At 42.7% G+C, this 72,089-nt stretch overlaps 3 protein-coding genes across 3 annotated transcripts; 2 read left to right on the top strand and 1 right to left on the bottom strand.

The window, feature by feature from the left end:
* Nucleotides 1–2,196: 2,196 nt before the first annotated feature.
* On the bottom strand, nt 2,197–4,244 carry RPS9 (ribosomal protein S9). The gene is made up of 4 exons (XM_075280171.1): nt 4,129–4,244; nt 3,756–3,878; nt 3,292–3,478; nt 2,197–2,450 (listed from the first exon to the last, which is right to left on the bottom strand). The coding sequence occupies exons 1-4, from the start codon at nt 4,223–4,225 to the stop codon at nt 2,273–2,275; spliced, it is 585 nt and encodes a 194-aa protein (XP_075136272.1). The 5' UTR covers nt 4,226–4,244; the 3' UTR covers nt 2,197–2,272.
* Nucleotides 4,245–12,701: 8,457 nt separating this feature from the next.
* MBOAT7 (membrane bound acylglycerophosphatidylinositol O-acyltransferase MBOAT7) lies at nt 12,702–34,575 on the top strand. Its single transcript, XM_075280201.1, has 8 exons — nt 12,702–12,777; nt 21,087–21,172; nt 21,816–21,945; nt 22,693–22,819; nt 29,553–29,709; nt 32,237–32,597; nt 32,684–32,866; nt 33,328–34,575. The coding sequence occupies exons 2-8, from the start codon at nt 21,097–21,099 to the stop codon at nt 33,701–33,703; spliced, it is 1,410 nt and encodes a 469-aa protein (XP_075136302.1). The 5' UTR covers nt 12,702–12,777; nt 21,087–21,096; the 3' UTR covers nt 33,704–34,575.
* A 9,680-nt stretch (nt 34,576–44,255) lies between these two features.
* TMC4 (transmembrane channel like 4) lies at nt 44,256–70,534 on the top strand. The gene is made up of 16 exons (XM_075280193.1): nt 44,256–44,358; nt 45,943–46,135; nt 50,188–50,336; nt 51,517–51,678; nt 54,649–54,728; nt 56,176–56,321; nt 58,259–58,406; nt 59,324–59,497; nt 61,609–61,766; nt 65,201–65,327; nt 65,563–65,660; nt 66,555–66,738; nt 66,848–66,978; nt 69,039–69,194; nt 69,303–69,381; nt 70,275–70,534. The coding sequence occupies exons 1-16, from the start codon at nt 44,304–44,306 to the stop codon at nt 70,314–70,316; spliced, it is 2,082 nt and encodes a 693-aa protein (XP_075136294.1). The 5' UTR covers nt 44,256–44,303; the 3' UTR covers nt 70,317–70,534.
* Nucleotides 70,535–72,089: the final 1,555 nt, after the last annotated feature.

Raw genomic sequence — 72,089 nt, 5'->3', positions numbered from 1 at the left:
GAGCATTTTGACCACCCTCCACAAGTGTTTCAGAGGTTTAATAACATTGGCCAGCAAAAATATTTTTTTTCCCCCAATAAAACCTCACTTTAGGCCTAATGACTTGATAGAAATTGCTGCTTTGGCACACAGCAGAAACACCATTAGGGCAAGTTCATATGAGAGTTCTTTGGACTGGAATTTGACGCGGAGGCCGCCAAAGATTCCGATCCAAAAAATGGCTAGCTGCAACTGGATCGCTCTGGATTAGGCCCAAATGAATGGCCACGGAATCTGCATGTAGAAAGGGCAGCTTGTTTTTTTCCCACAAGTGGGAACAAACCGCACAGGAAAAAAAGGAAATAAACGGCTCCAATTGATTTCAATGGGAGGCTTTTTTTTTTTTGGAGCCAGACTGACGCAGAATCGGCCCAAAAAACCATGTGTGAACCTGGCCTTAGCGGATGTTCAGGTGTAGGAAACTGACACTGAGTTCAAGGCGGAATCTGCTCCCATTCACGTCAATACTTTTTCCCTGGGGGCGGATTTTTATTTTTTTTTTCTTCCGGCTAGTGGAATTTGGTCTGGCACAATTATGCCAAAACACAGCGGCACTGTTCTCCAAATTCAATGTCAAAATCAGCATCAAATTCCTAAATGTGAACACCCCACCACCCCCCCTAAATATTTTGAAGGGAAGATTTTGTTGAAATAATTTTCAAGTACTATGATGCACTGGCAGAGCGCCAATACAGTGGAAGTACCAAGAATGGACCACATTTTGGAAACTGCATCCGACATAAATTTGATCATTTACATGCTTTAAAGTGGACCTTTTATGGCCCAAGGAATGTAGTGCGCTGAATTCAGACCATTGTTTGCTTTTTAGCGGAATATAAAACCTCATGTGCCAAAGGACATGAAATAAAAAAAATAAAGGACTTTAGAATAAAATTATTACTGTATCTCCAAACAGTTAATCACTTACATGACATTAAATGTACATAGATGTAAAAGTGCTACTTGGACACAGCAGGGAGCAGTATTTGCTACCAAATTTAGAAGTCTTCGGTTCTGGATTATGTTTTCAGAGCCCCTAAGATGCCAATAAATGGAATCCTCCTCTGATGCATCACCCCAGTTTGGAAAGCACACACTTCAAAGACTATTAAAAGGGAGAAGTGAGCAAGTTTTCAGACATAAATAAAAAGGTGATGGTAAATACGGAAGATGTGTGAAGTACACTAGATAGCTCCTAGAATTGGGAGGGAGGTATCAATTGTGGTGTCTTTTGCCTCAATCTGTAAACCTGGGGTACAACTGGATATGCCCTGGCACAGCTAAGGTTAGGTTCACATCTGCATTGGAGTTGATAGCTAAAATAGGCAGAGATAAGTAGTGCACTCAGCACTTTTCTCTTCAGTTTCAGAAACCCAACATACCCCATAATAGTCTAGGGTCTGACCTATTGAAGGATGCAGAGAGTTGAAGATGCTGGAGGTGACAAAAGTTCATCTTTAAAGAGGACCTTTCACCACTTTTGGGCACATGCAGTGTTATATACTGCCAGAAAGCCGACAGTGCGCAGAGTTCAGCGCACTGTCGGCTTTCCCGATCTGTGCCCGGTGTAAAGAGCTTACGGTGCCGGTACCGTAGTGCTCTATGGTCAGAAGGGCGTTTCTGACCATTAGCCAGAGACGTCCTTCTGCCTCGCGGCAGCTATCGCCCTGTGCTGTGGAGCGGGGAGGAACGCCCCCTCCCTCTCCTGATAATGCTCGTCTATGGACGAGCTGTGTGAGCAGAGGGAGGGGGCGTTCCTCCCGGCTCCACAGCACAGCGCGATAGGCGCCGCGAGGCAGAAGGACGTCTCTGGCTAATGGTCAGAAACGCCCTTCTGACCATAGAGCACTACGGTACCGGGCCCGTAAGCTCTTTACACCGGGCACAGATCGAGAAAGCCGACAGTGCGCTGAACTCAGCGCACTGTCGGCTTTCTGGCAGTATATAACACTGCATGTGCCCAAAAGTGGTGAAAGGTCCTCTTTAAGACAATGAATACTACTATGGGAGGAAAAATGTGATGCTGATTCAGGGGCAGAATCCACACCCAAATCTGCATGAACAGACCCTTAGGAAATTTGAAAAGAACCAAAAGAATGCAGTTGCTAGATATTGAACACCAAAATTTGCCCTCAATCACAAAGCCAAACAACTTACACCGGTTATGTAAGAGTTTATTTTACAATTGATGATTACACTTCCATAAGATGGTATTGGAAGTCTCATTTACAGTTTAATCTTCCTCCTCATCATCTCCACCTCCGGCACCACCTTGTCCCTTCTTGGCATTCTTTCTCTTGACGCGGCCAGGACGTCCACCACCATATGGAGAGCGCAGAGAGAAGTCAATGTGCTTTTGGGAATCCAAGCGCACAATGAATGATGGGATGTTAACCACTTGCTTGCGGACACTGCAGGAGAAATATTAGTTAGGGCAATATACTCTTAAAGGTATGGGTACCATCATCAATCTAACCCCATTTGCTGTGCAGTAGCTGAGCCAGTGAATTCAAGTCCTCACCAAGACCAGCAACAGCCCTAAGACTAACAAGTCACTGTACATATATTCTGCATTCACCATGAACACAGAAGTAAACACCAATATAGATTGACTTGTAATTTATTGGTGCAACATAAGCCAGAAAACCATGAATGCACCATATACAAACCTGGCAATAAGCAGGCATTTAAAACATTGGAAACATGACATTCATGCCAATGAGTTCCATATGAGGACTGTGAAGTCTGAGTATCTGTTTATTCATTCCACTTCTGCAATTACCTTTGCTATAAGGACTTAGATGCCTGTATAAGCTCATGGCATACAAATTCAGAAGACCCTTCGCAAGGTGTAAGGACAGAGCCAAAGTGACCTTGCCGAAATCAACTGCTCCATGTTCAGAGTGTGGAACCAGAGGAACTCCAGTGCTAGCTGCTCACAAGGTGTATGGCCAGTGCCAAAGTGACCTTGCTGAATCAAATCTCCATTTCAAGGACTGTTCCATGTGCTAGGCAAGACCAAAGCATATTTCATATAGTATTTATAGGTTAATAGGATAACACGAATAGTAAAAATTACTGGCAAGCAACTGACTGCAGTCATTGCAAATATGGGTACATAACATGCTAACTTTTACATATTTCTACATCCGTCTTACAAACACTGAGGAACAGTCATCCAAAAGTTACTTAAAAACTAGTGGTAAAAATTGAACAAGTACAATTTAAGTACCAAGAGACATTAGAGCTTACCGGATGTGCCTCTGTCTGATCAACACACGGGCATGATGGATAGATTTGGCCAAACCCAACTTGAACACTTGGGTCTGAAGACGCCTTTCCAAGAAATCTTCAATTTTCAAGCCCAGAATGTAATCGAGCTTCATCTTCCCCTCATCCAACACACCAATACGCACCAGACGCCTAAGCAGGGCATTACCTATACAAAAAAAAAGAAAAAAAAAAAAAAGTTTGAGACCAGATATCTTGTTATCTTAGATCCAGAGTCCACCTTAGGAAGCTTCAGGTCGTCCTGCTGAAAACTTGCTATCCCCTTCACAGAATGCCACACAGGTTATTTTGTAAGTTCAAAGACAAACAAGCATTACTGAATTCCTCCTGAAGTTATGAGATATCCTTGAGTCAGGCCACTCAACACATCACAAGGACAGTCACTAGAGACCCTCAAGAGAAATTATTTCACACCTCAGACATACCTTCAAACAAACGCTTGGGATCTTTCTCATCCAGAGTCAGCAGTTCTCTGGCAGCTTTGCGAATCTTAGCAAGAGTGAATTTCACCCTCCACACCTCACGCTTGTTACGAAGACCATATTCACCTAGGAAAGAAATTGAAGCACATTAGCTAAAGAAGCTCCCTCATAGATTGTAAGCCCTCACGGGCAGGGCCCTCTACCCCACTGTGCCAGTCGGTCATTGTTAGTATTATATCTACCTGTATATTTTGTGTATTGTATGTAACCCTCAAATGTAAAGCTCCATGGAATTAATGGTGCTATATAAATAAACAATAATAACAAACGCTGGACCTGCAGTTTTCCCAATTAAGGGGCTGTTTATTCTACTTACCAATGAGCTTTAACTCCTGGTCCAACCGCGACTTCTCAAATGGACGTCGTGGGGTGACATATGTCTTACGACACACCCAGCTTCTAGCAACGGGCATTTTGGCCTATTTCCTGCCAAAAAAATAATTAAATACAGGTCAAAAAAATATTCTGCCAGTGTACCATAGACCACCATATTTTCCTACAACAAAATATTCCAAAACTGCACTGCTCCCAAAGACCTATCTATGTGACTGTTTGTTAACACACACGCCATATGGCAGCCCATTGTCATTGCATACAAAACAATTCAAATTCGGAATTATTACTGACAAACTCAAATGCCAACATTACACCATTTATTAATTGGCAAAGAAGCCAATATAGCTCCTATACAACATACAACACTGTGTATTAGTCAAGAGGGGTAACTAAAGACAGCTGGTCACGTGGGTTCCACGTATCAGACCGCCACAATGCCGGTAGTGATTATTAATGACGGGCCATGAATATGACGGCAGCAGTAAAGCATGTGCAACTGTAAAATCAATCCATGTGAATGGGGCTACATAACCTACTTTGTGACTGTTCATTTTATTTTAATAGGCCATAAAAATAGGAAGACTTTCCTGGTTTCACGTATTCCTCAATGGACTCAACTCTAAGGCATCTATAAAGAGTGGCCCATGGATGCAAAATAGTCATAAATAAGGGAATCGTCTTCTTCTTCTAGTCATATGGGATCAATCAATCTGCCCTACTAGCCCACACCTTCTCGTGTGAATATAACATGGCGCTGATCAGATCCACAGCAAAACTCATTTTCCTGCACGCTGTTTCCCACAGCATTTAGTTACAGTAAAAAAAAAAAATCAAAAACCTAGTGACTCGCACTGAGAGAACAGCAGCAGATAGCGCCCCCTGGATTTAGGCCCCAATTCTACATGACCAAATGGTGTGAACACACACTATACGGACAGCAGGTTCGTGATCGGCAAATGTCTGCTAAGAACAGCAGCGACTAAACAGTCTCAGACGTGGTCTAATGAGAGTCCTGTACAAGAGACGCCCATAGAGACCTCGCCATGACACACGGCGCAACAGTAGAAAGCCCAGAAGATGGCGGCCTACTAAGACAAGCACGCGGCCGAATACCACAGCCCGATATAAAAGGGCGACAAGGCTGAAGAGACTACGGCGACCAGATGGCCAGTAAGGACGAACACAATGCAATCAGCTACCAAGGAAAGCCTATTCTACTCCACACTACATCTCCTCACTCACCGGGCCGCTGCGAGGAAAAGGAGGAGCGCGGCCGCTGCTATCACTTATATATGGCAATGTAAATCACGCCCCCTTTCGTCATCTTCCTGCGTCATTACATGGTTTGGTCTCATAGTTCTGTCGCTAAGCAAAGAAAATGGCCGCCATTTTTATGGTTAGAATGAATGGAGCGTGACTAGTTTTATATAACAGATCTGTGGCTTGTGAATGCAGGGAGGAGATTGATCAGTACTTTGAGATGAGATCAGTACTTTTTTTAAAATGATCAAAAATCTCGTATTATTCTAACAATAGTTGTTTGCAATATGTATTTATATTCACAGGAATGTCAAAAACCAGACGATATAAGAACACAGTGGGGGAAATTCATTGTCCCATCTACGCCAGCTTTCAATTGTGGCCAGAGAAGTCAGTCAGCTCAGCATCTTTTTTTCTGACAATAGTTATGCATGAAACTTATGCCAGTACCAAACAGACATTGATCTCGATTCTGGCTCATGGGAATGCACCTAATTTATGATGACACCTGAAATGTCTTAAAAGCTCACAACAGACAGAAAACCTTCAAGCAACCTTGTATCAGTAAGTCTGGACTCACACCTGCGCTTCCTCTACATTCGGGGGTTTCTGTCCCCCAATCTGCTTAAGAAATTTAAAGAGAAAAGTCCTACTTGCAGAACTTTTCTCTCTGTGTTTTTCTGAAAGACAGCATAGAAAAAAAAAAAAAAAAGACCCCTTTACCCTAAATTTGAAATAAATAAAATGTAAACAAATGATATATCCCCCGCGTCCGAAAGCGTCTGGTCTTCAAACATATAAAAATATTTTTCCCATACAGTGAATGCCATTTCGGGGAAAAAAAAATCAAACTAGTCAAACTGTCATTATTTTTGCTGTTTTGCTTCCCATCAAAATTTTAACAAAAAGCGATCAAAACATCAGACATTCCCTAAAGTGGTATAACTAAAAAGTTACAGCTGTCAGAATTTGGCAACTCATGTGACCGCTGAGGCCCGTGAGAAGCCACAGGAGCAGAAGCAGCGGAACGTGTCGGGAGGAGATGGGAACACTAGAGACAGGTGAGCATAATTTTAATTTTTTTCACCTCTCCCAGTTGTCCAGGCATTAAAAAAACTTTTTAATAAATCCCCCCCCCCCCCACAGTCAATGTTCTGCACGTGAGGGTGGGTTCACATCTGCGCCCTGATCTCCGTTTTGTAGATTTCTGTTTTCTGCCCGAAACTGGACAGGAGATGGAAATCTGCAGTCATTTTTCAAACTGCAGGTGCCGTGAGCACCTGTGAGCGTTTTGGGCTCTCCGCGGAGAAACAGGTTTTTTTTAACGGACACAAAAAAAAAAACTTTCACCGCAGCGAGCACAAAACACTGACAGGCGCTCATGGCTGGACACTGTCTGCCAGGTTTCGGTCTTCTGTCGGCAGAAGACGGAAACCTGAAAATGGATTTGGGCGCAGGTGTGAACCCGCCCTGAGTACAATCATGGCGATACCAAATGTATATCATTTTTATGTTTAAGAACTTTAAAAAAATAAATAAATAACTTTAAAAAAATAATAAAATTCTTTACAATGAAACACATATCTTTTAAAAACACCTGTACTGGGCTGTTTGTTTGGGGTTTTTTGTTGTGCAAGATGCAACATTTATTGATACTGTCGTAGGGCATGTATGATGTTTTTATCTTATTGAAAGGTGAAGTGTTGGAAAAAATGGTGATTCAACCATTTTGATTTCTTTACAGTGTTCATTGTATAGAATAAATATTTTTCGATTTTAATTGAAATGGACATTTTTAGATGCAGTGATACCTAGGGAAAAGGAGTACTGTGTAAGCGACCATTTTTCTTGTGGCCACGGGCATGCGCAGTCAGCTCTACCCGAGGCCTAGAAGTTTGACCGCCAGCGTCGGTCAAGAAGACGCGTGAAGAGGCCGTTCCTGAAGAAGATGGAGGCAGCGGCATTGGAGAGTTCTTTCGCAGCGTTGGGGACGCCCCCAGTGTTGTTTGAGCACTGGGGACTGCCCCCAATGCTGCGAGAGAATTAATTTGCATACCGACAAAAACCGGCATTTCTACCGAACGGCGACACGGAGAAGACATCTAAAGGTAGGAGAATAATAGCCTTTCTTTCGTGTTAGTGAGAAAAAATTTGATTTTAATGGTAGAATCTCTTTAAGGTATTGTAGACCTTCCCCCTTGATATCTATGGGGTACCCATGCAGTACATAGAGCCACTGCTACTTCATTGGAGGAGACAGAGCTCTCTCCTTCTGTCTAGCCACTTAGGTTCTGCAGCATCTAAGGGTTAAACAGCCACAATTGGAATTATTTACCTCTCTGAACCCAATAGTATCTGCAAAAGCAGAAAGGAAATCAATGATCCCATAAATGTTTAATAATGTTGATGACTAGATTTTGTGACTGCGCATTTCTAAATTTGGTTTTATGCAGAAGTGAATGCAGAAACTTCTGGACCTGAGATAACTGTACGCCTACTTACCGTATATACTCGAGTATAGGCCGACGCAACTATAAGCTGAGACCCTTAATTTTACCACAAAAAACTGGGAAAAATTAATAACTCGAGTATAATCCGAGGGGGGGGGGGGGGAATGCTGCAGCTACTGGAAAATTTAAAAAATTAAAATGGCTGGAGTTTTTGGGTGCAGCAGATGCTGGGGAAGGGGAGGGGGTGTTTTGGTTGTCTGTCTGCCCCTTCTCTGAGCTTGAGGACTAGGTTTTTTTCCCCCACTTGGAATTCAGCCTGGCTGAATATAGGGTATCTGCAGTGCTCCTATTAACCCTTTCCCGACGGAATAGGAACACTGCAGATACCCTATATTCAGCCTGGGGGGGGAGGGAAACCCAGTCTCAGGGAAGGGGCAGTTAGACAACTTTTTTCCCGCTACAACGTTTACCGTACAAGAAAAATATTTTATAGATTTGTAGAGTGGGCGTTTTCGGACACAGGGATATCTAACGTGTATGTGTTTCACAGTATTAGCAGTATTAGTTTTATATGTGTTCTAGGGAAAGGGGGGTTGATTTCAATTTTTAATACATCATTTTTTTTATAGATTTTTTTTTTTTTTTTACTTTACCCCCCTCCCCCCAGGGGGTCTGATCACTAATGCAATGCATTACAATGCTAATGCATTGCAATACATTGTAAAAAATTGTCATTTCTTTTACAGGCTGCATAGAGCAGCCTGCAAAAAAAAAAGCACTGTAGACAGGCCGGGGAGTCTTTACAAGGTTCCCGGCTGTCACGTCAAAGTGACGTCGGCCCTGGAACTTGGTCCAGGCGCTGGCGATCACGGGCAAAATGGCGGCGCCCATGCGCCACTAGGAAAATGGTGCCTCGGTCAGCTTTGACCAAGGCGCTGGAGGGGTTAATGCCCCCCATTTGGTGCGGGCACTGACCGGGGGCATTAGCGCTGGGTGTCTACTGAGTAAAACAGTAGACACCCGGCAGCTATGGATGTCGGGAAGGGGTTAAAGCACACGGACCCCATAGACTATGATTTGTGCGGGCATTGCGTGGCAAGCACATGGACCCTATTATAGTCTATGGGCTAGTTTACAAGTAAAAACTGCCTGGCTTATTTTGGTCCTGAAAAAAAATGTTTCCTAATTTTTTGGAGTGTTTTCTGGAGCAGTTTTTAGTAAAAACTGCTTCAGAAAACACCAGGCGGTTTTCCCCTCCCCTAAAGTGAATGGACTGTAAAAAAAAACAAGGGAGAAACCTTGTTTCAGCAAGCAACCTCCATAGAAGTATATGTGTGGATAAATCACACTTGATTGGTGATAATCATAAAAAGCCAGTGCTCACTCACAGTAGTGTAGTAGCATGACCTTAAAGAGGACCTTTCATCAGATCGGGCACATGCAGTTCTATATACTGCTGGAAAGCTGACAGTGCGCTGAATTCAGCGCACTATCGGCTTTCCCAATCTGTGCCCGGTGTAAAGCGCTATCGGTCCCGGTACCGTAGCGCTTTACAGTCAAAAGGGCGTTTCTGACAGCCAGGGACGGCCTTCTGCCCAGCAGCGCCTATCACGCTGTGCTCTAAGACTGGGGAGGAACGCCCCCTCCCTCTGCTCACACAGCTCGTCCATAGACGAGTATTATCAGGAGGGGAGGGGGCGTTCCTCCCCAGTCTTAGAGCATAGTGCGATAGGCGCTGCTGGGCAGAAGAGCGTCCCTGGCTAACTGTCAGAAACTCCCTTCTGACTGTAAAGCGCTACGGTACCGGGACCGATAGCGCTTTACACCGGGCACAGATCGGGAAAGCCGACAGTGCGCTGAATTCAGCGCACTGTCAGCTTTCCAGCAGTATATAAAACTGCATGTGCCCAATCTGATGAAAGGTCCTCTTTAAGTAGCACTAGACTTTTCACCCCTCTCATTTAGATGAAATTCACGCAAAAACATGACATGCTGCGGATTTTAAAACATACATCAATTTTTGCATGTAAAAACATCTGCATTGTGTACATGAGACTAAAGGGGCTGAACAGGATTTTTTTTTTATTGGGTAGGCCATCTACCAACAGATAGCTCCTGCACAGATCAGCTGTTTGGGGCCACTTCTGACACTCGTACTTTACACTGCACTGAGTTGGAAGCAGATACCTTTATGACCTGTATTATGGCTGGGTGCCATTACTGCAGTTTAAGTCCCAATAGGAGCTGAGCTTTAGTACCGGTGTCTGGTTATTATACAAGGACTGGAGCCAACTGCTTCCAACACTGTGCAGTGTATACAACAGGCATCGGAACTAACCTCAAAAAGGGCCAGACCCCTCGCTAAAAAATCTTATTGAGTTAATTGCAATTGTATCATCCTGCAGATTTTCTGCATGCTATTCCATGTGGAAAGTCCACACTATGCACAATTACCATTACGCTGAGATCACACATTATGGAAAAGATGCATTTTTTTGTTGAAGATTGTGCTGCAGTTTTTTCAGCCAAAGTTAAAGGTATTCTATCATTAAAAAAAATGGTGTTAAACTAAAAGCACTAAAGGCTATTCATCTCTTCCCTTTATTTTGCAGGTCCTGCCCGCCGGTTACAAATTATTCATCTTTTATTCTTTATGGTAATTATGCTCAGTGCATAGCGTCAGCAGCCAAGTGCCGCTTCAGGAATCAAAATCCCGCGCATGTGTTCCCCACTTGGGTTTGCAGTGAAGAGGAGAAACACACGTCATTCTGATTGAAATCAGTGGGCTCTGTTTTGAAGCGCCACGCTTGGACACGTGTATCTAAATGAATGGCGTGCTTACGCCGTGTGAAGGTGCCCTAAAAGAACAATCGTAAAACACAAAAATTATCTCAGAGAACATCTGAGAGGAGGCCCAAAAACAAAAGCAGACATAAAATCTTGTGATATCCCAGATTATAAGTGGCTCTATGATTGTTGTTTCTTTAACAACCATTTTCAGAATGTCCATTTTTGAACACACCGGGAATAAAATTTGTTTGAAAATAGGGTAAGTCTTATTTTTTGTCTGTTTCCACAGCCAGCTGGACGCAAGACAAATCAATGGAGAATATTATGAAGACTGGCATATTGAACGCCAATCTTCAAAGTCCTGGACGAACAGCTGTCTGTTTTATGAGGCAACACACAAACTCCTCTTCATAAATGCCAAGTCTCTTCCCACAAGCCTGTACTGAAATTTAAACCAATTTTCAACTGACGTAAATTTCATTGATCAATTGCACCAGTGAACTGACTTGAATGATATTAAATGCACCACAACTCCTGCACCACTTTCACAGGGCAAAAATGACAGTTGTGATAATAATTGTTAAAAAGTGTCAGAGGTCTGGTGTAAAGTAAATAATAAATCAGGCACAATGGGTTCATTTTTTGCATCCAGCTGGGGAAGACTATATATATATATATATATATATATATATATATATATATATATATATATATATATTTGGTACTCACCTATCCCTGGTGCTCCAGCGTCTCCCAGCACCGGCCCCATACTGCCACTTGGTGTTTTCTTTCGGTGGGAAGGGCACAGGATGTCACAGTGTGACTAGAATTATTGCCAAAACAAGGCAGTGAAGCTGCAGGACCGGACCGTGCTGGGTGACACCTGAGCATTGGGGATAGGGGAGTTAGAGTTTTAAACATTTTTTCACCTTCCACGTTAAAAATGTGGTTATCCCAGATAACTTCTTTAAACAAATCAGTATGTTGGGTAAAAAAAAAAAAAAAGACCAATGAAAACTGTGAAAACAAGTGACAAATGGGGGTTAAAGCATGTGAATGGGACTGTTCACATGATTTATTTTTTTTTATACCTGTTGCACACGTGTTACTAAATGGAATGGGCAATTCGACACACAGATGTCACCTATGTGCTGCCCGTGTTTCCGCAGTCCCTTTTATTTGACGAATAGGACCCATGGAAGCAGGACCACAAAATCGGACAGGAATAGGATATATTCCATATTTTTGGCCCGGACTGTCGGCTCACACATGTGCCCGTATAATTCACGGTCATGTGTACGGGCCCATATAAATGAATGGGTCAGTGTGCGATCTGGAATAACCCCGGATAACACACTGTCCTAGCACACAGTCGTCTGCAAGGGGGCCAAGTAGCGTATATCGTATTTTTATCCAGTTTCATGGATAGTCTCAAAACTAAGAACAGGTGTCCGGCTGATGTACAATGCCGGCAACAAGTGTCCGTTTTGCACATTGTCGTCTGAATAGTGCCTAAAAATGGTTAAAGGGATGGAAAATGGATAAGAGGTCTGTGACACTCAGACTTGTTTTCTATATAATATATATATAATGGTAGTGTGCATGTGGCCTAAATCTGTCCCAGGATGGCAGTAGTTTTGATGATGGATTACAGGAACTAATTTGTAGCTTGCAACAAAGATGACCAACAATATCCCTGCAGGAATCCTGGAGACACTCCAGCAAAGTGAAGGGAACTTCTCGCCGCACAGTCGGACAGTGCCCGTCAGGGTGCAGCATAGCCCCAGCCACATGGACTTCGCACTCCCCACTAATGGGAACTACTCTTCACATCTAAAGGGTTAATCCATATAGCATGCGTTACGCACAAACCATTGCTCCCGCCCCTCAAGATTGGAGTGATGGGCAGTTAGCCAATCACCGTACAGCATTGCTATCCATGTACCAATCAGCGCTGAGGAGGCGAGGTGGGGCTGATGAGGTCACTAGGAAGCAGCTCATCCCATGTAGTGGGGCGGGTGGTGTTGGTGTCTGCCTTCCATTTCCTTGTTCCCTCTCCTGTGTAATGAATGGTTCCTCATTAACAATCAGAGCCTGCAGCTGCTGTGCTTTCTAGGCATCCATAGAAGGTAAGGTAACGGCTCTCCGCTCTGCCTGCCCCGCACACACATACACACACACACGTAGCAGGACTAGACACATTTGTTGTGTTTGTGTAGTGTTACAGGTGAAGCCTGTCACTGCAAGTTGTGCTGGGCTCTGCTTCTGGTATATAGGGCTACAGCAGGTCTGAGGCTGCCCCGCCCCCTAATTAGAATATTTGCATATAATTGTAATGAGCAGGTTGCAGTATAACAGGATAGTGTGTGTGTGTGTGTGTGTGTGTGTGTGTGTGTGTGTGTGTGTGTGTGTGTGTGTGTGTGTGTGTGTGTGTGTGTGTGTGTGTGTGTGTGTGTGTGTGTGTGTGTATATATATATAGTTGCAGTTGTCAGCTCTTTAGAAAGTCTAGTGTGTATGACTGTGCGCTGTGTATGGAGTGCACTATACAGAAGGACTGGGGGATAGCAGGCGCCCCCATTGCTGCAGGTGAAAAGTGACACCGTATACAAACAGCTCTCACATTACTCTATGGGAAGGGGCAATAATTGTGCAAATTGGCTAAATTGCTCTAAATTCCTTACATGTAAGGACATGAGCCCATGGCTATTAGTTGCACATACTTGTTACGCTACTACTGTGTGTTGCAATAATGCTCTCCTATCAGACCCTACATATAGTACATGAGTTGTCACAAACTTCAGGATCACAAAAAAAAAATACCGCAGAGTGCCATGAAGAAATGACGGGGGTCTTCCCATCTCATGCATACAGCAACTTTGACCACGACCAAAATATGCCAGGTCATTCTGCAGTTCCTTCATTAAAGGGATCCTATCATTGGATACCCTTTTTTCTGACCAACACGTAGGAATAGCCTTAAGAAAGGCTATTCTTCTCCTACCTTTAGATGTCTTCTCTGTGCCACTGTTCGGTAGAAATCTGGGTTTTATTCTGTATGCAGATGAGTTCTCTTGCAGCACTGGAGGCAGGCCCCAGCACTCAAACAGCACGGGGGGCGTCCCCAATGCTGCAAGAGAACTCTCCAGTGCCGCCTCCATCTTCTTCTGGAATGCCCTCTCCCTGTGTCGTCTTCCGTCCTGGGTTTAAATCTTCTAGGCCTCGGGCAGGAGCTGACTGGCCACAAGAAAATGGCTGCTTAAATCTACTACATAGTGTATGCCACTGTGATGAACTTGGTGTACCTTGTGACTGCAAGTTTTGGGTTTACTCCATCAAACCAATAGGCCGCATTAAGGAAGTCTGTTTAGGGAGGAGTGGTGCAGAAGAGTCACTACAGATAGATGGTAGTCATATATTAGACTTGATACAATGAAGTGTTCCTTTAAAGAGAACCTTTCACCACCACTCCCACCTCCAACTCTTTGTATCCTACAATAGATGCTGCTCCACTCATCCACTCTAGCCCTTAACATTGCCCCGCAGTCATTTCAGTACAGCTATACTCTGTGCTGTCAAGTAGGTGGCCCCTGTATGTCTGCTCCATCCCTGGACCCACCCATCTCACAGCAGAAAGCAGGATAGTGTTCAAAGTAAAAAGTGACACCTTCGGAATGGTGAAAGCTACAGAAAAAAAAAATCAGCTGCACTGGAATCTGTAAAATGTCACCTGAGTACAAAGTGGTAGAAGTGAAAGGTTTCAAAAGAAGTCTTGTCACCAAAAACTGGCATATCAACCCAGCCCCGCAGATAGGTTAGGGTCATCTAATTCAAATAGTAATTTCCCATGGTATTTTGTTGCAATATGCACATTAGGTCTCTGGAGCAGTGAGGGGTCTGTCATTGCGCCCAAGAGGTAAGTGACAATGCCTTCATTGCTCCACAGAGCTCATCTGGATATAGACAAAATCTGCAATGGAGGCACTAATACACAAGGTAACCCAAAACCATCCATGTGGGTTTATATACTGGGTTCTGGTGAATGACGCTAGGTTCACAACTGCGTTCGGCACTCCGTTCTGTGGCTTCCGTCTTCTGCATGCAAGAAGACGGAAGCCACAGACCGGGTCCGGCTGTGAGCGACGGTGAGCGTTTTATGCTCTCCGCCGCAAAACCGATTTTTTTAAATCCGGACACAGAGTACTGCATGTCCGACTCTGTGTCCGGATTTAAAAAAACGGTTTTGCGGCGGAGAGCATAAAACGCCCACTGCCGCTCACGGCCAGACAGCTTTCTCACCCATTCAGATGAATGGGTGAGAAAGAATCCTGCAGGTTTCCGTCTCCTGCCTCTGTTTTATGCAGGAAACGGAGACCAGGTGCAGATGTGAACGAGCCCTGACTCTTCTAAGCATACTCAACTGCCACCACCGCATTACAGAGCACATTATGATGTTGGTGCACTGCGGATGGACCTTTAGCTCTCTGAAGCACTGCTGTTGACACTTAAGACCCCTACCACCTCTTGTCTGCGCCACCCCATGAAGTGACAGTTGATCCTCACCCTGCTGTAGCATCACCAATCCTACCTAATCAGTGCACCTAGGGCTGAAGGCCGCCCCCAGTGCACCAACTGCCTCATTTGAATAAGAATTCGAAATATTATTTATTTAATTTCAAATCTACAAAAGTGCCAACCATAACAGATGTATGTTATTTAGCACTGCAATGGTAACTATGCTTTCATTGGCTTACCCCAGTTTATTGCTATCCCATTTAGTATATTGCGGTGTTGTCAGTCAGCTGTATAGTGATGTCATCTGTCAGTAGTCACCTGTATGAATTGAACATTTAAGGTGCATTCAGCAGCAACCTCGCCCCCGCCTCAGATGCACATGCATGTCGTGTACATGGGGTCTTAACTATGTGGTGTCAATTCCATTATTCATATGCCTTGTTGGACTCTCACTAGTATATGGAGCTGATCCTGAGTTCCTGCTGTATTTGATGCCACAATGTTGGCGTTGCTAGAAATTTGCATTTACGTTACCATACCAACTGATGAATCAGGCATACTGTCAATACCTGCCATACAGTATCTGCCGAGGAGCTGTGTAAAAATACACTAGGTTATTTTTTTTAATAAAAAAGAAAGCATTTTGGTCAAGTTACACTCCCATGGAGTTAAAACCATACACATTGGCCTACAGGCCAACTACCACATAAAAGACAACATTATTGTAAAAAAATATAAATTTATTGAGAAAATACATAAATAAATAATAATATAAATTCAAAGGTAATTGGTGCAACCAGCAATAGATGCAATGAAATACATACTAATAGGCTTCCATGGGGTAATGTGCTTTATAATTAGTCAATGCAATATTCAATGAAGAAGATACTCCATAAAAGTGGGTATCATTTGCTATATATGAGTATACAAGAGCTTTGAATCACTAAAATTCTTACTAAAAAGCCAATGTGTTTACACTTAAGTGTTTACAGACATAATATTGCAGACAAAGAAAAGCATGTGAGCTACTTGAACATTACCTGTACGTATATCATGCACCGATACGCGCCCCGACGCGCGTTTCACCACGCAAGTGGCTTCGTCAGGGGGAGATAGCTATGTGGCTGAATGCCTATTGCAAATATATACAGTCCTATGAAAAAGTTTGGGCACCCCTATTAATCTTAATCATTTTTAGTTCTAAATATTTTGGTGTTTGCAACAGCCATTTCAGTTTGATCTATCTAATAACTGATGGACACAGTAATATTTCAGGATTGAAATGAGGTTTATTGTACTAACAGAAAATGCGCAATATGCATTAAACCAAGATTTGACCGGTGCAAAAATATGGGCACCTCAACAGAAAAGTGACATTAATATTTAGTACATCCTCCTTTTGCAAAGATAACAGCCTCTAGTCGCTTCCTGTAGCTTTTAATCAGTTCCTGGATGAAGGTATTTTGGACCATTTCTTTCTACAAAACAATTCAAGTTCAGTTAAGTTTGATGGTCGCCGAACATGGACAGCCCGCTCTCAAATGATCTGAAAACAAAGATTGTTCAACATAGTTGTTCAGGGGAAGGACACAAAACGTTGTCTCAGAGATTTAACCTGTCAGTTTCCACTGTGAGGAACATAGTAAGGAAATGGAAGACCACAGGGACAGTTCTTGTTAAGCCCAGAAGTGGCAGGCCAAGAAAAATATCAGAAAGGCAGAGAAGAAGAATGGTGAGAACAGTCAAGGACAATCCACAGACCACCTCCAAAGAGCTGCAGCATCATCTTGCTGCAGATGGTGTCACTGTGCATCGGTCAACTATACAGCGCACTTTGCACAAATAGAAGCTGTATGGGAGAGTGATGAGAAAGAAGCCGTTTCTGCACGTACGCCACAAATAGAGTTGCCTGAGGTATGAAAAAGCACATTTGGACAAGGCAGCTTCATTTTGGAAACAAAAATTGAGTTGTTTGGTTATAAAAAAAAAAAGGCGTTATGCATGGCGTCCAAAAAGAAACAGCATTCCAAGAAAAACACATGCTACCCACTGTAAAATTTGGTGGAGGTTCCATCATGCTTTGGGGCTGTGTGGCCAATGCCGGCATCGGGAATCTTGTTAAAGTTGAGGGTCGCATGGATTCCACTCAGTATCAGCAGATTCTTGAGAATAATGTTCAAGAATCAGTGACGAAGTTGAAGTTACGCCGGGGATGGATATTTCAGCAAGACAATGATCCAAAACACCGCTCCAAATCCTCAGGCATTCATGCAGAGGAACAATTACAATGTTCTGGAATGGCCATCCCAGTCCCCAGACCTGAATATCATTGAACATCTGTGGGATGATTTGAAGCGGGCTGTCCATGCTCGGCGACCATCTAACTTAACTGAACTTGAATTGTTTGTCCAAAATACCTTTATCCAGGATCCAGGAACTGATTAAAAGCTACAGGAAGCGACTAGAGTCTGTTATCTTTGCAAAAGGAGGATGTACTAAATATTAATGTCACTTTTCTGTTGAGGTGCCCATACTTTTGCACCGGTCAAATTTTGGTTTAATGCATATTGCGCATTTTCTGTTAGTACAATAAACCTCATTTCAATCCTGAAATATTACTGTGTCCATCAGTTATTAGATATATCAAACTGAAATGGCTGTTGCAAATACCAAAATATTTAGAACTAAAAATGATTAAGATTAATAGGGGTGCCCAAACTTTTTCATAGGACTGTATAGTGTCTGGGTAATTCTAAATTATATCCAGCTGCCTGAAAAGAATCCATGCCGGAACCTAGGCCAGAACGGCCGTACATTGCAGGCGCGCCCGCGCACTCCAAAACAATTAGTGCGCATGCGCGAGTATATCAAAGTATCGCGAGACGCCTACACTATGGTGTGTGTAAGGAACGAACCAACATACACTGCGCATGTGCAAGACAAACATCGCAAACCACCGTACATGCCAAAGGATGTATATATCTACGGGGATTGACATAAGATGTTCTAACTAGCTGGTTGCACCAATTACCTTTGAATTTATATTATTATTTATTTATGTATTTTCTCAATAAATTTATATTTTTTTACAATAATGTTGTCTTTTATGTGGTAGTTGGCCTGTAGGCCAATGTGTATGGTTTTGATAATACTACCTAAAATTGCCCTATATTTTTGTCTGACACTCCCATGGAGTTGCCTGTAGGCTGCAGCTGAACTGATCTCTCCGACTCCGCAATCGTCGCACCTTCCTGCCGCAGACAACTTCAGTCGAAGCCTGAATGGTGGAGCATGAAGTTGATGGCTCCGTGTCGCCATTGTAGTCCTAAGGATGCAGATAGAGTTGAAATTGCTACCTGCCTCCTGAATCAGCGGGTCAACACCCGAAATTCGGGACTGTCTACCCAAGCCAAGGTTGGTCGATATACTATCTGCCCTATGGTTAAAGCAGCCCTGGTTCTGAGAAAGGGACCACTCTTTATGCTGCCTTAGTTTATTACCAGTGTATGGCCAAGGAAGTCCTTATCCAGCCTGTCCTTAGGACAGGGAATAATATTTGGTCAGTGGGAATCCCATCAGCTTCTCGCTTTCCATCTGTTGGAATGGGCCATAGTGCTTGTGCAAATGCCGCAGCCTTTTCCACTGAATGGTACAGGATCACATGAGCTCACCTTTTGTCATTATTCCACTGTGGTAAATAACACGGTAACTAGTGCCGAATACCTTATTAGTACCAGCTTTAGGCCAGATGCCAAGTGAATCAAAGTGGTATTAGAAGATTGTATGTCTGAACCAAGTAGAATCAAGCTGAACCGGTGCCATGTAGTGGAAAAGGGGTATAGATGTTATCATTACAGTCAGCAAACAGGTACTATGGGGGAACAGTTCCCAAAACCTTACAACTGGTTAGCTGACGCTAGATTCACACTAGCGTTCGGGTCTCCGTTCTCAGCTTTCCATCTTCTGCCGGCAGAAGACGGAAAGCTGTCAGAGTGGGTCCGGCCGTGAGCGCCGGTGAGCGTTATTTGCTCTCTGCTGTAAAATCGTTTTTTTAAAACCGGACACAAAATACTGCATGTCCGACTCTGTGTCCGATTTAAAAAAAAAAAACGGTTTCGCGGCAGAGAGCATAAAACGCTCGCCGCCACTCACGGCCAGACATCTTTCAAACCCATTCAAATGAATGGGCTTGAAACAGGTTTCCGTCTCCTGCCTCTGTTTTGTGTAGGAAACTGAAACCTGCAGAACGGAGACCGGGCGCAGATGTGAACGAGCCCTGAGAGGTCTGGCTGATGGCCATGCAGATAGCTCATGATAACCCATCTTCACATGTGTAATCTGCTAGGAAGTAAAGAAACTTATTTTTATACTTGACCTATAGATCACTGCAGGACCCTCTTTTATAGGCCTGGATTCACATAGGACACTGCTCTGCAGCTTTCTGGCTGAATATTAAAACAACTTAAAATAAATATTAAATGTAAACCAACAGTGAGCGATTGATATTAGACCAGGGGTGGGCAATTAATTTTCCCATGGGGCCGCATAAGAAATTTAAACTATTCTAGAGGGCCATGCGCACCGTGGCAAATTTAGCTCCACCCACTTCTATGTTGACCCACAACTATGTTGAAAATTGCAGTGATCCCTGAATACCTCATGATATCCATTTTGGGAAATCACATGGAGTTAAATACTTGTACTCTCCATAAAATGCCAGTACTGCGTTGTGCTGTTCCTGAATTCTACGTTAAAAAAATTGTTAAATTCCGCCCCAATTGGAGATAGAGATTAAAGCAGGACAATGAAAAAATAAACTTCATGCTTGCTGTTGCTGCAAATTTGGTGTCTGAATCAGGTGCAGTATCCCCGATGTGAGACACTTTGCTGACTAAGCCCATTCATCTGAGTATAATCAGTAGTGGTAGTAGTTTAAATAAGCCTCATGGATGTATTATGGCTTCATACAACCTCAAAAATGTCTAGTGCCTTACTCTACCACTGTACACCTTCAGTCTTATATGATGAAATAAAATGTTTTCCGGGCAACAGACCCGCCTACCTTTCTAAGTGGGAGGCGGAGCTGGATCTGTCTTTTACGGTTTCGCAGTGTGCTAGAATTCTTGAGTTCGCTCACAAGAGTTCAGTAGCTTGCAAGTATCAGGAGGCGGGTTATAAAATCTTGACCAGGTGGTACCATGTTCCATCCAGGTTGCACAGGTTCATGCATTGTTCTCGTTGTTTGTGGTTTGTTTTATTTGCGGACCCTTTTTTGGTGGGTTCTGTCCTGTTACTGACTCTGTCCTGTTTTCTTTGTTTACTTTTGTTATAATAAATAATCTATGTAAAAAAAAAAAAAGTTTTTTCCTTATTTTAAAAGCACAATCAGCGCTTCCATCAGTACTGATAGAGATGTTCATTGCCATTACAAGTGCACCGGGGAGTGAGAGTGGTGAGCTGGGTCCCCTTATTCATCTCATCATTGGCTCCTTAAACATCTCTAGTATGGGGGCCATTTTACTGTGTGTGGACTAGAGATGAGCGAGTAGTATTCGATCGAATACCTCCCCGCCATCGGTATGCGTGTAAGCGGCCAAACACCAAGGGGTATGGATTTCATTGATATTTCTAGTGAGACGTTCCTTACTACTGGCCTGGAGACGTTTCCTCCTGGCAGGGCAAGGAGTGTCATTTTTGCTTGGCGATTATCATACTCTTAGCTAATAACTGAGGTGTCTCACTATTGCCTTTATTTGTTGCAGTCCCTTAATATGTAGAACCTATACCACCATTTACTATGCTGTATCCTATGCCACTGTCTGTACAGTTCTATGAGACTGCTTCGTACGAGATGTCTACAAATTGGGGAGGGATTCAGGTATTTCCTTCTGATTCCTTGACTTCTGTTTTGTGATTTCTTTGCAGAAGGGTGGCCATGTCCCCTGATGAGATAACCTATCTTGCTGTGCTGCTGTTTTCTGTAATAATAGGATTTCTCTTCAAGCATGCAAGTAAGTTCATGTGTAGTTCTCTGGTAACATAAAGTTCTACACCTAATAATACAATGGATTTATTGTACCATGGAAATGTGAAAATTTGCTTTGCTAGTGTCCCCCCAATGGGTGAATATTGTACAGAGTAGTAGCCCCCAGAATATAAAGCAATGAAGACTGAGATACTGAAATCCAAACTCTATTTCAGCCTTAATTGTTTTATATGGGAAATATGGTTTTGTGGTCTAATCTAGGCAGCATAACCACACTTAGCATCTAAAAATTAAAGTAATAAAAATCCAACAAAATAAAAAAAAAAATAAGCTTGTTATGTATACTAAATGATTATTTTTTAATCATATTATACAATTAATAATAATGTAATAAATGAGATGTATAGTTTGTTGCGTATTTACTGTCATAGGAATTCAATTCCATCACCAGCTTTTTTGTGGATTAGAGGAGCTTTGCTGCTTCTATCTGACCATACTTCTTAAGTCATTTATGAAGGAGTTGTAGGTGGTGGTTGGCCTATTGACTCCACAGCCCTAATAACATGGAGAAGATTACTGGAACCAAACGGTCAGGATTAGAAGAGCTGCTTAGATGTCCTCCTACTTCTCAAGAACTCTTTGGATTAAACCTGCTCTTGTATTTTCAGGTCCTCCTGTGAAGAAGTGGGGTGGAGCTGCAGTGGGATTTCTCCTTACTCTGGGGACCTGCAACATCCACTTACTGCATTCTGTTATTACTATCCTGGGGACATGGCTCATCACCAAAATTACACCCAGGTACAAGCCCTGTGACTATATTGTCTGTACAGACTTTAGCTATTCCCTAGGAATCTGTTGTTACTGTCAGATCTTGTCACTTTCTTGCACTAGGCTGGACCTTTATCTCTGTTCAGCGTCTCGTCTCTGCTGCATGGCATAATGTAGTATTTCATTGCTATTACTATTCCCGTGATTAAACAAGTGTAATATTTGATCACAATGAATCCTTAATAGGGCATATGAGAAGATGTTATCTGGATGGGACAAACTGGAATGTTTAGGGGGTGTCCCAATGAGGACTCTTTCCTGGAAGCAAACAATATGTATTCCATGCACCAGTAGTATAAAAGTTGGTTGTACAGATTAGATAAATGGCGATTTTGGGAGGAGCTATTCACTCTTCCTTATTGGCAGATAGGAGAGAGAATGATGAGGCTTTGGGAAGATAACACACCGTCAAACGTCTCTGGTAGCAACTGTCTACCCCTCTGCCTATTCAGATCACATACATGTTCAGCTAAGTCAAGTGTACTTGTATATTGGGGCATGTGAGAGTAATAGCTGTTGTCTAATGTTTAGGACCTGACTTAGTTCTTTACAAAAGATTCCGTTTTTGGCAGTAGCGCCCCTTTAAATATATGTTAAATGTAACCTGAGAAGGAGCATAAGCAAAACAACCTTGACTGTTTACCTGCCATGATATATTGTTAGAAAGTATTAAGACGTGGTTTTTTTTTCCCCTCTGTGTCTTTTACTCACTGTCAGGTCCTGTCACTTCCTTGCACTGGGCTGGACTTTCACCTACCTGCTCTTCTTCCGAACGGTGACTTATTTTGACCTGCCGGCACCAACCCCATTCACTAATGCTGTGCAGTTACTTTTGACTTTGAAGGTGAGTTCACATCATGGCGGTAAAACTAATTCAGTAAATGAATTCAGAACTAAAACTCCAGCTGCCTGACCCCAGACCACTAAAACATACATACTTTATTAATTGGCAAAGTAAAACAGGCAACTATGGCCCAAAATACTCAAGTCAGGTTATCAGAGATAGTGAGCACAGGAGATCACTGTGGCTACCGCTGGACTAATGCGAGCTCAGCGAGGGAGGCGGGCGTAGCCACGTGCGTCACCCATGACGTGTCGCACACTGATTGAGCACTCCCTCTATTTGACTGTGAGGGCATCTGGTTAAGGTATTAAATAATCGGTGTCCCCTGTCCATGATTATGGTCACTCATCAGTGCCATCAGGGTGGGGGAATAGGGAATGTATTACTGCTACACTGCATCTAAAAATGCTCATACACCAGAGATGAAGCACTATTAACAACAGATCGTGCAGAAACATGTTAGGTAGTTGTAACCTATAGGGAATAATATCAGCTCCTGTAGTGTATTTAGTAACATTGGTGTTAATTTGGACCACCTATTAGAGTCTGCTTAGAGTCACCCTAGCACTATTTCATAGTGAATAAGCAGAAAAAAACATGACTGTTACACCAGCTGATGTAGTAAAATCCATCAGTGTATGAGTGAATTTGAGATAACACTTGACGCTAGCACTTCTTCAGCAATACTCTATATGTCAGTACAGATTTAGGATTGTGGATGTGGGTCCACGTGGAAATATAAATTTTAGCCGCAATGGTGTCCTGTGCTCACTATCTTTAGCGGCTTGATTTGAATATTTTTGGCCATTGGTTCCAGTTTTAATTTACTAATAAAGTCTATATTTTTTGGTGTTCTAGTGTCAGACCATTTGAATTCACATCACTAACCACTACATTTAAGACACTGCACAACTGTCAAGGTATTATATATATTATGTAGTATTACTGAGAAACCAATGATGCATTCAAAGGACCTATATCCTGGGGAGCAGGTTTGTAATAAATATTGTACCCTCAAGTTACAATGTCAGTTGGTTTGGGACAACCATTGTAACTTGAGAGCATAGCTCTATGGAAAACTAATCAATGGTTCCATAATATCACCAAAAATATGAAAAATGGAGATTAAAGAAAAATCAACACATAGCTAATATGGAGAAAGCGACTCCTTAAAGTCGTTTTCCAGGATTAAAAAAAATGAATTTAGGCTGGGGGAGGTAGGGAAAAAACAAACAAACATACTAACCTGTACACAGGGCCTCCTAGCGTGGTCCGGTCCTACTGCACTGATGTTTTCTTCTGGCTGAAGTCCCCGCATGTGACAGCAGAGGCCAATCAGTGGCCTCAGTGACGTACACGGGACATCACAGTTACCTGTGATGTCCTGGGTTTTACCAGACAGATGTCCTTATGGATTTGTTAGAAATCCCCAGCTAGGCAATATATATTGGGTCTGGCCAGTACCCTGCTCTGCACTGTTAAGAGCCAAAAACGTAAAACTAGCTGTCTGCGAATGGAGCCCTCTTTGTTTTGTTTTGTTCAACTGGCTTGGCGATTATTCCCATATTATGCCCTTAGGTTTCTTTGAAAGTCAGGTATCAATCTATAGGGAGCTACCTTCCAAAAAGGTGGTGTTGTGAGCAAATTCCTCTTTTTCATACCATGTGGTGGATCACATCATATCTAGAATCATGAAACCACTTTAACCAGGCCCAGTCACAGTTCTCTTACAGTGACCACACTGTTCCATTCATACAAAACTATGGAAGAAATGGTTAATGCAAATATAGAAGCTGAGACCTATGATGCTTTTTTGCAAGGTACTAACTTGCCAAAATTGCTTCGGTTCTTCCTGTGTTTTCAGAACTAGTATGAATGGAACAGTGTGGTCACTGTAATAGAACTGTGGCTGTGCCTGATTATAGCGGTTTCCTAATGCTAGGAAAATCGAATCTACATTTTACCCCCCCTAGGCTGTGTCTGATATTATAGTGTTCAGGTTAAAAGTGCTGAGCTGCAGTACTAGATATATTATATCTATAAGTGACAGTGATTTCTGGAGAAACGCAAATTCTATTTTCTAAACCTGGATATTGTAAAGGCATTTTCTTGTCAGTAGGTGAAATTACCCAGATTGCTCCCTCCATACAGTTTCTGGGAGCAAAGGGCGGCAGAGGTAAGTACGGGCTTACTCGCACATCAATAATTTGGATCAGTCATTGTGAGCCAAAACCAGAAGTGTAGACTACACCCGAGGTTAGGTATAGTGGAAAGATTTGCATCTGTATGTATTTTCCGCCCATACACAATGACTGGATATAGACTAAGGCTCCTTCTACAGATTCTCTGCACATATACAGCGGCCACGATATATCGCTGGTGGTCCTAGCAGCAGGATGACCTATGATTCACTTATCATTGGGGATTGGCAACCCAATAAAGAAAGATACAAATCTTTCCAGCTACAGTATGCCTTTGTATTTAGCTTGTTAGGGTGTGTCTACAGAAAATCCTCTAGAAGAAAAGTCCCTTGTGACTGTGTGTAATTGCCAGTCCTGTCTGTATTTAGCTGGTGGGTAATTACACCTGCTGCTGAACGCCTAGGACTGTACTGGCACAGGTCCGACAATGGAGGACTAGAGTGAGCGAATGTCTGTTATCTAATAATGCCATCAATTGTGTTCTTAGAATATTACATCAGTCTATCTATATCTGTTAGCCACACTGCGGAACATACTTTGGTGAAAATGTTGAAATGCAAAAAAAAAAAACCTGACAGCAGAAGGAACAACATAACGTGACTATTGCATTTACTGTGAAGGAGTTCTGTAGCTTATGAGAGAATATCATTTCTTGTGAAAGACACCTTTATTTTCTAAGATTAATACAAATAAGTGATTGTATCAGAATGATAGAGAAAAGCATCTTCATGATAGTCCTTATCACAGAACTCTCCATGCTTCCACATTACCAGCATCTGTTGTACGTGTAAGGGAATACATAACAACATGTAACTATACTCTGTCTGGATGAGAGCCAGGTCAAAGTCTCTTCTATCAGACAAGGTAACGTGAGGCTCAAGCAATCAGTCGCTACTAATATCTGCGCAGGAATGTTGCCAGTGACACCAGTGACACCTTTTTTCATTAGGCCTGATACAAGAGATCCCCTACATAGTATAGTACTAGACTGACTTCTAAGCTGGCAACGCACATTAACCCACTAACAACTATATTAAAATTGCAAAAACCTTCCTGAAAATTTTATATTTTTTATTACAGGTGTTGAATGTATGGCTTACGTAAATGTTACAGGCATATAAATCTGGTGCCTTATGTGCATTTTTTTTAACCCTTTAGAGATCTAACTTGGTTTAGCCTTAAACAAGTGGCATTTTATCATTTTTAATTGTAACTTTACAAGACCTTTCTTCCCTATGTATGTACTTTTTGTTATTTTATTTTTACTTTTGCAAAATAAAACTTTTTCCTGGTAATAATTTTAATTTGTGTGTCAACATATTCCAGTAGTATAAAGAGGTGCGGGTACAACAAAAACGGAATTAAATCGCAGCAAAGGCAAAATGCATCCAAGTGATTAAATTGACCCCTAACATAATGTTGATACCAGACAGTTCAAACTGCCACAAATTTGTCCAAAGTATTTACAGAGGGTAGTTGCGAGATTTTTCATAGATCGAGGTTCTTTGATTCTAGAATTCAACTCTAGTCGGGAAGGTGGGACACAGCACTCCTCGAGTATAATGGTAGAAGACTTTTTACAGCATATGAAGGAGCAGCCTTCAGGGTAAAGTTGTTGTCAAAGAGCTCTCAGAAAAGCAGTCCGATTTTGGATGGCAGTCTCCCTATGGGCACAACCACTAAATATAGTACAGTGAACTCTCTTGGGAGTTACACCCCAACAGACATCTAGTATACTGGAATTTAGTTTGTGGAAAAACAGGTTTGTGGCAATAATTTAGTCTAATTTTCTCTGTACTGAATGCATAGACAGCTGCTGGTAGCCATAGTCTGCTGTGGAGGGTAACTGGTAGCAAACTCTAAAATATCCTGCTACCACTGGAGGGCTCCAGATAAAGGCATTGGAATTCAGAGGTACCAACCATATCTTTTCCGTCTCCATCCAACACTCGTAGGCTGGAATTGTAGACCAAGAAGCTCACAAAGTGCATTATACTTGCAACAAAATGAATATGGGTATGCAAATATGCAGGGTCTAGAATAGAGCAATTTAACTAAATTGCCATTTTGACTGGGGATATCCTTCCTAGTAGGGAGATATGAAGGGGCATCCATTTATATGAAGGGTTCATATTTATCGCAGAAGTAGAGGGTAGTTGGCAACATATAAGGCATCATAAAGGGCTATACATGTTATATTGGGATTGGCTATAATTTGTGCTGCCAAGAGTTCTATATTCAGGACATATAATAATGGGGATAATGGATGGTGCCTAGTACTATTTAATATGGAATGGGTCTAAAGTAGGCATACAAGTGTCTTGGGTGTGGAGTAGAGGCTCTCCAGTGGTCAGAGGTAAAAGTCCCTAAAGCCTTTGTGGTGAAGGCTGTGAAACATGAAGAGCCAAGAGATTCGGTCAAAGGCTATCAGGGTGAGTTAATCAACAGCTAATTCGGTCAGCTAGAGTCTTTTAAATTCCGATCTTAAAATATTTACCAAGAGTGATGGATTGGTAGTTAGAGCACTCTTGGGGGTCCTTTCCCACCTTCTGAATAACTGATATGAAAGCTAAACATAGAGCTCAGAACATCCGTGCCTGGCTCGAAGCTGTTGAACTGCTTAACCATGTTTGAGATCAAAATATTTGCATATGCTTTGTAAGAAAAAAAGATATGTCAGCCCATCAGAGTGGGGAGATTTATCCCCCAGGGAGGTCCCCAAGAGCCTCACTTAGCTCTTTGGTTGGCCATATAGTCAACCCTATATGTTAAAGTAGTCACCCATGCAGTTTTATTAGGGGCGTTTTCCATTTATTTTCAAAGTTAGTTACGTTTCGGACCTAAGTGTGTCTCCTGTGGGTGACCCATCCACGAGGGACCTGCGAAGCTCCAGTAAGGCCAGGTGGTGTTTATTGGTGAAGGTCAAACCCTTTATATTTAAAGTGAATAATTTAACCATATGGGAAATGAAGAGAAGATAAACTCACATGACCTGGTGGACACCAGGGATAGGAGGCGGATGGCTCTTCATGACCATCTCAACTCTACTGTGTCAGGATGTTCCTCACACTGAGTGTAGTGGAAACATCTATGCTGCTACTGAATTTAATAAAAAAAAAAAAAAAAAAAAAAAAAAAAAGTGTTATCAAATGCTTGGGATCACAAGACCTCATGAACTGTTTAATGAATTTTATTCCTGAACAGTGAGAGATTATGGACTAACTATAGATGGGATCCATTGGGTTAATTTTTATTTTACATAATCTCTAATAGAACAGATTGGTATGCTGTTCACATGTGGTTGAGGAAGTTGTCTGGCCAATAATTTTCTTTTTTAAAACCTGCTCACAATGGTAAAAAAAATTACCTACCTCTCACAAATGAATATGTCTCCTCCGCGTTTACAGCTTGCTGCCTAGATTTAAAGCCACCTCCATTTATCTATCTCTAGAAGCCCAGCTGATGACTTATTCCCTGTTCCTGGCCACCTATATTCCCTACATAAAGTCTAGAAAAGTACTTGATTTGTCTGTTATCACTGTATGTAAATATTGAGATAACTGTGCCATTACCAAAGCACTGCTGCCTGAGCTAAAGGAAGTGAATGGGAGAGGAGATAGGAGAAACCCTGAGATGGTAATCCCGTTTAAGGAAAATTACTGTTGGCATACCAAGGGTCTTAAAGCAGTATTCCCACCTTGGACATTAGACACCAGCGTCTTATAAATGTGGGAAGCCCAACCTACTTGGCGAGATGGCCTCTGGGCTCCATATCCTGGGTTGAAACTTAATAGAAAGGTGCACTATGCTTTCTTTATTCACTTCTATGGAAGTCACAGAAATAGCCAAGCAGACCTAATTCATTATTTCTATAAAAATGAACGGAGACAGCCCAACCTCCTTTTTCATCGCCTGCGTGGATGTGGTTGTTGCTTCTTCTGGAGACCCCCCTTCTCCACCTCTGTGCAGATCCCAGAGGTGGGACCAAAATCAACCGTTCATGGTATATGCTGGGAATAATATGCAAGTTTACTTGTTAGAAGTGACTTCGTACCTCTCTTGTCATGTATTGTTATTGAATTCCTTATGTTTTCTGGAACATCTTTTTAGCTCTGTTGTGCTGTTCCTCTGTTATTCCTCCTAGAAATGTATAACTAAATAGACAACTGGGTGTTACCATTCCCTTTGTCATTGTCCTGTCAGTCCATCAGTGACCATCTCTGTTAGTACTGCATACAATAACATAAGTTTGCCCCCATTACTTTGTAAATCCATACAAATGCCTTACAGCTCTATATCCAATGTAACGTTAGTTTGTCAACAAATCAACATATTAATATATAATTGGATGTGAACCAACATGAAAGTCACGCCAGCTCTGAAACAAATGAGCTGAGTATAATTCTTACCTAGGTACAAAGTGGGCATGTGTATTAGTGGTGGCACGTGACTCCGATAACTTGCATACCATATGTCTTGAATTTATAGGTTTGAGCCATTCTTCTAACTTTTTGCCTGTGTCTATTTTCCAGCTTGTGAGTTTGGCAAATGAGATACAAGAATATAGCAGAGTGAAGAAACAAGAAGTGGCTTCATTTTCTAGTCAGTCGTCTGTTAATATGATTCCCAAGATCCCGAGTCTGGTTGAGATATTTTTGTACAGTTACTGCTACATAGGGCTGATGACTGGTAAGTGTACACTACAGTGGGTTGCACGTGTTAAAATGGGTTAGGAGGGGTTTTATATCATAAAACGTGTAGTGCATGCTCCACTGGGAATTCTGGGAGTAACATGCAAATCACTTTTCTTAGATGGAGAAAGGAAAACTGTGCCTATAGGGACGTCTGTTTGGTGAAATGGGAATAGACGTCCATCTGCAGATTTGGGGTTCTTGTTCTTTACCAATGTAGAGCAAGGTACTTGTTTGCTAGGTGAGAGGCCATTGACGTGGTCTGGAGGGGTATTATGTCTCCTTGTGGAGACTGCTTTTGCCTTTTTGAAAAGATTTTCTAGTATAGGTTAATATCTCAAGTTACATCAAATGTCAGTCTGGCATTGACTTACAGGGAGCTAGCTTCTGATAAGTGGCACTAGAGACAGAAAAACGAAACATTGTATGTTTTCCCCATGTCTTAAATTGTCACCACAGAGAGTAACTTGGTATTTGGCCGGATGCAGTTCCTCTCACATTCTGCCAGACTTCCATTATAAACTAACATATATAAGATGAAATATATAAAATCTGACTGTTTGGCCAATATGCAAAAGGCCATCCTCTCACACCAGTCATGTAAATTGTTATTCTCACAGCACATTAATGGCACATGCTAATGGATACTGGGCAAATGGGCTATTTCATGTAAACAAGCCCTGTCTGTATGCGCTATTATTGCATATTTGCATTATAGAAGAAACCCCTTTGCCCCTTTTTTGTAAGAGCCTAGTATGCTGTACTGCAGAGGAAGTTCTTGGCTGGCCGTGGCTTGCCTCAGGAAAATCACTGAGGATGGTGGCAGCAACATCTGTGGCACACTGCATGGTGCTTACACCTTGAAAGGGGTTGGCTCATTAAAGGGGTTCTCGTAGACTCCATATTGTTTTTCTTAGGATGGATCATCTATATCAGGTCTGTGGTTGTCCAATATCCAGACCCTCCACCATTCAGGTGTTTCTAGTGCAGTGTACGGAGCTGGAAGCAGAAAGGCTTTGTACTCAATGTATGAAGTGAATGGGAGTGGATGTGCAATATCATGACCACTACACAGTGTACTGAGCTATCTCCTGCTTTGTACATTGTGCTGAAAATAGCTTATGGGTGGATGTCCCACGTGTTGGACCCCCACAAATCTGATATTGGTGACCAATCCTAAGAATGGGCTACCAATATCAAGAAAATCCCCTTTAAAGCTTAGAAAATGACCAGCTCCATTACTGTTTAGTTTGAGTTATTTTCTATAAATGAAGCATATGTTAAAGTGGATATAAATGTGTTCAGTCAACCAGTCATTCTGGTCTTTTTTGAATGTGGGAAGAAACTTATAGAGACATGGGTGGAACATAAAAACACTTAACCACTGAGCCACCATTCTGCCCATTAAAGTTGTCAGTCAGTGTATTCCTCTCAAGTGTCAGGCCAGGGAAGTAACCAAATGAAAAGAAACATAAAACTTAACTTTTGCTATAGGTATATTAAAAATATCCCAGAAAATAATATATACCCAGCAGTATAAAGATGACCACGGGGAGGGATCCTATGTTTTAATTAATGGGAAACCCTAGTTGCAAAATCTTACATAATTCACAATTGTCCCAGGATAAATGAATTCTGTTAAGACTTAAGGGACCGGTAAAGTAACAAGTAAAGTTTCTCTGCTAAACAGAACCAATGTACCATACCCTGTGTAATAGGTGGGAAAAGCTGGGTAGGAATTATGTCAGATATCCCATTGATTCCCCTATATACATAAGTGAATGTCCCGTGGAAGTACCCGCACCAACCATCGAGGCATTGCGAAATGCAGTTTTCACTGCATTAGACTAGTATGTTAGGCAAGACCTGTAGCTCTATATCTAGTGTCCTGATGTGCCAAGACTATATGCTACTGGTGAAACACATGGAGGATTAGCATAGGTAGTGCGGGGCCGATCCTAAAAAAGAGGCAGTCTTTCCAGTGGATTTATGTGGATCAGGATATATTCTTGGATTAGGGTTATGTTCCTTCCCCGCAGGACATTATGTATATGGGGGAATCAGTGGGTTATCTGACATGATTCCTGCCCTGCTTTTTCTACCTATTATACAGGGTATGATCTGTTTATAATAGAAACTTTACTTGTCGCTTAAGTGTGAACAGAATTCATTTAGCCTGGGACAATTATGAATTATATAAGAGGCGGAGGTTATGCAACTAGTTCCTATCTATTAATTAAAAAATAGTAACCCTCCCCATGGGTATCTCTTTATATTGCTGGGTATATATATTAACTTTACTATAGAGATATTAAATATAAGTTTTCTGTTTCTCTTCATTTGGTTACTCACTGCTGTGAATTCAGCATGGAGATGGCTATGCCACCACCGCACCACCACTGTAATGTCCGCATTTTAGCTGAATTGGCAAGTATGTAAGAAAATATTACAAAGGCCTTATGAATTTGCAGTCTAGTAATGCATTGTTCATATCATGAATTGACCGTTTCACCTATTGTCTCTAGGTCCATTTTACCGATTTAAGACATACCACGACTGGTTGCACCAAATTGGTTCTCAAGAAATTCCAAGCTGGAAGCCTATGTTGACTCGATTGAAGCCGGCTCCTGTTTTTGGTGTTCTATTTCTCATTGTTTCACACTACTTCCCTCTGGAATACGTGAAGAAAGATGAGTTCTATGAGTGCTGCTTTCTTTATCGCCTCTTCTACATGGTCCCCATCTTCTTTGTCTTCCGCATGCGTTTCTATGTGGCCTGGATATTTGCAGAGTGCGGTTGCATTGCTGCCGCCTTTGGTGCCTACCCAGTTTCAGCCAAATCTCGCTCTGGTGGGGGACCAACTGTAGAATATGCATTACTAGAGAAGTAAGTTTCCAGTATTATTCATAGCATTCGTGTTGACCACTTAGCGGGACAGTGAAAGTACAACTTCTATTATGTTCTCCTTGTAGAGATGCTGATGGCTCAAAGGTGAATGTTGAGTATGACTACGAGACAGTCAAGAACATTGACTGCTATGGAGCAGATTTCTGTGTGAAGGTTAAAGACGGCATGCGCTGCTGGAATATGAGTGTGCAATGGTGGCTGGCACAGTACATCTACAAGAATTCTCCTGTGAAATCCTTTGTTTTTGGGTAAGTTCATATGGAATGTCTCGCAGTGATTTGTATCAGAGCCTGGCATGCCATAGTCAGGACAGGATAGGAAGAGGACTCCCTCTGTCCATCCATCGGTGCCCTGCATTATAATCTCAGGCCTATCAGTGTTACTATGATAGTACTAAGTATTCCAAAGCATGATGTAAGTGACTTGTATGGATTTTGTAAACTAGACATAGCAAGAAAACCACAAGTCCATTTAAAAAAATAAATAAATCCTTTTGCTTTCTTCATTTTTTTTTTTCTAGCGATAATTGTCACCCAACTTTCTTAGGCCCAGATGAATGATGCACCAGAAGCTTTCTTTCTTACTTTTTTTTTTTAAACGCATATCAGTGTGTATTGTATTATGCTCAATGGCCTCCTAAAAGTAATTTGATTAAAGTACTTACCACATATGTAGCAAAGTCTAATATTACCATTTATCCCATTGACAGGAGTGCCTGGACCATGTTGATCAGCGCTTACTGGCACGGAATTCATCCAGGGTATTATCTAAGTTTCCTGACCATACCCTTGTGTCTGGCATCGGAGGGTGCCATGGATGCTGGCCTGAGACGTCGCCTGTCTGATTCTGGCAAGCTAGTGTTCGACTGGGTGCACTGGTTCCTTAAAATGAGATCCTATGACTACATGTGCATGGGTTTTGTCCTGCTCACCTTCTCAGACACTCTCCGCTACTGGCGCTCCATTTATTTTGCCATCCATTTGGTGGCGGTTTTCTTCTTGATTGTTGGCAAGTTGCTGGCCATGACTGCTCCTCGAGCTCCCAGGAACAGCAAAGAAGGAAAAGAGATTAAAAAGGAAAAATGATCAAAGTCTCTGCCTAGTGTGTCTTGTGCCTGGATGTCTCTGCAAGCCATAGAATTTCTGTGCTTGTGCTAAACTGGATGTTTTGACTGAACAGGTCCTATGCTTCAGTACTAGACTGTGAAAGACGTTTTTTACTGTACATACTGGGACTGGGAGTTGTGGTCTCTCAGTATTCTGTGAATGTCCCTACCATCACCTGACCATTGTGCTTCCTTGAAGGACCACAGTTTGGTTATTATACTTTATGATTTATTTACTGCTTTTTTTAAATTTGTCATCAAATATGTGTTTTTGTCACAGGTATGAGTGCCACTGATCACTTATGTATCCTTTCCTGTCTTTCAATCCCCCTACTGGCGGGACCATGAATTGCTGGAAATATTAAATTAGTTGGCCATTGTCCTCTGGCAGCACATTTCATTATAGGAACAGTTGCAAAAAAAAAAAAGTTTATAGAGTATTCTTTTTGCTGCCATTAGGCATTGTATTATAATTACAGTACTGATTTTACGCTTTCATGAGAGTATCATTCTAGTGAATGGCGGGATCACTAATAATCACACAAGATTAAAGGGGTTTTCCCATCTCAGTGTTTCAGCAGTTTTCCTGCTGTCTCTTCTTCTCACTCTCTGTATTTCTTTCACCTCCACCTCCCAGCTTGCTGAATGACACTGAAGTATCACAATACTTATGCAGATCAGATAATATCACATGCTTCTAGAGAAGGACTCAGTGTTATCTGTGTGTTTATATAGAGAAATAACAGACTTAGCTTTATCAGCAAACTGCAATTATCTGAACTGATTGTCCTGCCAGAAGAGCTGTAGGTAACAGTGAGAGCAGTGAGTGACATCCCTTTTCCTATCTCACAGAGGAAGGGGTTATGGTAACACTGTGTAAACAATGGGAGGAATAAGTTCACATAGCAGGCAAACAAAGCAACATTTCTAAAGCAATATATTTAGGAAAAGTATTCAGTTTACATAAGCTACCAGTATAGATAGGATCCTTGAGATGGGACTACCACTTTAAGCTTCTGTTCATGTCTGCTAAACTTTTTGCATTGATTTTCTTCCAAGCAAATTGATAGAACCCGATAAGCAGAGCATTGACCGATGACTAGAGCCAAAGTAATAAGGGCACCATGTTTTACAATTAATAGTTATGGCTCCAAATCTTTCTTACTGGTGGTTCTCTTTAGTGGACAGTAGAGGCAGTGGTTCATTATGTTTAGTACCCCAAGTTCAACAACAATGATGCCATGTACTATATGCATAATCGTATGCAAAACCTCCTCCAGCCTGGCTTAGGACATAGAGAAATGGTCAGGGTCTACGTTTAAATGGATTGTACGGTGGAAACTTTTTCCAATTTAAAAAACAGGGTTAAAAAATTCTAGAAGTATTACTTGTCTAACCTGTTGGTCTCTTTCTGGTACCGTATTAACACAGAGGAAATGCCCTTACGGCCAGTCTCTAGTGGTGATCCACCTCAGCTATCAATTGTACAGCTACAGGAAGAACAGTCCATTGGCATTAAACCCAAAAAGTGTCTTTAGTCTGAAGAGAAACTTGCCTCTGGATTACCTACTTTCCATGTACAATGTACTGCTCACTGGGGTATGGCCGCTGGAACCTATAGTATGATAATTAGCTGTCACTACCTGGGAAGCTTCTACCATGTGTATGGTACATATATGGAATATAGTATTACATGCTGTCCATTAAAAATATGTTCCTAAGATTCTGCCAGTATTAGATTATGTTCAGAAAATCTGAATAATGCTAATATGCATATTACATAGTTACTGTGTTAAATCCTGTTATATTGCTGGGAGAGACATTCTGTATCTTGTGAAGACTGATAATTTACCAGAGCTTAAATCTTTTTCTGCAACTGTCTCAATTTATGAAGTGTCCAAAATTTTCTCATGCATTTGTGCCCCCCGTTATATTAAAAAATAGATCTTGGCCACACAAAGGGAATGTGACAGCTGAGGAGCCACAGATTGGATGTGGTTTTAGAAGATGTCAGGGTCAGTCCGCCACCCTCACAATCTTTATTCAGGTCCTTCAATGCCAAAATCTTTTCATGACATGCCAAGTCATCTGTACAAGTAACCCTCCCATCACTGAGCATAGGAAGTATTTCATTATACAGAACAGACCGATCATAGCAGCAGGAGCTGATCCTATCAGGGAGGACAGATTCTAAAGAAGGGACCTTGGTAAGTTTACATGGGCAAAAATGTTTACTACGTTTTTGCCCATGTACTGTGTTTACACGGTTATGTGACAGACTTGTATTCTTCATGTGTTTTGTTTGCAGTCTGTCAGAATTACAGTATTGTTCTCTCTTGTTGAGCATTTGTCACATGGTTATACTTGTCCATATTTGAGAACATACACAGCTATTCGTGCCATTGTATGTATGTATTTTATGAGTTCTGCAGGGGAGAAGCAGGAAGCCATGTTTTCCATCCCATATTATCTGTGCAACTTGTGGGGTTGAGTATTTTTTCCTGCATTCTTCCATTAGGCATTGGTTGACATCATACTGTACGTGAAGAGGCTCTTGTTATAATAAAGATGGTTTTTATTTTATGCAGTTTTTTGTACCTTGAAGTGAGTTCTTGGTTCTTTTACTCCAATTACAGGGAATAGTTATGATTGGCTGAAAATGGTTGCAAGAGTCATCCAACATCTATACAAAACACTTACAAACATGTTCATTTATTCACCTCCAAATGGGCATGTCCTTTGCTTAAATGGTTGCTAGCAAACTACATAAAGTAAAAGTGCGGGTTATTATAAGAAAATATGCAACATAACTTGTCAGAGAAAAAAAATCCTTCCCTCTGCTATACAGACTTTCACCCTAAAATTCTGTTATATCTGTCCTCAAATAAACTGCAGTTCACATGACTCAGATTACATGTGTCTGTATGGGGTAACACAGCCTTATTCTGATGCTGGAGCTAAATGGCAGCTTTCTACCACAACCAAAGTACTTTATACACATCTATATAGCTCAGTATTTCTGTATATACTGTACACTATATGGATACACCTCATTGCCACAGGTGTAGACCATCCTGCACCTGGCCGTGTAGTCCACCTTTGTGAATTTGTGAAATAATGGATAGTTTTGGAAAGCTGACTGAATTCTAGCATGATACTATAATAGGATGCCACCATTGTAAAAAGTCATTTTGTCAAAATTCTCTCCTCCTATATGATGACTTTGGTATTATTGAAAACTACAACAACTGAACTGCAGAGGTAGACAACATAAAGTTACAGATTGGGGTTACTGAGTGCACAATTGCTTATAAGTTGTCACTGCAGAGTTGCAGACCTCTGGCATTAACACCAGCCCAAAAACAATGCCCTGGGAGCTTTTTGGCATGGCCGAGCAGTTGCATGAAAGCTTTAAATCATCTTATAGCAGTGGAAATGTTCTGCAGAGTGACAAATCGTGTGTCTGTATCTGGGAGTCTGACGAATGAGTCCAGGTTCAAAAGTTAAAACGGGTAGGTCACCATGAAAATGCAGCCCAATCTGTAGGCAGTATGTCACAGAGCAAGAGCTGAACAGATGACGCTAGGTTCACACCTGCGTTCAGCTGTCCGTTCTGTGGTTTCTGTCTTCTGCATGCCAGAAGACGGAAACCACAGACCGGGTACGGCGGTGAGCGTTTTATGCTCTCCGCCGCGAAACCGGTTTTTTAAATCCGGACACAGAGTACTGCATGTCCGACTCTGTGTCCGGATTATAAAACCCGGTTTCACGGCGGAGAGCATAAAACGCTCACGGCCGGACATCTTTCTCACCCATTCAAATTAATGGGTGAGAGACTCCTGCAGGTTTCAGTCTCCTGCCTCTGTTTTATGCAGGAAACGGAAACCTGAAGTACGGAGTGCCGGGCGCAGATGTGAACGAGCCCTAAGTTATATTGAATGTTTCATAATAAACCTATATATCTATCCATTATATATTATTATATTATATACATTAATATTACATTATATCTTAGGACTGCCTCCCAGCATAGTAAGACCAATCAGTCACTTGACAGCCATCCCTCTATGCCTGCATACAGGGACAGCTGTCAGTCACTAATACCATCCCTATGACTACCTAGATAATTGATTCTAAGCATTTATTTATTTATTTTCAATTTATTTCTACCAAAAAACCAAAAGTTGAAATGCCATCTGTGGCAATGTGTTCTGATGGGGAATAGGTAAATAATAATAATACAGCATATAGCGGGGCTTATGAAATTGTCTTAACATCCCTATATAATTATTATTTGATGAAAATAAAACTATATATTTTTCTCTTTATTTACATTTTTTTTTTATTTCTGACATGCTGAGCATTAAGCCATTAGATGTGACTGCTCAGTCTCCCATGGAGACCCTGTTGCAGAAACTGGAGAGAAAAGTCCTTCACTGAGGACAGAGTAACCACCTTTTTAATGGACCAGCTCTCCGTCTTTTGGGTCCCCCTGGCAGACCTGAACAATGAGGACTATGGCGCTGTGTAAGTATGACAAACATGTAGAAGTTGACTAGTTGGTACTTACAGGTAGCGTGCAGTAGGATGGAGCATCCATGAGCAGTGGTAGTATCAGGTTTCTGAGGTTCAGTGATGATGGTCACCGTTGAGGGTAGACCCAAAGGAAGTCGTTTCCAAGATTCCTTTTCTCCTTAAACTTACCCCTAAATAGGTCTCAATGAGGAGGGCCAGTAAGAAAGACAGAGTGCTGCTGGCTGAGGTGTTTTTCATAGTGTTGTATAGGACCAGTAAAATATGATGGCTTTCTTCCAGAAACAGCACAGGCTGAAGTGCATGTGTCTATCGCTAATTCACAAAAGTTATTGGAGCTGAAGTTGGATAACCGGGTTTAACCATTTAAAAGTGTCTTCCGCTCTTAGTATTTATGTCTATATCCATGCATACACCAGAAATACCAGAAATCTTAAGAGCAGGCTTGAAGAGGTGCTTTCCATTCACTTCCAGGAACGGTTAGGGCCATGTTCTTGAGATAGATGTGGGTCCCATAGGTGGTCATAAATACTGAGATAGGAATATCACTTTAATTTAATAACATGTAGCAGCAATCATCTCTAAATGTTTCCTGCATCTACAGTGGCATGCAAAAGTTTGGAAACCCCTGGTCAAAATGACTAAGCAAGTTGAAGATACAATAATCTTCAAAAGGCAAAACATTAAAGATGACACATCTCCAATGTAATTTTTGGAAAAAGAACATTTTCATATTTTACATTTTCAAAATAACAAAAAACTAAAATGGCCTGATTCAAAAGTTAAAACACCCTGCATGGTTAGTAACTAGTAGCACCCCTTTGTCAAGTATCACAAATTTTCATTCATTCTTCCTTTGAACAGTCTTCTAGTTCTGAATGATTCCTGGGTCGTCTTGCAAGCACTGCTCTTTTGTGGTCTAGCCACAGATTTTCAATGATGTTCAGATCAGGGGACTGTGAGGGCCATGGTAAAATATTCAGCTGTCACCTTTTAGGTAGTCTATGGTGGATTTTGATGTGTGCTTAGGATCATTATCCATATTTAGAAGCCATCCTCCTCCTCCTCCTCTTTTCAATTTCAGCTTTTTTTTTTTTTTTTTTTTTTTTTTTTATACAGATGGTGTTATGTTTGCTTCTAGAATTTGTTGACATTTCATTGAATCTAGTTTTCCCCCCACCCGTGAAATGTTCCCCATGTCGTTGGCTGCAACACAACCCAAAAACATGATTGATCAACCCCATGCTTAATGTTTGTTTTTCCTGAAATTCTGTGCCCTTTTTTCTCCAAACGTATGTTTGATCATTCAGCCACATCAGTGCACAGGACTTGTTTCCAAAATGCATAAGGCTTTTGATGCAGAATTTTATGCTGAGGACGCAGGAGAGGTTTTCTTCTGATGACTCTTCCATGAAGGCCATATTTGTGCAGGTATTGCTGAACAGTAGAACAATGTTCCACTACTCCAGAGTCTGCTAAATCTTCCTGAAGGTCTTTTGCAGTCAAGTGGGGTTTTGGATTTGCCACTCTGGCAATCCTACAAGCAGCTGTCTCTGAATGTTTTCTTGGTTCTCCAGAACATTTTTTTTATTTTTTTGTAGATTGTGAGCCCATATAGAGCTCACAATCTACATTTTTCCCTATCAGTATGTTGTTTGGAGTATGGGAGGAAATCCACGCAGACACAGGGAAGAACATACAAACTCCTTGCAGATGTTGTCCTTGGCAGGATTCGAGCCCACTGAGCTACCGTTCTGCCCTCTCCAGACCAATCTTGACCTCCATTATTCCTGGTAACTGCCACTTCTTAATTACAATTTGAACTGAGGAAAGGGCAACTTGAAAACTCGTTGCTACCTTCTTATAGCCTTCTCCTGCTTTCTGGGCCTCCACCATTTTCATCTTCAGAGTGCTGGGCAGCTGCTTAGAAGAACCCCATGGCTGCTGTTTTTTGGCACAAGGTTAGAAGAGGCTGGGGATTTATAAAGCTGTAAAACTTGGATCACTTGGCATTTCTTAATGATGATAGTGAACAAGCCATAACTCTAACTGGCTAATGAAGGTCTGAGACCTTGGTCAAAGTTATCTGAGTACACAAATCTTCAAGGGTTCCCAAACTTTTGCAAGGTACTCTTTTTTCCCTTTTTCATTCTAAAATTGTACTCAAACATAATAAATAGAGATGAGCGAACAGTAAAATGTTCGAGGTTCGATATTCGTTTCGAGTAGCCCCTCAATATTTGACTACTCAAATCGAATATCGAACCCTATTATAGTCTATGGGGGGAAAATGCTCGTTTCAGGGGTAGGCAACGTTCGATCAAATTATACTTACCAAGTCCACGAGTGAGGGTCGGGCTGGATCCTCCGAGAAGTCTTCTCCGTGCAGCGTCCCCGTGGCATCTTCCGGCTCTAAAATCACTCTGCCAGGCATCGGGCCTGGGCAGAGCCGACTGCGCATGCCCGCACTATAAGCGGATATGCGCAGTCGGCTCTGCCCAGGCCCGATGCCTGGCAGAGTGAATTCAGAGCCGGAAGACGCCACGGGGAAGCTGCACGGAGAAGACTTCTAAAGGTAGGTGAAGAACAGCGTTGATTGGCCGACTGTATAGCATTCGGCCAATCAATGCTGGTTCTGCATCGAACTTTTACATTCGAACAGCGAGTGGTACTCGATTGAGTATGAGTATTTCGAATACCGTAGTATTCGATCGAATACCTACTCGATCGAGTACTACTCGCTCATCTCTAATAATAAACTGATTGCTTAAAATTATAGATAGGTGTGGTTTAACTTTATGCTTTTAAAGATCATTTCATTTTCAACTTGCTTAACTGTTCACAATAACAGTCATTTTGCCCAGGGTCATCCAAATTTTTGCATGCCACTTTACAAATTAGATTTGTGGAGGAACTTTGAACCATTTCTCCATGCGGATGTTTTTATTTTTAGTTCATAAATATTTCTGGGATGCCATGTGTGCACAGCTCTTCTAAGGTCATGCCACAACATCTTGCTTGGCTATTCCAAAACACCTATCTTTTTCAACCATTCTTTAGTTGTTAACCTTGTGTGTTTTGAGGCATTCTTTTATTACATCACCAAACATTTTTTTTCAGCTTGAAGTCCTTACATTCTTTAATAGAACTTTGATACCCCTGAATTCATTGTTCCCTCAATGTTCACAAGGTGCCCAGAGTCTAAGGCAACAAAGCAGCCCCAAATCATGATGCTCCTTCTGCAATGTTTTACAATTGGAATAAGGCTTTGATGTTGAAATACAACATATTAGAATACATTCCCATCTACTCTGGAGTCTGTCGGGGAGACCGTAGCAGTGTCTTCCTGAAAGTCATCGGAGGAAAAAAAAGTGTCGGCAGACACCGATCTAGTTAAAACCCATCCTGCAACTGTCTTGTAAACGGTAAGCCACTTCAGGCCTGCAGTTTACAAGACACCAAGACCGAATAGAACACGCCTGCTCTCGGCACAGGCGGGCGCTATGACATCATAGCATTGTGTGCCAAATGCGCCGAAACACATATGTCCTATGCATTGACCCTGCGTATAGAAGAGAAGAGGAGGAAGCGGCTCCATTCACCAAAGGATTGCAGGTAGGTGAATATGATTTTTTTTTTTTTTTTTGCGAAGTAGTGAGTATGTTATAGTATTAAGGGGGTCGTTAGGAGGGGGGGGATTATGATGATGGTGGGTCATTAATATAAGGGATATTGGGGATGTTATTAATACAAGGGGAGGAGGTTTTTTACACAAGGGGTTATTAGGGGGCATCATTTATACAAGGGGTCATTGGGGGTGCCGTCATTGGGGGAGATTCAGGGGTGTAATAAAAGGGAGAAATTAGTTTAATTAATGTGGCACTTGGGCTTTATTAAGGCTAAGACCACATGGAGCAGCCTGCAGCAAAAAATTGTAGTGTCCCAGTACACTCCTTCCTGCCATGATAGCAGTAGTTGTTGTATGGCAGAATGTTTCTCACAATGTACCAATATTGGGTATCACTATGTCTATTGTATAATCTGTATTTCCTTTGTGATACACTATGTTCATTGCCATGTATTACTCTGCTGATACCTATGGTTCACTCTATGTAGGTGCATAGTAGGTAGTATGCCAATCACTCCATAAACACCACGCGATTCTACAGAGAAGATTCTAGCAAGCTATGGATGGAAACTTTCCTCATTCCTTTCCGCATTCCTCTTAGCAGGGGGCAGGAAACCAGTCCAGCCATGTTCTACTGAGTCTAGCGTATAAGATATCAGTACCTCCTACCAGGCCAACACCAAGCAGGATTTCCAGTTTATTCCTGCCAAACCTAGGAGCTACATGGTGAATCTCTCGTCCCATGTAATGTACAGATACTCTTAGGACCATTCATCAGTCTATACAGAGGGGATATTGAGCATACTTCTACTGCCTCCATGAAGGAGTGACTCTGACATGAATGAGCAGCTATAAAGGATCCTTTTTACATCTTTGGACCTTACCATAGGCCCCTGGTCAAAGCCAGTGCTCTGTGGTTTCCAGGCCACGTGTCTCTTAGGTCCGCGTCTGACTATCTGATACCGCGACCCAGTAACTGTGAGTAACTACATTTACCTCTAATTAGTCACCTGCCATGAGTCAATCGGTGAAGATCCCTCTTCTATAGCTATAATCTGAATTGTGTCTCCTCAAAACTCTACACTACAAAATCTAGGGTCAGGGGATAATAACACTCCTTGAGGAGTGGGTACCTTTGGAGGCGTATGGAGACTTACAAAGCCATTTTCTCTCCACTAGCGGATTATGGGAATATGCAAATTGTTTCCTAGGATGTAATTAGGAAAACAGTGCCTGCAAAGGTGACCACTTCTCAAGGGGTGTTATTATCCCCTGACGCTGGTCTAAAGTCTCTCACCCAGCTGAACCAGTTTTCCTACGCTGTGTTGATGAGATCCAACCAGATCAAAACAGTGCTGTCCACAGCTGGGATTCTGTTCCTTTTGGAATGGATATACTGGTTTGGCAGTAACCATGCATCATGGAATTAATGGCGCTATATAAATAAACAATAATAATAATAATCATGTTATTAGGCTTATTGAAAAAGTTGTGCATGATGTTAATGGGGCTGTCTTAAGAGGGACTGTTTTCCTAATTACATCCTGGGAAACAATTTGCATATTCCCTATAAAATCTAGCTGCAACTCTAGACTACAAAATGTAGCGTAGTGGAAAGCCGCAATGACCTGCTGATGCTCTGTATCCACCACCATGAGCCAGGGGGCAGAAAATAAAGAGGAATCCGAGGCAGATGTCTAAAATTCCTCTTTACTTTCTGATGTCTGAACAGGTTCTACCTACTTGCATGGAATGGACAATTTAATTTTTTTGCTGCGGTCCATGAGTTGCCCAAAGGCCCACAAAAACCTGGCGTAGGCCCTGCAAGTGTACCTGCTTCTCCCTTTACTATGTCTATTAAAGTATTGATGGCTCTTTTTACACTACAGTACACTACTAGACAGACTGACGATTCATGTCTGTAAAAGCTGGTTGACAATCTCTTTGCAGCAGCTATATACATATTACTTGTCATCCACCGCTACAGTGTGCCTGGATATTCTCTCATTCCACTAAAGCAGACGGCTTAAGGACTCTCAGACATATTTGTGCAGTTATTTGTGTTTGGCTTGTCTCTAGGTCACTGGCTGGTTCTATGGTACATTTACACTTGATCACACCCAACCCTAATTCCTGCCTGGCCACTATTTCCATCTCCTACAATTACCGGCACTCTCCCCTGCTGCTTTGTTTTGAAGATGGTGTCACTGGGGGGGGGGGGGGGGGGGACACTCCTGTTTTATAAGCCACATAAATACCAGCAACAAATCATTAACCAGCTCCCTATCAGTGAAGTGACACAAAGTTTTCCCCGGTGCAGTTTCCTTGTTTGTGACTTTACTGAACTGCACAAGGAACTGAATAGGTTTCCTTCTTATTTCCTGACCTCACTGACCACCTCTATATATTTTCTTGAAACATGCAACATATTGAAGATGGGCTTTCGGATTACAATGCACATCCATTTGGGACAGGTAGGTGACGCTTCTAATTCGCTACTCAGACACAAATAGTTCATTTATCCAGGGTCCATTGGTCCTTACCCTATGGCTCTCTATTGTGTTACTACAGTTTTGAGCAAACTCTTGCACCATAGGTTAGAGACTATAGAGAAATGGTTTGACAGTATCTCGACAGCCCTTCTCTCCATTCGTACCTTAGAAGTGACTGCATGGTGCTGGTAGTGAAGGGAAAGCAGTTGTGGGGAATCTGACACTCCTTTGTAAGTCAGGAGTCACACATGCAGTTGTGAGGCAGGTTTTTCGAGTCATACAAAGTAGTTGGTATAAAGAAGAAAATGTTTGTTTTGTACCGTGTTAGCCAGTGGGTATGAAATATAAAAAAACAAAAAACTTGAGAGTCTTCAGTAGATGATACCTTTTTTAATGGCTAACTCATAATGATGACAGAATATAACGTTTCGAAGCTCTTTGGCTTCTTCTTCAGATATAACTCTATATATCTGAAGAAGAAGCCAAAAGAGCTTTGAAAAGTTATATTGTCATCATTATTAGTTAGCCATTAAAAAAGTTATCATCTACTGAAGACTCTCAAGTTTTGGTTTTTTTTATATACAAAGTAGTTGGGCAGATGGGTATTTTATTCCTTTCATTTCTAATCCATTCCTGCCACATACATTGCACTTATAAAGGCTCATGCACACGGTCATATTATTGATCTACGTTGTATAGATTATACATAATGACTCTGGTCTATGATGTTATACTATATACTCCTGTGCCTCTTATGTTATATGTATGAATTTTAAAGACAAAGTGGAATGTTCCACTGAATATTATTATATTATAGAGGTATGATAGTATAAAATAAACAATTTTCACCTGTTAAATCCCCTATGAGTCTCTCAACCATGATGTCTCATATATCAGTCCCATGACCACTGCCGTCAGTCATCAGCCCTATAGGTCCCATGCTATTACATGCAAGCATCATCATTAAGGTCAGTAAGTGACTACAGCAGTCACATGAATGATGTACATCAGTGGCAGGCAACCTTCGGCACTCCAACTGTAGTAAAACTACAACTCCCAGCATGCATACTTGCTATGCTGTTCTTTGAACTCCCATGGAAGTGAATGGAGCATGTTGGGAGTTGTAGTTGCACACAGCAGCTGGAGTGCCGAAGGTTGTTGACCCCTAATGTACATGATGATATTACATGAGCAGAAATTTACCTATGTTGTGAATTTTATACATGCAGGGTGCAAATTTATGACATGAAACAGGCAGGAAATCTGCAACATTTTTACAATAAACCTGTAACACTTTTTTTTTTTCTTAACTTTTCTAAAGTAGCGCGGAATACATAGGGATTTTTTCATTCAGCTTAAGGCATATCTAACTCAGACAGGAAAAAGGGCCAATATTGCTAGCAAGTTTTGAAATCAATCAGAGGCATGGTCAGAAAATGCCCCGTAAACCAGTGCCAAAAAAATAAATAAATCATTGTCTCTGTGTGAAGATACCCTATCAGTATGGTCATGTAGTAATTGTAGGAATGGAAAACAATAACTATTATATACGTTTCTAATTGACAGAAAAAATGTGGCGGACTAATGAGTTGCCGGAATCAAATGTACGTTACCGAGGTCATGAAGGGCAGATAGAGTCTGAAACTTTACCCCCAAGGAACAGTATTCTTGAAGACAACTGGGTGGATTTGTGGCTAGAGGATGAAAACAGGCCAATAAAAGAGTTATACTGCTCTATGCAGAGGAAAAGAGAAATTAGGTAACCTTTCTATTCATGGTTTTATCAAAAAGATTTTTTTTACTGCTCCAATAATGTCTTGTACAATATCATTCTACTGTTTTCTGTCTACAGCTCCTGCACAGACATATGTGTCTCTCTGCTTTCAGGCTACAAACAAACCATTATAGTCTGATCCTCCACTGTCTTCTGTCTGACCCCTGCTATGTGTTAAGCTTCTGGATTTCAAGCATCGCTATAATTGTAAAACAACTTTTCATATATGAATACAGTACATCTGAATATAAGAAACTTTATGATATATCTTAGTAAAGAAATTGTTTCCTCTGCTACTTATCAAGCTGCTCTGCATCTTCACTCAATCTGTTTATATAAGATAGTCCTTTAACAGTCCCACCATGGGGAAATTCAGTGTGTTACAGCAGCATGGATAATACAGTAATATAATTCACGAAAGAATACATACAAGCACAGAAAAGCAGATAGAAAAGATACTAGGAGTCATAGCAACTAGGAAGAAAAAAGAAAGACTCAGGATTAGAGATGAGCGAACGGCGTTCGATCGAATTGATATTCGATTGAATATCAGGCCGTTCGAGGTGTTTGATTCCAATCGAACACCAGGTGGCAAACTCACTAAAAATTCGATTCCCCTCCCACCTTCCCTGGCACGTTTTTTTGCACCAATAACTGCGCAGGGGAGGTGGGACAGGAACTACGACAACGGTGGCAGTTAAAAAAATTGAAAAAACCCATTGGCTGCCAAAAAAATGTGACCTCCAATTTAGACGAATGGTGAATTTACCATTCGTTTAATTTGGAGCAGCGAACTATATGAATGTGAGACAGGGACAGATCTACAGGCAGGGTTAGCTAGGGATAACCTTTATTTAGGGGGGAATGTCACTCACCTAGCTCTTTGGGGCTCTATCTTGTCAGGATCCCTGTCAGCTTGTGATATGCGCGAGCTGACATTTTGGCACGGAACTACTAAAGGAATGCCTCAGCTGAGCGTGTTAGTACTACTAAGGAATAGCCGTGATGAGTGTGCAGTATGGGACAATACAATGCGAGATTATCCTATCCACTACACAGCATGTACCCCACGCTGTGTAGTGATTAACCCCCTCCCCCCACCCCCACCGGTGTCCGCTTACCTGCAGCACCCTGCTCTTGGTCCACTTCGGTCCATGGTCCCGGTTTCAGAGCGCCCTGCCACCCTCTCCCCGACTATTATTATAGAGAAGGCGGGGCTTAGGAGAGTGTGGGTGGGGAGTCTCCCTGCCCACACTCTCCTAAGCCCCGTCTTCTCTATAATACTAGTTGGGAGAGGGGCGGGGCTTAGGAGAGTGTGGGCGGGAGACGTACCACGCCCAGTACCCGCCCACACTCTCCTAAGCCCCGCCTTCTCTATAATAATAGTCGGGAGAGAAGGGCAGGGCGCTCTGAGACTGGGACCATAGACCGAACTGGACCAAGAACAAAGAGCCGCAGGTAATCGGACACCAGGGAGGGAGGGGGTTAATCACTACACAGCGTGGGGTCCAACAATTTTTGGACTACATTCTGTGTAGTGTATAGGATCATCTTTAAAATCCCAGCTCTGCTTCATCGTCCACTTAATACTGCACACTCAGCTCAACCATTCCAGATGTAGAAGAGCTGGACTGCTAACATCAGCCAGCTCTGCACTACACCCAACCATCCCTCCATCTACTCCTCCTGTCACACACATCTCGTATGTAGCAAAGCTCAGCACACACTCAGCTCTACTACATCTCTACAACAGAGTGTATAGATGTAGCAGAGCTGAGTGTGTGCTGAGTTCTGTTACACCAGAGATGTGTGTGACAGGAGGAGGAGCTGGAGGGATGGTTGGGTGTAGTGCAGAGCTCTTTCATCTCCGGTGTCCGGAGTAGCTGGGCTAACCGCACGGGCTCTGCTATATCTCGCTATAGAAATGCATTGACCAGCGTTGATTGGCCACTGTACGGGCATTCAGCCAATCAACGCTTTTCAATACATTCCTATGGGAAAAAGTCAGCTCCGGCATATCGCAAGCTAACGGGGATCCCGACATAATAAAGGTACTTCATGCCCCCAGGCATGCTTCCCCTGCTGTCCCAGTTGCTTTCCAGGGTGTTGGCATCATTTCCTGGGGTGTCTTAGTGGACTTGGTGACTCTCCTGAGTCGAATGGTGGGATCTCCTGTAGTGAAGCATTTTCTCCTATAGACTATAATGGGCTTCGATATTCATTCGATTAGTCAAATATTGAGATGCTATTCGTAACGAATATCGAATCTTGAACATTTTACTGTTCGCTCATCTCTACTCAGGATCATTTATTTCTCTGTGCGGAGTGATCTCCGATTAGCCTGATGTTGATTATACAGACTGACCACGGTTAGGACCTCCGATAGCGCTCCTTCTCACACTTGGGGTGAAGCAGTCGGTCACTCACAGTACTGCCCAGTGTTATCACGGTTTCATTCATGGGGTGGGATTTGTTCTCCCGCATGGAGGTCACCACGGACAGTATCCTTCTGTCACCCACCACCTGCACTGAGTTCAGGGGGCTCCCTAGGACAGAGCTGGCCCTTCTGATCAGCCTGTCAAGTCTATTTCTCTCCCTGGCTGGTATGCTACTCCCCCAGCAGGCCACACCGAGAAGATGGCTGATGCTACCACAGAGTTGAATTTGTCTCTTATTCACCTCATAGTCAATAGATAGGGGAGGAGGAGGCAGTTTACTGATTTATTACCACATTCTATGCAATGGTAGTCTAACTATGAAACATAGCAGTGTCAGGAGCATTCTCTGTCATTCACACCTATATGGTGGTTTCTCCCCAAGGAGTGACGATACCCCCATTCACAGCATAGCACAGTATCTCTTTTCCAGCAATCTCCTCCTCCTTTCTCCCCTCTCACAGACTTCTATGTAAAAAGTAATGTAAGTTGGTAAATGGAGAAGGAAGCATGTTTCTTAACTAAGATATATTATTTAATACTCTCTTATATTCATTTGTACTATTCATTTATGAAGTTATATGTATAATTGGATGCCGGGGCCATCAATTGTGCTAACCGTATTAATTTCTTTAGAGTTGGCAAATAGTTTTGCCCTATTGTGGCACAAATGTGATCAGTGACTGCAACTGTCTAGTATAGCTCTGTGATAGTCTGAACTAGTCCTCCGGTCTGGAAGAATAGATAGGATACTGCACTAACCCATCACAAGCTCACTAAGTAGCCATTGCACATAAGGCTTCATTCACATCTGTGCATAGATTTCCGTTCGGGGGGTCCGCTTGGAGAGGGGAACGGAATCCCCATACGCAGATGTGATCCTAGCCAAAGACCTGTTTCACCCAAGTGTATTACAGGTGCCATTTTGCCTCATATTACGTTCAAGTGTCTTTGCATTATGATATTGTCAGTTCGGGTCATTAGACCAGTGGTAGGGCTGGGAAACTCTACAGTAATACAGACAAAAATGTGTCTATAATACACTTGTGTGAAGCTGACTTAAGACTAAGGCCCCTCGTTGCGGAAACACAGCTTTTTTTGTTGCAGATTTTGCTGCATTTTTTTTTTTTTTTTTAGCCAAACACAGAAGTAGATTGAGCAAAAGATAGAAGTATAAGTACTTTCTATATATGTCCCATTCTTTCTGAAGCCTCTTGGCTTTGGCTCAAAAAAAAAAAAAAAAAAAAAAAAGCTGCATATTCGCAATGTGGGACTGAGTCCCCATGTTGCAGAAACACAGTTTCTTTTGTTGCAGATTTTGTTGCGGTGCTTTGAGCCTAAGCCAAGTATGGATACAAATGGAATGGGAGATATATAGGAAACTCTTATACTTCTACCTTCTGCTCAATCCACTCCTGGCTTTGGTTCAAAAACTGCAGCAAAATCTGCAACAAAAAAAGCTGCGTTTCTGCAGTGTGGGGCCTCAGCCTTAAGCTGATTTCTTCCACTCATGCAGAGTATCAAACAATAAAATATAAACCATCATTTTAATGCACAAGACCAGCAGTACAATCCATGAGTATACATATTTTTCTTATGAAGGCGAAAACAGGAGAGAAAAATTGCAAAGAAAACTGGACGGGAGTCCTGGAAGGAAGAAAGGGCAAGATCTTGGAGAAAATTTAAGGGTAAAATGTCAGGTGCTCTCCAACATCTGGTTCTGTGGAAAAAAACTCTACAAACTATTGGAGGTATGTCTATAATATACAGGTAATCCAAATCATAAGACCGGTGAATGTAATAATGACATGTAATTACATAGTGCTAATAATTCACCTAAAAAATGTAAATGTGGACTAACATGTAGGCACGGTGGCCAAACAGTTTCACTAACCTGGTCATGCCTATACTGAAGCTTTCTACTTCTTTGTCTTTCTGTTTGGTGGATGAGCTGCCTAGGAACCTGTACAAGACATAATATACAGAGATGGCAGATTTATTTGTGGTAGTCATTCCTGCAAGCTCTCTGGTAAAGTCCATTGTTGGGACAGTGACTACTCAACTGGTAGCTTGGCGAGGAATAACATCCAAACCCAGTACTTTGGCGTTTATTTCATCTTTAACAAAGGGGCTGGCTTTGACCATTGCTATGCATGTGAAAATTCAGGGCCCCTGAATTTGGATTTTGAAGACACCACAATAAAGCGTCACAATTTTATGTTTCTAACTTTGAACCTGAAATGTTTCTTTCTTCTTTCATACTACTGTAAAGCTTTGTCCCTACACCCTCTTGGAACATATTGCTCTGGGCCCCCTTGGCAATAGGCCCTCATGTATTGCCAAATGTTCAACCATTAAAATGAAAAACCTAGAATTTAGTCTTTTAGATTAAATGTTTTATGTGAATTATTTGAGGATTGCCCCCTAATACATTAGCAAAGCCGATTCTGCTGTAAAAGGCTATTGCCATTAAGAAATACCATTGCCATAAAGTGGTGTGATTGGTCTGCAACAATGTAACAAAGTAACATTGACATGAAGAAGAAGAACATGGCCAAGAGCGTCACATGGCATCCACCGGTTTGCCTTTTTCCCATACTACATCCTGGTACCATTTCTTCTCTAGGTAAGTGATTTCCATACACCCATTCATCCATGTAATGTAAAATACAATATGATCCTTCAGACCAGGCCACCTTCTTCCATTGCCACCTTCTTCCATTGCTTCATAGCTCAGTTCTTATTCTCATATACCCACTGAAAGTGATTTTGCAGAGGAACATGGACACTAACTGGTCTATAGTCATATTATCCGATATACAGCTGTGTGTTCTGACAACTTTCTATCATATCTAACATTATCTTCTTTACCCCTTTAAAGAAAACATTTTGGTCTTTCATGACTATGGTTTTTTCTTTTAATGTCTACAGGTCAGTTTGGAACTGGAATTCAATCTTACTTCAGCTTCTTAAGGTTTTTGGTGCTGATGAACTTGGTGACTTTTCTCCTTATTGCCGGATTTATTGTGATTCCCACCATTTCCTTTGATGAATTAGGTTTAAGCCAGGCCTTTAATAATGCTAACAAAAGTGGTGAGTTTCTGTGGTCTGCAAATCGGGTTTGCTAAATGAATATAACTAGAGATGAGCGAACACTAAAATGTTCGAGGTTCGAAATTCGATTCGAACAGCCGCTCACTGTTCGAGTGTTCGAATGGGTTTCGAACCCCATTATAGTCTATGGGGAACATAAACTCGTTAAGGGGGAAACCCAAATTCGTGTCTGGAGGGTCACCAAGTCCACTATGACACCACAGGAAATGATACCAACACCCGGGAATGACACTGGGACAGCAGGGGAAGCATGTCTGGGGGCATAAAAGTCACTTTATTTCATGGAAATCCCTGTCAGTTTGCGATTTTCGCAAGCTAACTTTTCCCCATAGAAATGCATTGGCCAGTGCTGATTGGCCAGAGTACGGAACTCGACCAATCAGCGCTGGCTCTGCTGGAGGAGGCGGAGTCTAAGATCGCTCCACACCAGTCTCCATTCAGGTCCGACCTTAGACTCCGCCTCCTCCGGCAGAGCCAGCGCTGATTGGCCGAAGGCTGGCCAATGCATTCCTATGTGAATGCAGAGACTTAGCAGTGCTGAGTCAGTTTTGCTCAACTACACATCTGATGCACACTCGGCACTGCTACATCAGATGTAGCAATCTGATGTAGCAGAGCCGAGGGTGCACTAGAACCCCTGTGCAAACTCAGTTCACGCTAATAGAATGCATTGGCCAGCGCTGATTGGCCAATGCATTCTATTAGCCCGATGAAGTAGAGCTGAATGTGTGTGTTAAGCACACACATTCAGCACTGCTTCATCACGCCAATACAATGCATTAGCCAGTGCTGATTGGCCAGAGTACGGAATTCGGCCAATCAGCGCTGGCTCTGCTGGAGGAGGCGGAGTCTAAGGTCGGACCTGAATGGAGACTGGTGTGGAGCGATCTTAGACTCCGCCTCCTCCAGCAGAGCCAGCGCTGATTGGCCGAATTCCGTACTCTGGCCAATCAGCGCTGGCCAATGCATTCTATTAGCCCGATGAAGTAGAGCTGAATGTGTGTGCTAAGCACACACATTCAGCACTGCTTCATCACGCCAATACAATGCATTAGCCAGTGTTGATTGGCCAGAGTACGGAATTCGGCCAATCAGCGCTGGCTCTGCTGGAGGAGGCGGAGTCTAAGGTCGGACCTGAATGGAGACTGGTGTGGAGCGATCTTAGACTCCGCCTCCTCCAGCAGAGCCAGCGCTGATTGGCCGAATTCCGTACTCTGGCCAATCAGCGCTGGCCAATGCATTATATTAGCCCGATGAAGTAGAGCTGAATGTGTGTGCTTAGCACACACATTCAGCTCTACTTCATCGGGCTAATAGAATGCATTGGCCAATCAGCGCTGGCCAATGCATTCTATTAGCTTGATGAAGCAGAGTGTGCACAAGGGTTCAAGCGCACCCTCGGCTCTGATGTAGCAGAGCCGAGGGTGCACAAGGGTTCAAGTGCACCCTCGGCTCTCCTACATCAGAGCCGAGGGTGCGCTTGAACCCTTGTGCAGCCTCAGCTCTGCTACATCAGAGCCGAGGGTGCGCTTGAACCCTTGTGCACACTCTGCTTCATCACGCTAATAGAATGCATTGGCCAGCACTGATTGGCCAGAGTACGGAATTCGGCCAATCAGCGCTGGCCAATGCATCCCTATGGGAAAAAGTTTATCTCACAAAAATCACAATTACACACCCGATAGAGCCCCAAAAAGTTATTTTTAATAACATTCCCCCCTAAATAAAGGTTATCCCTAGCTATCCCTGCCTGTACAGCTATCCCTGTCTCATAGTCACAAAGTTCACATTCTCATATGACCCGGATTTGAAATCCACTATTCGTCTAAAATGGAGGTCACCTGATTTCGGCAGCCAATGACTTTTTCCAATTTTTTTCAATGCCCCCAGTGTCGTAGTCCCTGTCCCACCTCCCCTGCGCTGTTATTGGTGCAAAAAAGGCGCCAGGGAAGGTGGGAGGGGAATCGAATTTTGGCGCACTTTACCACGCGGTGTTCGATTCGATTCGAACATGGCGAACACCCTGATATCCGATCGAACATGTGTTCGATAGAACACTGTTCGTTCATCTCTAAATATAACAAGTCCTTCATGATACAGAAAAATAGACATTCAAAGAGGCCCGGCCACATTAAAGATGCAGTCCATTCTGGAGGCAGCAGGTTATAGAGCAGGAGGAGATGAGCAGAATGATATATAGTTTTGTGGGAAATATTCAGTATAAATTGTTTTCAATGGATCTACGCCTCTGTGCATTCTGGGCTTAGGAGTTCAGTGAATGGTCCTACTGATAACTGACAGTTATCTCTGTGTGTACTCTGATACAGGAAAGGATAGCAGTCACGGAGTAGGACCGCCACAACTACCATTACAATAGCGCTATGCCCTTCCTGCTGTGAACCACCAGAAATGAATCGCTTCACCATTTATAAACACCAAACCTCCTGCCATAACAGCCGTGATTCTAGATTTGTTTACATTGATATTATTATACTTGCCATATATACACAGTATTGTAGTCAAATAAAGGTCTGCACGTAACTACTGGCACCAAGTGCGGCCTAATACAAAACATCAAACTGTATCCAGGCAAACATGACATTATGCAAATCTGCCATCTAAAGTCAGATAAAGCTATACTACACCATTGTAAAACAATGTGTAACCTTTAGTATCCAGCATGTGTTAATATGAAAGGGACTATCTGATACATTGTGAGATGATAAACTGAAGATGCATGACAAAGATTTAAGGAACACCACAGACAGCATCCTTATATAATGCATCAAGTCATAACATCATAGAAATTCTGCAGCTGGAGTGTCCCTGATATCTATGTTAATGCAGGGCCCCAGTGTGGCAGCACATTCAATATATCCAACCCAATATATAATAGACAACTTGTAATGATATAAGAGTGGTTTACATTATATTCTTTTGCCTTCATAGAAGAATGTATGAAGTACAATCCAAATCCACAAGGACTAGAGAGATATTATGTGTTTATCATGAACATCCTCATGGGAACGGTAAGCATGAAAATAAAAATGTATGGTATGACATAGTATATTTCTCATTTCTCAATCTTTAAAGGAAACCTGCCACCAGGTATGGGCCGGTAAACCAGCAGCATGTCCTTATGTTTAGCATGCCCTTACATATACCCCGTGGCGCTCTTCAGCAGTTTTTTAGGTTTGACTCTGTCAGAGTTCAGTTCCCATCCCTGGCGGCTCCCAGGGAATGCACAAAGCACAGCTGAAGCTGCAGCGTGTACATGATGCTTCACTGCGCACTGCCCAAGCACTGGGATCTGCCAGAAACTAAGTTTCGTTTGTGGCAGATTAAAATTTAACAACCTGACAAATAGGTTTGGGGTCTGAGGTTACCAGGTTTGGGTTCCTAAACCCAAGCAACATAAGGGTTTAATCCTTAAACCTGGCAAAGTTTCCCTTTAAAAGAATTGGGAATACATCACTACTTTCTTTCAGAAACAGCACCATTGTTACCCATAGACGATGCTTGGTATAACAACACAGTGACATTTGTTTGAATGGAACTAAGGCCTCATACACAAGAGCATGTGCACAGTCATTGTATTTACCCATTCAGTCCTGTATATGGAGCCGTGAGAAAAACTCAGTACAGGTCCTATGCTCACTAAGCTCAATTGAACAGCATGTTTCTCTTTGCATGTTTTGTGTGTAAACCACATGGACCCCATTATAGTCTATGCGGTCCGCGGTAACCACTGTTCTATGCGTATAGGTTTCCATTCAGGGGGTCCCCAAGAAACCCAAATGCAGATGTGAACTGGGCCTAAGTCCCAGATTGGCTTGTAGGAAATGTGGCAATGAGGCAGAGGGCATCTTCAGGAAAGTCTTATTTGGTTGGTGCAGACTAACCTAGGACGCAGAGTTTTAGGTATATTTCATTCTTCAACCTAAACACCTGCATGAAGCTATGAACCTTAAAGGGAACCTGTCTCTAGGAAAATGCAGGCAGTCTGTAAATAGCATGTGATAGGGCAGATGGAATGGTGGAAAATGATTCAATAACTTGTCATTTATTAATTGAAATCTCAGCGGGTTCTTTGCTACGGTATAAAGACAAGGAGGTGGTCCTATCAGTGATTGACAGCCTGCCCTCTATGACTGTGGCTGTCAATCACTAATAGGACCACTTCTTTGTCTTTACAACATAGAAGAGCAGAGACTTTAGTGAATAAATGATTTGTTATACTGAACCTTTTCCCAATAATCTCTATATAAATCAATATATCATATAATATGATGCCTGCACATTGCAATGCATTTCTCTGATGAAGAGGTTCCCTTTATTAGTTGCATATCAAGGTTGGGCCCTAAGTACAGTTTCCACTAGACAGTCGGCTCCGGACAAACAGACAGTAATATGACATACGTAAATGTGGAATTTTCCTCTCTGAGTTTCACTTTGTATACTTCTCTCTTCCTTCAGGGTTTCATGGAGCTCACTTATATGTTTTATGGTTTCTACAAGGACACATCTGTAAATTTTTCTGATTTTTCCTATAATATTCCTTTGGCCTATCTTGTAACTACCCTGGTTTACTTTCTTCTCAGTTTGTTGTGGACGGTGATCAGGTAAGAAAAGAAGCTGAAGTATTACACCAGTGTCGGGATAACAGATGCAGTTCTGAGCCAATAGTGAGAACCAGTACTAGATACACTGATCAAAATGCTTAATACGGCGCCGTGTGTCCAACACCCCTGGGCCGCACCAACTCCAACCCCACAATTGTGTTCACCAGAGCCCCAGATGGTGGTGATGGACTTGGCGGCACTGCTGAGCAGAGCAGTTTCAGGTCGGGAAATGCCAAACGCACAGCGCACCACAAATCACAGTAGAACCAGACACTGAGAACTCTTACCAGCAGATGTTTCGGGTAGCAGTGCAGGTCCAAGGAACCAGAAGGCCGCGACGGGTGGTCAGCAGGTGGCAGCAGAGAGTCAAGCATAGTTGTACGGTCCAGGTTCGTCAACAGGAAGATAGTGCAGTACAGTGGGGAAAAAGGGAAGGTCAGGCAGGCCGAGTCGTTAACAGGAAAGTACAAGCAAAGTACAAAATCGGTACTCAGGAAGAAGATAATAATACAATAATCAGGAGTTAAAGGCAAGGTCAGAGGTCAAGGCAAAGGGTCAGAGCACAGGCAGAAGAACACTTACTATCAGGAACCACAAGGAAACACTGAATAACCAGCGGCGGTCTGGAGCCAGAGCCACCCTTAAACAAGCTTTGGCCAGCCGCTGTAAGTCCCCTGTCTGGCTCAGGAGGAGACTGGTAACCCCCGCACATCACTGCGGAGGTTCTGGCCTGGGAAGCAGGGGAATCAGGAGTGCAGCAAGGAGAGGGCCAGCAGCCTCTGCACAGTGCTGTGGAGGCTCCGGTCCTACTCTCAACAACAAGAATGTTGTAAGGTCTAAGCTGCAACACCATACACAACCTGTGCACAAGATTGTAACTGTGACTTAAACACTAGAAAGAGTAGACACTTTTTTTTAGTAATCTTGGATAAACCCTTTAAAGAGGAACTTTCACCATCTACTACAAGTTCAGCCCTTAACATTTACATGCATTAACTCCAGGATAATTGGATTTCTTTCTCTAGCTCTCACCATTCCTGAGCAATAAGTTCTGTTACTTTTGGTACCTTATATGCTATTTAGACAAGAGCAGACAAGGGGTGTGATTCTGAGCTCTGACACTGGCTGCCTCTGATTGGAGCTCTGAATCACACCTCCTGCCTGACACCGCCCTTCTGACATAACAGAGCTTCTTAGCCATTCAAGCATCAAAACTAACTGCACTGATTGTTCAGGAATGATTGGAGCTAGAAAAAAATTTATGGAATCAGTGGAGCAGATATCAACAGATGCAAAGAACTGGGCTAAGTAGAGGTGGTGAAAGGTCATTTTACATTTTGTACAGGCCTGCAGGTTTTGCTGGATCTCTCCTGCAGGTAAAGTAAGCAAATTGATAATACAGTCGTTGATAATACATTGCTGTCTCTACAACTTATTATTACATTCATTAAATAAACTGCAGTGATGGGGATACGTGGCAGGGGCTTGTTCAGGCAGGACTAGAAGAGCTTCTCTATATCTAGTAATATATGTTGTGCTTGGATACACAAACCTTGTTATAAATTCGTCCGTTGTAGATCTGTAATATGGCACCCATAAAATTAATTGTACCCATTGTTTACTTCCATATTCCTCTAATTTTATATGCAACCCTGCAAAGATTATTCACCTGTAGATACAGAGTAATGCAGCTGAAATACTAGTTCTAAAACTAACCAAGATGATTGCTAAAGAACAGTGGGGGCTAGAGAAAAATTTCCTACTGCACTGGAAACAGTGGAGCAGCATCAATTGAAGGGTGCAATGAGTTGAAGATGGTGGGGGTGGTAAAGGTCCTACTTAAAGACCCCCAAGTCCCACAGTAGAGACACATTAGGTCTATGCTTGTGACAATGCCATGGACATGATAGTAATGTGTGATATGTTTATTTCTGCAGGTCGGTTCAAGGTTTCAAGCAGAGTTTGGTAACAGATGATTCATCGATGACGAATTACACAGATAAAGTGTTGGCAGGCTGGGATTTCTGCATTAGAGATGAAAAGATCATAAAGCTGAAGCAGAGAAGTATTCGATATGAGTTAAAGGTCAGATCTTCTAAATAAATCTCTTGTAATTTCCTTGTGCTGTCCTGTAATAGTTTATGATTGCACATGTCCCAATATGTCATACACCCCATCACCATTAGATTTGCAGCATACACTGTAGAAAATCCTGAACATTATATCATTGAATGTGGAATATGTGACATTAAGGAAGGTACAAACAGGATTAAAATAGAAAGAGTGAGTGGTTACCTGCGGTATTTGTGTCACTGTTTCAATCCAATTTACCTCTGCTGCCAGAGGAGTAACTTGAAGCTCCTGTTCTACAATGCAAAACCTGTCATGGGGCCCCTTACTATCTTGTGTCATTTAGAATACTAGTATACCTTATGTGACAGAGGGACCTTAGGGGCCCCCTCAGGGTCCAGGGCCTGATAGCTACTGCTACCACTGCACCCCCTATAGCTACACCCCTATCTGCTGCTGAGCATTTATCTCTTACATCACTTGTATGTATTTACTGATCACTCCTTGTTCTTAGCAGTTCACTTTTTGTATTGGTGACTACACTGTCTGTAGTCAATGGTAGTTTCTCATAGAAATCTATAAAGAGAGGAAGAGGAGGGAGGGGCAGAGTGAGAGACAAGAGAAACAAAAGCACTGACATAGAAACACAGAAAGCTGCAGCTACATAGTAAGTTTCTGGCTTATTCCAAGTGCTTTATTTACATCAGTACAGATAATTACTGTATTATAATGTCCTCTACAATGCTCCTGTGTGTGAGTGCCAGGTTCTAGACCATCATCTATGAGTCAGGGACAGCCTCATCTGGTAATGAATGGGCAATAGCCTAATACAACTTTTTCCCTGTTGAAGATGGTGACAGATGGCACTCAAAACAGTTCTTAATTTCATACACTGTATCTTTCTTTATTAACTATGTCAATGGTTTATCCAGGTTGATCTTGAAGAGGAGAAAATGAAGTATCTCCATGCCCAGCGCACTATGCGTCAAAGAATTGGGATTTACTCTCTACGAATCTTCCTCAATTTCATTGTGATTGGCCTCCTATGTGGAGCATTCTATTGCATTTCCCGCTCTACAGAAGAGTCACAGAAACTGCTTAAATTGGTGAGAATTGACATATAATACTCCTGCTGAGATTCTTGATCATTTCCTAGAATAAAGAAGAATTAGTATAATGTGATAAGGAGGACTGAGAGCGTGACATAGCTACTGTGAAATGCATTGATGCTTATGTGCCGAATGTGGAAACATCAAATAGAAAAAGCTTCTATGACATTTTAATACAAGGCCTTAGTAAAGATTGAATGCTGTTCAATTAATGCTTAAAGATGTGTTGGAAAAAAAAGAACAAAAAAGAGGCAGCGCACCTCACTGGATAGTACAGTCATGGCCAAAAGTTTTGAGAATGATATAAATATTAATTTTTACAAAGTCTACTGCTTCAGTTTTTCTAATGGCAATTTGCATATACTCCAGAATGTTATAAAGAGTGATCAGCTTAGCAGCAATTACTTGCAAAGTCAATATTTGCCTAGAAAATGAACTTTATCCCCCAAAACACATTTCAACATCATTGCAGCCCTGCCTTAAAAGGACCAGCTAACATCGTTTCAGTGATTGCTCCATTAACACAGGTGTGGGTGTTGATGAGGACAGGGCTGGAGCTCAATCTGTCATGATTAAGTAAGAATGACACCACTGGACACTTTAAAAGGAGGCTGGTGCTTGGCATCATTGTTTCTCTTCTGTTAACCATGGTTATCTCTAAAGAAACACGTGCAGTCATCATTGCACTGCACAAAAATGGCCTAACAGGGAAGAGTATCGCAGCTAGAAAGATTGTACCTCAATCAACAATCTATCGCATCATCAAGAACTTCAAGGAGAGAGGTTCCATTGTTGGCAAAAAGGCTCCAGGGCGCCCAAGAAAGACCAGCAAGCACCAGGACCGTCTCTTAAAAGTGTTTTAGCTGCGGGATTGGGCTACCAGCAGTGAGGAGCTTGCTCAGGAATGGCAGCAGGCAGGTGTGAGTACATCTGCACGTACTGTGAGGCGGAGACTCTTGGAGCATGGCCTGGTCTCAAGGAGGGCAGCAAAGAAGCCACTTCTCTCCAGAAAAAAACATCAGGGACAGACTGATATTCTGCAAAAGGTACAGGGAGTGGACTGCTGAGGACTGGGGTAAAGTCATTTTCTCTGATGAATCCCCTTTTCGATTGTTTGGGACATCTGGAAAACAGCTAATTCGGAGAAGACGAGGTGAGCGCTACCACCAGTCTTGTCTCATGCCGACTGTAAAGCATCCTGAAACCATTCATGAGTGGGGTTGCTTCTCAGCCAAGGGAATCGACTCTCTCATAGTCTTGCCTAAAAACACAGCCATGAATAAAGAATGGTACCAGAATGTCCTCCAAGATCAACTTCTCCCAACCGCCCAAGAGCAGTTTGGCAATCAACAATGCATTTTCCAGCATGATGGAGCACCTTGCCATAAAGCAAAGGTGATAACTAAATGGCTCAGGGAACAAAACATAGAGATTTTGGGTCCATGGCCTGGAAACTCCCCAGATCTTAATCCCATTGAGAACTTGTGGTCAATCATCAAGAGACGGGTGGACAAACAAAAACCTACAAATTCTGACAAAATGCAAGCATTGATTGTGCAAGAATGGACTGCTATCATTCAGGATTTGGTCCAGAAGTTAATTGAGAGCATGCCAGGGAGAATTGCAGAGGTCCTGAAGAAGAAGGGTCAACACTGCAAATATTGACTTGCTGCATTAACTCGTTCTGTCAATATAAGCTTTTGTTACTCATAATATGATTGCAATTATATTTCTGTATGTGATAAAAACATCTATCAAACACACATAAAAACCAGAGGGCAGCAGATCATGTGAAAATATAATACTTGTGTCATTCTCAAAACTTTTGGCCATGACTGTATGTCACTTGGGAACTGAGCAGATAAGCCCAGTGGCCATAGAAACACAGTGTCAATGAATGAAGTGAATAAATTAAGATAGCGGCCAAACAAAGCAGTTCTGATAAAGCAATGCATTTAGGAAAAGTCTTAAATCCACATAAACTAGCAGTATAGATAGGATGCTTTTCATGGGACAACCCCTTTAAGAAGTTTGTATATAAAAGCAAAGCAAAATGTATTAAGAAATTCTGTAATTGGTTAATACTGTATATTGTGTGTATTTTATAGGATTCAGTGAAGGGTAATTTCATCCTGGAACTGCTGGCTGGATATCTGCCTTCAATCGTTATCACTGCCGCCAACTTCCTTCTGCCAATGTTATTCAATATCTGCATCAAGTGGGAGAAATACACCCTTAGTGTGGAAATTAGGTTGACACTAGTGAGGTCTGTATAGGAATAAATACCTGCTAGACCATAGTTGTTCAGATAATTATTGCCTATTTACCTGTACTGAGGAACGTTACGCCACATTGAATGCACTTAGGCACGCAAAGATTGGCTTCTGGCAGCTCCCTTTGCAATTGCTGACCAGTGACGTCCCAGATGTGTTCAATGGGAGAGAAGTCCTGAGGTGCTGCAGGCCATGGTAGCAAATTTAAGCCACGCAGGCTGCTCACAGTACACTGAGCAATATGTCACCTGGCATTGTACTGTAGAGAAATGGCCGTACCATTGTTTCTGTGTCCAATCCAATGTAACACCGACAGGGCCGCCGATAGGGCAGTACTACTGGTACTGGCGTCAGGGGCCCGGCCAAATTGAAAAATGGGGGGCCCGGTTTTGGCCCGCCACCGTGTGCCGGCCCCCTGGCGCCCGTAGCAGTCATTGTGTATGTCCTATTTCAACTCAGATCTGCATCCAGAGGACGCAGATCTGAGTTGAAGACATACGCGGCTGAAGCAAGGAGCTGACACAGGTCAGCTTATCGCTTCGCCGCTGCGCGCCTCTCTCCCTGACACATATGCGGCTGAAGCGAGGAGCTGACCTGTGTCAGCTCCTCGCTTCGCCGCTGCCGCTGCTACTGGCTTGTAGACGCGATGTGATCACATCGCGTCTAAAAACCAGTAGCCGGCGGCGAAGCGAGGAGCTGACACAGGTCAGCTCCTTGCTTCGCCGCTGCGTGCCTCTCTCGCTGTCACATATGCGGCTGAAGCGAGGAGCTGACCTGTGTCAGCTCCTTGCTTCGCCGCCTCCGCTACTGGCTTGTAGACGCGATGTGATGACGTCACATCGCGTCTATAACTGTGCGCCAGTGTGAGAGAGAGGCGCGCAGAGAGCTGCGAGGGAACGAAGGAGAAGGTAAGTCAGTCAGTGTAATGTGGAACGTGAAACTGGGGGCAGAGAGAGGACGGCATGACACTGGGGGCAGAGATGGAGAGGACGACATGACAATGGGGGCAGAGATGGAGGGGACATGAATATGGGGACAGAGATGGAGGGGACATGAATATGGGGGCAGAGATGGAGAGGATGGCATGACAATGGGGGCAGAGATGGAGGGACATGAATATGGGGGCAGAGATGGAGGGGACATGAATATGGGGGCAGAGATGGAGAGGGTGGCATGACAATGGGGGCAGAGATGGAGGGGACATGAATATGGGGACAGAGATGGAGGGGACATGAATATGGGGGCAGAGATGGAGGGCATGAATCTTGGGGTAGAGATGGAGGGGACATGAAACTGGGGGAAGAGATGGAGGGGGGAACATGAAACTGGCGGCAGAAATGGATGGGCGGACATGAATCTGGGGGCAGAGATTGGGTGGGAGACATGAAACTGGGTGCAGATGAAGGGTGTATATGAAGCTGGGGGAGAGATAGAGGGGGGACATATAATGTACGGGTGACTGTAGGAGGATTATACTGTGTGCGGGCACATGAAAAATTAATGAGAATGGGTGGAGTCAACATAACGGTGGGTGGGGCTAAATTTGCCGGGGCACACATTTTGTCCCTCTTTTGGTTCTTCAAAAGTTGGGAGGTATGGGTACAGGGGGCAGTGGAAAGATGTTAGAAGGTGGACGGGGGGGGGGGGGGGGAGGGGGATTGTTGGGACATCGGGTGTGCGGCACTGCGGAGAGGGAACTGGGGGCAATAATATATAATATATAAGTTTTTAGCTGGAGAACTACAAAGCACACAAGACCTCCAAAGCTATATGTGCTTTGTATTAATAATGATGTAGGCGGCTATGCTACTAGCATAGCAGCCTGTTTGGGGGTGGGACTTTCACTTTAAAGGAGTATTCACGTTGCGTTTTTGGCCTCCCTTGCCGGGTTACATTGGTAACCAGTCACAATCAGCTCCCCACTTATCCCTGCACGGAGAACTGCAGGCCCCCTTTTTTTTTAATGGCCAGTTCTTCGTGCAGGGATAAGTTGACAGCTGATTCTGACTGGTTACCAACGTATCCCGGCAAGGGAGGCCAAAAACGCAATGTGAATAAGCCCTGAGGATTTATTAAGAGGGCTCTTATAGATGGTGTTGGCCCTCTATAGGCGCTGTCACACGTAGCAGATTGTACCTGCAAATAGAATCTGATGAAGCCTTGTAATGCTGCTAAATAAAGGGAAATGTAATACAGAATTGGTATGTCATAAAATAAAGTAGTTTTAAAATGGTGGCAGCCGGGGGGGGGGGGGCAGATACTTAGGCTGTATGGGGCCCCAAAATTCCTGATGGCGGCCCTGAACACCGAGCTGTTAATGTACCTGAAATAGAGACTAGAGGCGTCTGGTTACTGTACTTCATGTCACCCCACACCATAATCCTGGCCTCTTCATGGCATTGACCACATGGCTAATCACTGGCGGACACTTTTGTCTGAAACAAAAGCTGGACTCATCGCTAAAGTGGATAGAGCAATTCAGCCTCCATTGCTGTCTTGCTGTACACAAAGGTAGCTTTTGAGAGCAGTAGAGTGACGTCAATAGAACACTTGTAGCTGGCCATCTGGCACATAGCCCAATGCCATTGATGGTTTGTGTTGACAATGTTTGCCACTCTAGACTTGGGATATGACATTGAATTTCACTTGCAGTACAGAATGGACCACTACGCACCATTATTCTGATCAGAAGAACAGTACTTACAGAGGTTTGCCCCCACGCACCTCTTGCTGTCTTGCTAGCTCATTGTTGTTCTTCCAAAAACTGAGGCACACAACGTTGAGCAGTGTTCCCATCTCTGACTAGGCTCGTAACAATTTCACGGAGAGATAAACTTTGCGTGTCAAAGCAAAGAAACACCTGCTATTTCTCGATTTGTGTAACCATATTGCTTTTCCTTCTTGATGATCCATTCTCAGTGTTGAGGAGTGTACTATTGGGGTGTATGCTGGTTAGTATTTACCAGCATTCTGGTCTGGCCCACTGGCTGTTATTTCTTTTTGGCACACAACACATTTTGCTGCTGCTACATTAAACATGGCCCCTGTATTATACAGAAAAACCTGTTTTCATTCATTTCTTTCAGAACAGGTAGGGCTCACTAAATAATGCACATACGCAATCCTGAATTTTTTATTATATTATTTTCTTCATAAGTCTGTTTATGGCTAAGTTCCAGTATATTCTTGCTCCGGCCTCCTGACAGTACTGAGCCTAAATATATCAGGAACCAAAGATAATAGCATTGACTGCTCGGGAATAGTGGGGGCTAGAGAAAAAATTCTATCTGTGCCAGAATAAGTGGAGCAGCAACCTACACAGAGATAGAATAGAACAATAAGATTGTGACCATGTCATGACCTCCGTTATAGCATCCAGCATTCAGGATAACGCACTGGAATTCTATCTCACATTCTTTCTTTACAGGTGTGTATTTCTCCGGCTGGCCAGTCTGGGAATGCTGCTCTACTCTCTATGGAGCAATATCACTTGTGCAGATACAGAAGACAAATCAGCTTGTAACCTGTGTGGATACAATTATAAGGAGAACAGGGTAATATTGAAATTGGTTCCCACCTATTCTGCGCATTTTGCCATTTAAAAAAACAACAACAAAACAGCAAGCTAAGGGAAGGGATCATCTGATTTATTTATTTTTAAAAAATATTGAAATCAATATGGCAACTCTAACATCCATTGTTCTGCTCCTTAGACGGATCATAACAATAGATGAACAACCACAGTAGCCTTAAAGCTACAGCTTATGCATTTCTATCTTGTATTTGCAGTGCTGGGAGACACGCGTTGGTCAGGAGATGTATAAACTGCTGATCTTCGATTTCCTCACTGTCTTGGTGATGATACTACTGGTGGACTTCCCTAGAAAGTGAGAATAACCAGAATATTGTTTCATACATGTGTGCACAGTGTCTGTCTTGTAGAAGTAGATTTCTTTCACATGATATTTTTCCTATGCAATAAAGGGGAAGGACACACTTTATCATGTATTTTAAAGACTAAAGCATCAAACAGCTCACAATACCTGTGCGCAGCGCCGCACCTTTAATGAGGCAACCGCCTCAGGCGGCGCTATGCCGGTGCCCCGGGGGGAGCGGCATTTTTACTGACCTAAGCCAGTCCCGGACAAGCTGTCCTGGACTGGCTTAGCGCTACAGCAGCCCGGCAGGGGAAGCGAGCGGTTGTTTGGGGCAGCCCTGTGGACGCAGCGCTGCTTTAACTCTCACCTATTAGCAGCGCTGCTTCAGCGGCCACCCCTCATGCTTAGCAGAAAGCAGCTTGTCTCTCTGCCTGCTCTCTGCATGCTAACGCTGCCCCCTCCTCCCCACACGCGGGGTGACCTGGCCACGTAATCAGGCCCGCACCCGACATGTGCCGACGCGGTCTCCAGTCACAAGACCGCTGCGCAGGCTGAAGAGCAGAAGCAGGTAAACTTCTGTTGAAAAAATACAGTGATTTTTCAAGTATTTATCCCCTATCTACGGATAGGGGATAAATACTAGATTTATGATGATGATGATGGGGGGTTGGAGTGCTGGGGGGGGGGTGCTGGGGAAGGTGGGGGAGCTTTTGAATGTTTGTCTGGCCCTTCCTTGGGCTTGAGGACTGTTTTTTTTCCACCCACTTGTAATTCTTGCACTTGGGGGTTAAAAGGAGCACTCAAGTGCATGAATTGCAGTATTTTGTTTCTTTATTCTTTTCATGCATTTCTACATATATATGTGCCTTCTTCTCATATGTTATTCTCATAATGTTGTTTCAGGATTATGGTTGACCACTGTTCATGTAAGCCTATCCAGTTATGGGGTCAGCAGGAATTTATTGTCCCCCAGTTTGTGCTGGACATTATCTATGGGCAGACAGTTTGCTGGATAGGAACTTTTTTCTGTCCCTTGCTTCCTCTTCTCAACACAATAAAGTACTTCATTATATTCTATATGAAAAGGGTAAGATGGTTATACTTCCATTGTAGGGAAAAGTAAAAATGGAGGAAACAGTCAGTATTGTGCGGTGACAGGGAACCACTAATTACATCTACAATGTATGTCTCCATAGTTAACGCTATTCAGCAACTGCCGACCAGCCGATCGCACGTTTCGAGCATCCAGTGCAAACTTCTTTTTCCTGCTTGTGTTACTCCTTGGCCTTGCCATTTCTTGGGTGCCAGTCCTGTATAGTATATTCTCGTAAGTATTAGAATAAACATATATGTGATACTGCAATAGGTAGGTGTGATTATAAATGATTTACATAAAAGATCTGGGCCAATTTTTTTGTCTTAATTCTGTATAGAGAAAGTACTGATTGAAGTTACAGACTTTGGGTCCCTATGGTAACATTTATAGAGAACCTGTTAATAAAGCCACACAACACCTCATCTCCCAACCTAAGGGTGCATGCACACTACGTAACGCCGGGCGTGTATGAGAGCCGTACACGCCGGCGTTACAGCAGGGCTGCCGAACACTTCCCATTCACTTCAATGGGAGCGCTCGTAAACGCCGCTGTTACGAGCGCTCCCATTGAAGTGAATGGGAAGTGTTCGGCAGCCCTGCTGTAACGCCGGCGTGTACGGCTCTCATACACGCCCGGCGTTACGTAGTGTGCATGCACCCTCAGGGTGCATTCACACGGAGTAACGTGCCACGTGATGTGGCATGTATACGCCGTGTGAGATTTTGAGCGCCGTATACACTCCCATTGATTTCAATGGGAGCCTGGATCGTATACGCCGTAAAATCACGGCCGCAAAATAACGCAGCGTATACGAGACTAACTCCCATTGAAATCAATGGGAGCGTATACGGCATCAAAATCTCACACGGCGTATACGTGCCACATCACGCGGCACGTTACTCCGTGTGAATGCACCCAAGAATTTTAGTGTTTTGTTTATCCAAATCCATTCAGCTAAGTGGGCAGTAATAGTGCATAACATACAGCACATACAGTATAGACTATGGCAAATAGACCCTAATCTGTATAAAGACTAATGGGGTTTACTGCATATATTTGCGACAGCTAGCTGGACAACACCATTATGCTAAGGGTGGCAGTGCCTTTCAGATGCGTTAAGTCATTGGACTTTTCAGACCTGGTAACAGGTCCTCTTTAAGCTGGTGGTACAATTCTGATAGCTTGATATATGCAGTCGCACTCAAAACCTCTGAGGGTAAGGTGCATGCGGTCCGGTTGCTAACCACAAGCCAATTATAAAAGTATATTACTACACTCTTTATAGGATACTTGTGCAGGTTGTTTTTTTTACATAGAATAGAGTACACACTGTATGTGACATATGGGAATTGTGATTTGCGACTGTAGTCGCAACATTGGCCTTTCTTAAAGTTGCTCCATGAATAGAAATTGTGATTGCTGCACCAGGAGAGGAGAAGGTGGGGCAACACTGTGGCTCAGTGGTTAGCACTGCAGCCTTGCAGCGCTGGAGTCCTGGGTTTGAATCCCACCAGGAACAACATCTGCAAGGAGTTTGTATGTTCTCCCTGTATTTGCGTGGATTTCCTCCCATTCTACAAAAGACATACTGATAAGTGGAAAAAAATGTACATTGTGATCCCTATATGGGGCCCACAATCTACATTTAAAGGGATTCTACCATTAAAACTTTTCTTTTTTTTTGTGGATAAAACGTCAGAATAGCCTTTAGAAAGGCTATTCATCTCTTACCTTTAGACGTGCTCTCTGCTGCGCCTTTCCTTAGAAATACCGTTTTTTACCGGTATGCAAATGAGTTCTCTCGCAGTGATGGGGGCGGGCCCCAGCGCTCAAACAGTGATGAGGGCGTCGCCATCGGTGCCAGAGAATTGTCTCCAGCGCCGCCTCCTTCTTCGTCCGCAGCGTCTTCTTCGATGTCTTCTTCCAGCGCAGGCTCGTAACTTCTAGGCGTCGGGCCTTGAGCAGAGCAGACTGCGCAGGCGCACAGGCCACGGGAAAATGGCTGCTAACAATACTGTGCAAGCGGCCATTTTCCCGTGGATAAGACTGGATGGAAAAAAAGAAAAGGGCTCAACAGAAGTCCTTCTAGGCTCCATTATCAGCAATAGGAATTGTAAGTTTTAAAGGCTGAAATGTAAAGACTATGATAAAACATTTCTCATGGTTGTAGCTGAATATTTAGGAAATTCTGCCAAGGTGGCCATTACTCACCAAGTATCTCTTGTCAACTCGTATATATTGTAGTCCTGATCCATTGTGTTATGACATTAGACTGTATCTCTCTTTTCAGTATAAAACCATCGGCAGCCTGTGGTCCCTTTAGGACTCAGAATCTCATTTGGGATACTATATCCGAATCTCTTGAGACACTACCAACAGTTGCCAAGCAGTTCTTGAAGTTCATTGCCTCACAGGCATTTGCAATACCACTTTTCTTCGTTTCATGGTGAGATACATGAAGTCTTTGAAGTTGAAAAAAATAAGGATTGAAGTCACTATCATATTTCAGATTTTTCTGTAGCACCTAAAAGCATCATTATTTTCTCTCCTACAGCATTGTCATGTTCTACCTCATGGCACTTGGAAGTTCATACGGGAAACTGGTAAACAATCTCAAAAACCAACTGCAAATGGTAAGTGGAAGGACACAATGTACAGCATGGTATGTGTATGTATGGTGTCAAGGACAGACTAGTAAAGTGTCAATAAGAGTTTGTGATCTGATGTCCAGGGTGGCCAGAACTAGAAGCCAACACACTAATTTGGGTTTATAGGTTCTGCACACTCGTAGGTTGCTGAAGTGTTGGGGCAGCTAGTGCCATAAATGCTATATATCTGGCAACCAGGAAGGCCAAGGAAGTGTTACAAATTGGCGGAGACATTCCTAGGAAAGCCATGGTGTGTGCAAGCATTATCCTCCTACATAATGCCAGATGCATGAGCGGTAACAATGTGTGGCTGCAATTTGTCCTCCAGATATCACTGACCTGTTAAGTGTACCTCGTATGACTACTAGGCATGGCCAACTATCATATGCAATGGCTCTCAAGACCACACCAGCAGTGGTTCCTCCACAACAAGGGCAGGATTGAAATGCTGACAATGAAGCCACCATACTTGAACACAGCCATTGTCGGATCCCAAACAGAACCTGGATTTATCGCTAAAGACAATGAAGTTCCAATCCATACCAGTCCAAGTCATTCATTCGCAAAACCACTACTCATGAAGGCCTATGCCAGAGAATACCGTGGATATCAGTTATTCAGAGTAACAAGTGCGTGCGCGGCACCAGGATCAGGGAGCCAACATTAGTATATTGTTACCTGTCCCATTCCACCCTATCCATCGAGCCCTATCTGATACACTTCAGAGCTGATATTCATATCCATAAAAAGATTATCATCTCTGTGTTACTTCATCTACCTATGACCACAAAGATATGTTTCTGACCCTACACAATGCTATTATTGCCTGAGCAGGCTTCCCCATTACTTTATTAATAACTTTACATTTTTGTTTCTAGGAAAGAAGCAGAAAGATATTTCTGAATCAGACATATCAGTAAACACAGATTCAAGAATATCAATGAAGATTTACAAGTTTCAGGATTTTCCAACAAAAGTCTTCCTATAGGACATGAATTATAAATCTGTGGTTGTCCTGCCTCTGAGAAGACATGAATTGTATATAACACTATGGGATGCATGGACATCTGAGTGGCACATCCTCTGCTGTATGTGGACATGCCCATGGTGGAGCTTAGAGAAGGGCATGGCCACCGAATGTCACATGCTATATAATTTACTTGTACATAATAATATACTTTATATTATTCTAGTTGGTGTACATTTGCGTTCCTAGCACACAAATGCCATCAATGCATCTAAGCATGTGCAGACGCTTCTTTATAAATTAGGTACACCTCCACACCAGCAGATGGAGGATGAAGACATGCAAAGATAATGCCAGTCTTGATAAATGTCCCCAGAGTTTTGCATATAATTCTCACTGGGACAAGAACAACCATGCCGGGACAGGACACTCTCTAATCCTCTTGTAATTTCTATTTCCTCAGGCAATTCAGAGCATACCAGTAACATACATGCCATACTCTTCTCTGCAGGACTCTGTCTAACCAAAAATGGCTTTATCATCCTGAAATACATGAACTGTCTTAAAGAGGATCTCTCAACACCTCCACCAATTTTACTATTTTGTATTTGTTAATAGGCACCCCTCCACTTATTCCAGCACAATTGGAATTTTCTCTCTCGCCCCCACCGAGCAACAACCACAGTTAATTTTGGTGCCTGATGTGCTATTTAAGCTCTGTGATGTCAGAAGGGCGATGTCAGGCAGGGGGAGTGATTCAGAACACCAATCAGAGGCAGCCAGTGTCAGAGCTCAGAATCACACCCCTTATCTGCTCCTGCCTGACACCGCCCTCCTGACAGTACAGAGCCTAAATAGCATATCAGACACCAAAACCAACTTGCTTAGGAACAGTAGAGGTTAGAGAAAAAATTCCAACTGTGCCAAAATCAGTGGATCAGCACTATTACCTGATGTAAGGAACTGGAGTTGTTCTAGGTGGGGAGAGGTTTTCTTTAAGTCCACCATGAGTCATCTTTCAATAGGCCCCTCTGAACGGCAAATGCCACCAGCCTTCCATGATAACTCATTAGCTGGGTTACTGGACCTCTTCCATCACTGGTTACAGTTTTGCAGCCAGAAACATGTACTGCTGTATTGCATCCTCTTCTGGAACATTGAGCACAGACTGACTCAATGATCCTGCTGGCTATGCCAAAAAGTTGTAACAGGCATAGTAGCCAATTCTGCCAAAAAGTTGTTCTTGTGGTGTAAGTAACCCTGACCTACCCAAAGACAGGACATCCAGGACCCACTAAATGGTGACTCTAAGGGAAAACACCTGAAGAAAACATCAAATGATGTAGATCACAATTTTGTTTTTACTAAGCATTATTCTAGGTACAACAATAGTTAATAGCATTACAACTCTGTCCAAACACAAGGAAATGTGTTCAGTAGCGTTAGAGTTGCTGGACCAGAGCCACACAGCAGATGGTTACCTTGCAGGCAAAGGGTACGTGCACACAAGACTTCCTGCAATATGCTCTGAAGTCTGTTTTTTTAGGACAGGTAATACTTTGGCAAAACAAATCTCCACTCTTCTTCTTGGGCGCTTGGCCCTCACACAAAATGTATCCTCTTCTGGCCGGTCCAGGATGAACCCATCTCAGAGGCCCCACCAGATGAGGAGACCGCTACCCTGACATGTGTTCACTCAGCACTCAGTATACCTCCTCTGACTTTT

This window comes from Leptodactylus fuscus, chromosome 6, assembly GCF_031893055.1.
Source record: "Leptodactylus fuscus isolate aLepFus1 chromosome 6, aLepFus1.hap2, whole genome shotgun sequence".
In the NCBI taxonomy this organism is placed as follows: domain Eukaryota; kingdom Metazoa; phylum Chordata; class Amphibia; order Anura; family Leptodactylidae; genus Leptodactylus; species Leptodactylus fuscus.
Note: the sequence above shows the minus strand (reverse complement) of the source record. Positions and strands in the feature narration are given on the sequence as shown.

Bases quoted from the DNA above. Each gene is read 5' to 3' on its own strand.
- RPS9 (XM_075280171.1), bottom strand. From the start codon at position 4,225: ATGCCCGTTGCTAGAAGCTGGGTGTGTCGTAAGACATATGTCACCCCA. The intron at 3,879-4,128 runs GTAAGTAGAATA...TTTCTTTCCTAG, and splicing joins CCAGGAGTTAAAGCTCATTG to GTGAATATGGTCTTCGTAAC. The intron at 3,479-3,755 runs GTATGTCTGAGG...TTTTTTGTATAG, and splicing joins TCCCAAGCGTTTGTTTGAAG to GTAATGCCCTGCTTAGGCGT.
- MBOAT7 (XM_075280201.1), top strand. From the start codon at position 21,097: ATGTCCCCTGATGAGATAACCTATCTTGCTGTGCTGCTGTTTTCTGTA. The intron at 21,946-22,692 runs GTACAAGCCCTG...ACTCACTGTCAG, and splicing joins ATCACCAAAATTACACCCAG to GTCCTGTCACTTCCTTGCAC. The intron at 32,867-33,327 runs GTAAGTTCATAT...TCCCATTGACAG, and splicing joins GTGAAATCCTTTGTTTTTGG to GAGTGCCTGGACCATGTTGA.
- TMC4 (XM_075280193.1), top strand. From the start codon at position 44,304: ATGCAACATATTGAAGATGGGCTTTCGGATTACAATGCACATCCATTT. The intron at 69,195-69,302 runs GTGAGATACATG...TCTCTCCTACAG, and splicing joins CCACTTTTCTTCGTTTCATG to CATTGTCATGTTCTACCTCA. The intron at 69,382-70,274 runs GTAAGTGGAAGG...TTTTGTTTCTAG, and splicing joins TCAAAAACCAACTGCAAATG to GAAAGAAGCAGAAAGATATT.